Raw genomic sequence first — 72,089 nt, 5'->3', positions numbered from 1 at the left:
ACCATAAGTAAGTCACCCTTGCGAGATCCCGTATAAACCAGGTTGTCCTTTGCCACAGACAGCCAAGTTTTCGGTTTCTTTTTTTGACAACTTTTTCTCTTCGACGTGGAGTGCTGCTTATTTCTTTTTCTTGGAAGAAGGACGGAAAACCTCTTCTGGGAGGCCGTGAAAATCCCTCAGGCCTCAGCACCTCCCGACTCGTCCCACCGAGCCGCCAAGGGGCGTATCGAAGACGAGAGGAGCCGCCGTGCCAGATCATCCCCCCCCCCCGAATCCTCCCGCAGGACTTGCATACAAAAGAAAAGGAGGGAGGAGATAGAACACCGTACTGTGGTAATCTGTGTCGAGAAGGGCGCTGTGTTGCGACCATCTGTATTTATGTTATATTAGATGTGTAAGAGTGTATTCTGGTAATCTGTGATTAGAAGAGCGCTGTGTCGCGTCCATTTGTACTTCCGGTCACATTAGATGTATGAAAGTTACCGTCATATTTTTGTATACCCCATCTCCACCAGAGCATAGGTCGGTCGGCACAAAGGGTGCCGTAACAGTACCTATATCATCAGCTTTGAGTACAAAACTTTTAACTCTAGTTTCGACTTTTTAGTTATAAATGATAATTTCTAATTAGGAAATTATACTTTTGGCAAAGTTTAGTTGAAATTATAATGCATTTTATGTACGCAAGAGTTACCGTTTAGAGGTCAGGAAAAATCTCAAATCGTGGGAATTTTAACGAACTGGTTCGTCACCTTAGTTAAATTTAACTCCGATTTAAAAGTTTCTTGCAAAGGGACAATGATATTAGATCTGTTTTTTTTTTTTTCTGAGACGTCAAAAACAATTCAAAACGAATTAATAGATTCTACTGCATTTGTTTTAAATAAGAAAATAGAAAATGAAATTTCAAAATTTTTCTTTTTTTCTTTTACAGGTCGACGAAACCACAGATATCAATTGTCATTCAATTATCTATTATTACTCGTTATTAGGGCCAACCTGTTGAGCGATTTATGGAATTTTTTGATGTTAGTTTCGGACGATCTGCTGAAGAACTCTCAGGTTTAGTAACTAAATTTGACAAATTTGATCTCAATACTAAATTAGTGGCTCTAACATATAATGGAGCAGCTGTAATGTCTGGCGAATTGAATAGACTGCAATCAAAAACTAAATCTGTTGCACCACAAGCATCGGTCACCCATTGTTATGCATATGCTTTTAATTTGGTTTTAAGTAGAGCCTGTAATTCAATACAGTCAGAGTTTTCTTTGCAAATTTGTCAGGATTTTCCTCATATTTTTCAAAATCTACGAGCGCACCCGTGTCTTAAACGAAAAAAACTTTGCATTATTTATATTTAGGAGCGTTTTGTGCTTTGCCTGATCAATTTTTCAAGTCATGAGTCGTCCCTGGTCGGTAATATAACGAAATTGTGTTGATGTTTTTGATCTTCAAATAAGCTTTTACTCACTTCAACGCAAAACATTTGCCAGTTCAGACGCTTCTTCAACTATTATATTTCCAGATTATACAATGTTTTCCTGCGATAAGTTACAATTATGAGTTCTATCTTCTTTTTAGGAAGCAACCACAATATTACAAATGGCCAATTACACGATACAGGGATTTTGGCGGCAAAATCAGACAAAATTGACAGAATATCTTCCAGAATAAAGAAATTAATGACAATTACAATCTTTTCCGACAAAATTAATGAAGAAATCGAACGGATTGCGGTGTGTTATGACTAATGACCAACGAAGATAACACTATTGCTCTAACATTATGTAAATGGGGATTTGAAGGCAGTTCCAGCCATAGCATCAACAACTTGCGATTTACCGAAATCACTTCTTATACAGATGAGTTTTTGTTTTTAATCGCGTTCGTACCTATGAAGTTTATTGCAAGCCTTTCAGCTGTGGATGGATCACGGTTAGAGGCTTTAACTAAAGGAATTTTAAAGTTTCCTATTAATAAATCACAACTTAGCAATGGAATTTATTTGGAAGAAAAGACGAGAAAAAAAAGCACTTCCTCAGAAAGTACTACTCTGTTGGTCACACTTGGTATTCATTGTGTCTACATATCTTTTTAAATTAAATTGCTTGTTATTTAAGAAGCTGGAAAGGTTTATTTTCCTGTTATAAAAGAAGTGACTCCATAGAGAATAATGCAGTTAAAGATTAGCTGAAATTTGTCACTTCCCGATTAAAAAAAATAATAAGAGGAGAAGAAATTCCAGTTTTAAATAAGAAAGACGACCCTGTAAACATACTGTTTGTTTTTGTTCAAATTGCCTTTGATTTTTCTATTCATTGTTTGTGTTTTCATGTTATGTAAAGATACTTTAATTTTGCCTGTTGTTTAAGTTTTGTAATACAGCTATTTATGAATTTCAGTCTTCAACAAAATACCAATTAACCCTGCAGTGGTAGCGCCCAGTCTATCAGACCCGGGCGTTGCAATTTTATTTGTAAAAAAGGTGGGGTTGAACTTTTTCGCATGCGCTGTTGGGTACCTTCCTAACTAATAGTGACAGTTGGGCTCCGTAGTTCATACAGCGTGATTGTTTTTATTTTCATAGTTGTATTTTATTTTTGGGTCCACCAGACTTGGCGCCACTAGCCGTGTAAGTAAAACTTTTTGCATTTAGTAAATGTTATTTACCATAAAAATCTTTCTTAGACAACATAATGTCATACGAGAAAGAGCAAGCTCATTTGCGTCGACTCTTAGAAGAGGTCGACAGTGATCTTGAAGATGTTGATGATGAAGAATCTGATGGCGAAGAAAATATAGTTGAGTTTCAATTATCTGATACTGATACAGAACAGGAAGCAGAAAGTGATGTTGAAGATTTAGCAGGCCCAGCCCCAAAACCTTCACGAGTTCCCACTTTTTTAGGAAAAGATGGAACAGTTTGGAAAAAACATCGACCACCGCAAACTGTGAGAACTCGTAAATCTAATCTAGTTACACACCTACCAGGACCAAAAACATATGCCAAAAATGCCAAATCTATAGATGACTGTTGGAGTTTATTCTTTTCCAACGATATTCTGAATCTCATAGTTCAATACACCAATCAACATATAAATAGCGTAAAAGATAAGTTTGCTAGAGAACGTTCAGCCAGAGAAACGGATTTAGTAGAGATAAAAGCCGTGTTAGGACTATTATATCTGGCAGGTGTTTTGAAAAGTAACAGGCTAAATGTAGATGAATTGTGGGAACGCGATGGAAGCGGCATTGAACTCTTTTGGCTAACTATGTCTAAGCAACGTTTTTTATTTCTTATTCGACATCTACGTTTCGATGATTCAACTACACGAACTGAGAGAAAAGTGTCAGACAAGTTAGCTCCAATAAGGGATGTCTTTACAATTTTCGCCGACAACTGCCAAAAATCATACACCATCAGTGAATATGCTACAATTGATGAGAAACTCGAAGGATTTCGGGGCAGGTGTGCTTTCAAACAATACATTCCCTCAAAGCCTAATAAGTACGGCCTGAAAGTGTTTGCCCTTGTTGATGCCAAAACTAAGTACACACTAACTTTAGAGCCCTATGTCGGTTTGCAACCTGAGGGACTATATCGCAAAAACAATGACCCGGCTAGTATTGTTTTACGATTGATAGCTCCTATTTCTGGTAGCGGAAGAAATGTCACATGCGATAATTGGTTTACCAGTTTTAATTTGATCGCCACTCTCCGCGAAAAGCATAATTTGACTTACGTAGGCACAGTTCGGAAAAACAAGAAAGAACTTCCACTAGAGTTTGTAAACACAAAGACACGCCCTGTGGCTTCTTCTATGTTTGGGTTCCAAGAAGGCACCACTATAGTTTCATATATACCAAAAAAATACAAAAACGTAATTTTAGCATCGAGTATGCACCATGACGACACAATTGATCCTGCCACTGGTGAAAAGTACAAACCAGAAATTATAACATTTTATAATGGCACAAAAGGCGGCGTCGACACCGTAGATGAACTTTGCTCGACCTACAATGTTGCTAGAAACACCAGAAGATGGCCTATGGTACTTTTTTATTCTATTATGAATATGGCAGGTATCAACGGTCAAATAATATATATGGCAAATAATCCGAATAGTAATCTTGTTCGAAGAAAATTTTTGAAACAATTAGCGGTGAAACTAGCAGATGAGCATTTGAAACGTCGTTCCCTGACCAAAAATGTCCCTGTAGCAGTACGAGAAAGACGTCAAGAAGTGGCTGGAACGTCTGCCGACGTACCTAAAGGTAATCCAGAAACACCAAGAGTAAAGAAACGATGTCATTTGTGTACAAAAGATAGCAAGACTCGCTATTTTTGCAAATTCTGTAAAAAATTTTTGTGTTTATCACACGCAGAGTTTGGGTGCCCCAATTGCTTGAGAAATGTGGAAGAGCCGTAGATACCTTTGTTATAGAATTACGTTTTAGGAAATATGTTTATGTTCATGTGTTATGTTCTTTATAATAATAAAAATTTCATTTAAATTATATCTGTTTTGTTTTTGGCATTTTTTTAAAACTTTTTTCCATAAAGCTAATTTTGCATTTACAAGCAAAAAAACAATTTGTAAAATGACCACTGGGCGGAAAAATATCTTACGGATGCAATTCCCCAGTTGAAGCAAGGTGTGTTTTACGGCGAGTAGCGGGGACGCTTTGATCTGGTCCACAAGGTCGTAGCCAGAGCGTCGCTTGGAGTGTTTACAGCTTGTTAAAAAACTACTTCTATATTACTATATTACTTCAAATAAAAATACTCGATGCCCATTTTAATTTTTCAAACACATGACCACAGATTTGTGATCTTGAAATGTTATATTATGTTGATATAGTCCAAAAGAAAAATATATTTGTAATCAAACTATCGCCGCGACAGCACTGGATCGAGCGTATGAAACACAATTCCGCGCCTTGAAAATGACTCATGTATTAAAAAAAACATGTAAAAACAATCAGACACTTGAAAGATAATAACATTATAAACCGTTTTTTAATAACAATTTTTTTTAAATTGGGTCTGTTGGACTTGGCGCCACTACAGATGTTCTTACTATGGGCGCCACCACTGCAGGGTTAAGTTAAAAATAGTATATATAAAAAAATAGTTTGTTAAAAGAGTATTTGCAGTCAGTTTAAAAATCAATTGCTCCAAAACGCCTTAAGAAACTTGTTTTTTATGCCACTTAATTTGCGGAGTTCATTTCTTTTAAAACAACAAAACATTATAAAACACTATAAAAACGTGAATTTAATTACGACACTTGAGTTCGGTTGGAAAAAGCTAAGCTAGCAAAAATCATAATTTTTAACATAAAACGAGTTACTGAAATGGCAGCATGTCTTTGCAATTGTACCGGCAAAAACTGCTTTGAAAGACGAAAAAATTAAGAAATTGTTTGCCGTCGAACAAACTTTGGCAAACCGCCATCGGAGAATCATTGATCATGATTATTCATTGGTAAATGAGACCATATTTTGGCTTTTTTGATTTGGCGCAGTGTGAGCAAATTGTTATGTTTAATTTTTTGGCTAGAGTATTTTTTTTTTTTGTTTTAGACATTCAGATGCCTTTATTAAATATTGTAGAGAGGCTGGTTTTTCTAACAATAGTGATTATTTTTTTAGCACTCCAACAGTTGGTCATTTCATTGATGCTTCTAGTGTTTTGAGATAGTATATAACCGGGTTAAATGTTTTGCACTCAATTCTACAAAATCCTGTAAATGTCCGCCAACAGATTCACAATGTCCCAGAGCATAACGAGGATACTAATAGGGACGGTTTCCAAGGTGTTACAGTTCAGTAATTGATAGGTGAAAAATCATAAATCAAGTGGATAAATAAAATCTTCTAAATGTCCTTTTTCACTTGTTCTGGTTTTTTGAGCATTTTCGACGTCTTGTCAAAGTGGTTTCGTGTCGGATTATTGTTTTTGCCATTAAGTCAAACTTTTAAATACTTAGGGGGAGATTCTGGAAACTCCGATAATTTGCAAATCGCTATCGAAACTGCAAATACAATGCAACAAAAATACATGTTGCTATGGTTTTGAATTTGCAGATCCTTGCAAGGCCTTATCGAGTTTCGAGAATCTCCCCCTTAGATCTTAAAAGGCAAACAAAAGAATGACAACAAAAATAAGAAGAAATTGTGATTTTTTTCTGGAAAACAAACGTTTCATGATAAATATTAAACAAAAAATATGCACATGCAAGAAAAATGTCAATAAAAGTGGACAGAATTAACAGTTTTATTAAATAACAAAGTAGGTCCCAATAAAACAACCAAAGAATGGAAAGATGTAATGTTTAGTCATTTGTTCCACTATAATATCAACAAAATATGCCTGTTTTTGGTACGAGTAAAAACAATGTTCAGCTTTGCTTACGAGAATCAAATAATCTTTTTGTAAAATTAATTTTTTTTTTCATTCATTATAAGTTAAAGCAGTTTCTTGCTTGTGAAAGTAACTATAACATAACCTTCGCAGAAAAGTGAATGAGTGATAAGGGAGGACTGGGTAAAGAGAACCACCCGAGCAAAAGTATTCACTATTATATAAAATAAAAAATACAGTGCAAATTTTTTGACAGCTGGCGCCACTGTCACTTGTTCTTTGAGGTATGTTTTGTTGTGTGTACAATTTATTTTGAAGGGAAGTTTACAAGTCAATAAGTTTTGTTAAATCATTTTTTTGACTTTTAAAATACTTTGTAACACGACACAATTGTGACGATAACAAGGCTCTATTATTTGTAAAAAAATCGAATCCTCATGAATTACTCCGTTAGGAAACATAACCTCACAATTTCAAATTATGGAAAGCACTAAACTAATTTAAATTTTGTTATAATCTGAAACATGTATCTTTGGACAAAGAGTCAGGCAAAAAGGACCAGTGGTTCGTTTTCCCCTTTAGTATGTTACCTCACCCTATACTCCTCCTCTTTAAGTCTACTGGAATACTTTTTACAGATGGTGTTTAACCAGAAAATTAAAACTGAACGAGAAAGCGAACCGAAGACTGGAATTCTGGACTGTGATATGGCTGTTTTTACAGACCTGGATTTTACTCTTGCAGAAATCACTAACAAAAATTTGTTATCAGAAGAAACTTAACACAGGGCTAAAACAAAAAGAAACAACGGCTATTATACTACGGTTTCTACAATTTTCTAAAAATTACGCCTTCTGAAAAAACACCTTCAAAATCGGGACTTTCTGGGACTGGTAAAATGAATGTGGAAGATATACAACCTTTACCTAAAATGATTTTTCAAGACATTAGTCGCAAACGAAAACGACAAAAATCAGAAATTCTTACATCAACACCTGTCAAAGAAGAATTGGAAGCTCAACAAAGCCGTAAAAAGACTAAGATGCCAAAGTCAACTAAATTAAAAGAACTTTTTGAACTTCACGATGTATTTCCACAGCCACCTGTTTGTTAAGTTTATTCCAGATGAAGATAATATTCTTTTCCGGTCTATGGAGACGTGTTTGGAGACTCAAAAATGGGAGTCTACTTGTGATGATTGCAAAGAAGACATTGATTGTAACTAAGAGGAAATGGTACATGGTTTCTTTTACCCAAGGCTTTGGGTAAAAGGAACCAAAGTAAATAATTTGCTTTCAATTTTTTTGAGTGTAATTTTTTTTTTATTTTAAACCAATCCTTTTATGTTTTTGTTAAATAAATACTTTAATTGCAAATACATTTTTTATTTTTATTGTTGTAAAAACTGTTAGAAATATGAAGCGCTAAACTTAAATGGTTCCCACTGTCCGATCGTCACTTAATTAGGTTTTCATGTATTAAAGCTAGAAGTAATAAATTTTTGTACAGTATCTATGGTGGTATTTCAAGCCATCAATTTAACCGGAACAGTATTCCCGCAAATAATAATATTTATAAAAACTGGCAAAACATATATTAATATTAAATTTAGAGATGTACCGACTACAGTCGGCCGACTAGTCGGCTTTGTCAAAACCGGTTAAAATTAGTTTAATCGACCGAAATTTGGTGTCAAAGTGTAGATAATCTTCCGCTAGTTACGATTCTGAAATCGCCGTCACGATATATGGTCCAATAAACACGCAAAGCGAATTCAAAATTTCCAAAAATTTTCCAAAAAAGTGGTTAAAATTGGTTAAGTATTGTATAAACTGCCCTAAATTGTGTTATTCTTTATTTTTGTACTGAGTTACTACAAAAAATTAAATTTTAAAATTATCCAAAAAAATTTAACACATTTTTTGGAAAAAAAAGAAACTTCAGTTATTCCTTTTATTAAAATAAAACAAGTTTGTAAGGTAGTCAGAGAAATAGAAAAAAAAACCCACTGTCTGTTGCATTTATAAACAGTCGGCCGACTGTAGTCGGTACATCTCTAATTAAATTGTAATATTTCTAGAGTTTCCATGATTTGAAAACCAATGTACGACGGGCAGCACGAGACAAGCAAAGATGTGAGTGAAATCGAAGAGCGAATAATATCGCCAATTAATAAGACAGTTATTGAAGGCTTGCCTGAGTTACCAAAAGGTGGAATTGAAGAGGTACACTTCAGTTACCCAAATGAAGAAATCTTAAGAGGACAAAATGAGATACGATCTCGAAATTGCATTAGCATTAACTACAAAAGAGTTTCTAACAGTAAGCAGTGTTTCTACGTGGGCAATAATTTTTGATATTTCGGTTATAAAACAGCATTTTTTCCTAGATACATTATGAAGAAAAACCTGGACCAAAACGCAAGCAAAATGAGGCTGACGGCAATGGAAAAAAAATTCAAAAATAATGATACAGCATCAATACTATAATAACTACTATTATTACGACCCAATGATGTCATATGTTATCACGAGAGTTGGGGGTGTAAAATTTATTTTTTACATGTTTTTCTTGTACGATTACATTTCTATGATGACTTTTGAGCGTCTTTTGTCCAAAAATAGTCTTTTCTTTTAAGAAAAAAAAATGGACTGGAAGGGGTTAAAAGATTTTTTTCCAATAGTTAACTCAGTTTTTTCAGACACGTCAATTCAGAATGAATTAACTGCCCATTTTGTAAATAACTAAATAATAACAAAAGGCTAGAAATAAATAATTCAATTTTTTTTGCATGCCTGGATATACGAGACAACTGATATAACGTGTCGTTCCCAACTTTCCATAACTACAAACTATGTTACAGACCGAGAGAGTGTTGTAGAAATATCTTTAGGATTCTTTTAAGTCAGTTCTGGACGAACATCGGAAGATTTACTTATTTACATTATTAAAGTAAATATTTGAAAAGTTCAATTTACAAAAAAAAAGTGGCACAAACCTACGATCGGGCAGAGGTTTTTAAACGGTTTATAATAGACCAAAATAAAATCTGTAGCTCCTCAAGCTCTTTTCGTACAGTCTTATACACATTCTTTATAGGAGTATTTAGTTCTATGTGATGTGTGCAATTCAATTCCAGAGGAGAGAATTTATTGCCAATTTGTCAGGTTTTCCTACATATTTTTCAAAAACAACAAAAAGAACACATGTTTTAGATAGAATTTGTGGTAATCGGTTTCCTACGACAACAGTCCCCACACAATGGAATTTTACTTCAAAAATTTTATCCACCGTGTACGCTTACAAAAGCCAGTAAATTGCAGTTTTTGAGTGTATTACAAATATTCCTGAGTTTGATAATTTATCAATAAGGGTGGCCACTCTGCTTTTCAAGAAACATATGTAACATTTGCAATTTTGCAAAACAAATTTACCGATGTCGTTTATTCTAGAGAGCGCTTACAAACTCTTCTTTTAAAATTTAGAGGATTTAGAGAATTTAGACGTAACGATCAGTATTTTGACATTTTTAAAAATGTTTGTTTTGATGAAATTCAAGCAAACAGAAGAACGATTAACTCAATTATCCCGTCAAAGAAGGGCGAAAACACGTCGACGACAAAAACGAAAGGGATAAAGAGCCGATAGCGAAGATTATAATAACGTGCTATGATTCTTCGATCATATACCCGGTTGCGACTAAATTAATTAACTTAAGAACTACAGAACCTGGACGAATGCTCAATAAAAAAATTTATGCGTAACGAATGTTAAAGTATATATAATGAAATAACTTAAACCTCACTCTCCTCACTGGCATTTTTCTTGCTGTGGTGTAGGTAGTTGCATAGGTGTGGGCGCACGCAGTGCGGAGCATGCGCTACAGCAGACAGAGCAATGATGGCCGTCGAAAATAGCGTTAAGTTATAGAAGTTGTGTTTCTTTTTATTTGTACATATCGCGGGTATTAAATAAGGCAAGGAAACTATGGAGTTTTATTTAAGAAACACTACAGTGGCGACGAGGAAAATTATGGACAGATCGGCGTAAGTTAAAGAGAGAGTGAAAAAGCGGTGGCCACGTGGCAGTTAAGCGTTGGAAGAAAAAAAAAACAAGATGGGCGGCGAAGATACGAAATCAAGTGAGGCAAGATTTACGAATGTGGGTCATCTGAGGCAGTTTGCACTCAATTCGGACTGGAAAATTTTTTATACTCAGTTGACGCAGTACTTTGTGGTGAACAACATCACGGACGAAAAAATTCAACAGGCTCTACTGATAAATTGTTGTACCGAAGAAACATACAAGTTGCTGGGGAATCTATGTGTTCCGGAAGATCCAACTAAGAAAACCTTCAGGGAGTTGATTACACTTTTTGACAAGCATTTTGTCCCCCCCAAGTTACATTTCCCAGAGAGGTATAAGTTTTATCATGCAGTGCGAGGAAGAGACGAAGAAATAGTCGATTGGGCGTCGCGAATACGACATTTGGCGTCAAAGTGCAAGTTCGGAGCGGAACTACAAGTGGTACTGAGAGATCGCTTTATCATGGGGCTTGGCGAAGGAGTTATTTTAGATCGCTTATTGGAGGAAGATGTGAGTAACCTCACTTTTCAACAAAGCGTCGATATTGCGGTCAGTAAAGAGGCGTCGAGGCACCGTTATGTCTTGGACAAAGAAGGGTCCAGGAAGAAGGAAGAGGCTGAAATGTTCCAGTTGTCTCATCAGAAAACTTGGAGGGAGTCACAAGGCCAGGGAAGGGAGTCAAAAAGTTTAAGAAGAGGCAACGGTCGTGTGACAGGAAAGGAGGAATTTGGGGCTACTTCCCAAAAGCTAGCAGCCAAGTCTGGATCGCAGTTATGGTGTAAGGTTTGCGGTAAAAAGGGACACCATGTCAGTAAGTGTCGTTATCAGAATTACATATGTCATATTTGTGGAATTCGAGGTCATTTAGCAGCGGTTTGTTCAAGTTCAAAGAAAGGTGGCAGGGCAAGTCATAATTTTTTGTCGACGGAGGCAGAGGAAACCATGTTCAGGGTGCAGACGAACGAGGTCAGGTACGCGCCAATTCAGGTAGAAGTCGAAGTTGGTGAGGACAAGTTAAGGTTTGAATTTGACAGTGGTGCATCTGTGTCGGTAATTTCTGAAAAGTTTTGGAGTGAACATTTTTGTAATTTAGCATTAAGGTCAGACGGTAAATGGTTGTCCAATTATGATGTTCAATAGGAGCACCATACGGTTAAATATTTCAGAAAAGGCACAGCCTAAATTTTATAAACCTAGGCCGTTACCGTTTGCAATTAAAGACAAGGTGGAGCAAGAACTGGAGCGGTTAGTTAAGTTGGGAATTTTACAACCGGTTAATTTTAGTCATTGGGGAACGCCTATCGTTCCGATCATTAAAAAAGATGGCACCGTACGGATATGTGCTGATTATAAAATCACAGCAAATTTAGCTGTAGAGGCGGATTTGTTTCCTTTACCTAGGATTGAGGAAATTTTCGCAAAATTGAAAGGAGAAACCTTCACGAAGTTAGACCTTTCAAGAGCTTATCAGCAAATAGGGTTAGATGAACAGTCAAGAGAAATTACGACAATTTCGACGCATAAGGGGTTATTTCAGTACACGCGCTTACCGTTCGGGCTAGCATGTGCACCATCTAAGTTTCAAAGAATAATGGAAACGATTTTACAAGGGTTAGATGGGGTGTGTTGTTTCCTCGATGATATTTTGATTACGGGAGAGAATTTTAGCCAGCATGTAGAGCGAGTGCACGCGGTGTTGACTAGATTACAACATTGCGGGTTAACCATTGAATTTTCGAAATGTGCATTTTTCCAAGATAGGGTAACGTATTTAGGATACGTGATTGACAAGACTGGGTTACATCCTTGTGAGGATAAGGTGAGAGATGTCAAGAACACTCCACGACCGCAGAATGTTAAGCAAGTGAAAGCTTCTTTAGGGTTGGTAAATTATTACAATAAATTTATACCTAATAATGCGAGTCTGTTGCACCCATTATATGAATTGCTCAAGAAGGATTCACAGTTTATGTGGTCGGAGCATTGCGAACGGGCTTTCGTGCAAGTAAAAGAAATATTGACATCAGATCGAGTGTTAGCGCATTATGATGCGACATTGCCAATAGTTTTAACGACCGATGCATCAGAGCATGGGGTTGCAGCTATTATTTCGCATGTAGTAAATAATGTCGAATATCCAATAGCGTTCGCTTCTCGAACGTTATCGCGCGCGCAAAGGAAATACAGTCAGTTAGAAAAGGAGGCTTTAGCAATTATATTCGGTGTTACTAAGTTTCATCAATATCTTTTTGGTCATAAGTTTATTTTACAGACAGATCATAAGCCTTTGGTTACAATTTTTGGCCCTAAACGAGGCTTACCAGTTTTAGCGGCGAATCGTTTACAGCGTTGGGCGTTAATATTAGCGAATTATGAGTACGATATTAGGTTTATCAAGTCAATGGATAATAATGCCGATGCGTTGTCGCGGTTACCAGTAGCAGACGAGTTTACGGAACCAGCTGCTGACTATACTTATTTTAATTATATTTTTTTTAACTCAGACCTACCCATCGACAGTGCTTGTATCGCGTCGGAGACTGTGAAGGACAAGGCATTAAGTAAGGTGTTGAAATATATTCAAAAAGGGTGGCCGAAACGTATAACCAAGGAGTTAAAGGGGTACGAACAGTACAAGAATAATCTCACCGTAGAAGGGAATTGTATTTTGTTTGGTTATAGAGTCGTGGTTCCAAAAGCGTTGCGACATAATATTCTTCAGGAACTACATAGATCCCATATGGGAATTGTGAAAACAAAAAGTTTAGCACGTTCGTACGTGTGGTGGCCTAATATGAGCACTCAAATAGAAAATTTCATTGCAAATTGTCCAAATTGTTTAAAGTTGCGGGAGGCTCCTGGTTTAAGTAAACTAATGCCATGGTCAATTCCAGATTCAGTTTGGGAACGGATAGACATAGATTTTTTAGGGCCGATTTTCAATAAACAAATTTTAATTGTGGTGGATGCGTACAGTAAATGGACGGAAGCGTTTGTTATGACAAACATCTCAACTCAAGCAACCATTAATGTTTTGCGAAGTTTGTTTGCGAGGTTTGGGTTTCCCAAAACCATTGTGTCGGATAATGGCAGAGCTTTTACATCGGAAGAATTTGAAAATTTTTTGCGAGTCAATGGTATCCGATTTAAAAGATCAGCTCCATATCACCCCGCTACGAATGGTCAAGCAGAGAATTCTGTTAAAACGGTCAAGAGGGCGTTATACAAATGTTTAAAAGATGACAATCTTGCAAATTTTAATTTAGCGTTAAACAAATTCCTTTTGGATTATAGAAATACGGTTCATTGTATTACTGGTCAATCACCAGCAATGTTAATGTTAGGTAGGAATCTAAGATGTAGACTAGATTTGTTACGACCCGACACCAGGGCCGTAGATGTTTGTAAGGCAGGCTTGCAGCAAACGTGGCGTAAAAAGCAAGCTCAGGCAGTTAAACATTATAAAGGTAAGCGATCCCAACAATTTCATGTCAATGATACTGTTCTAGCACGTGATTATCGCCACGCCAAGCCAGCTTGGTGTGCAGGCAGCATTGTCAAGGTGTTAGGGCCGCGCACCTATTTAGTAGAAATAACGGAAGGTTATGTGTGGAAACGACATATAAATCAGCTGTTAGTCAATAGGGCACTACGGAATGTACAAGATAAGAATGTAGATATTGAGGATAAGAACTATGTAGAGGATAGAAAAATTCTTTTAGATTGTAAGATTGATAAGGACGTGCAGGATAATCAAACAGAGTTGTCAGAAGAAAGCTCTTTAGTCACAAAGCTGAGACGTCGTAGTCAATTGAAACCGCCAGACCGTTTCCGAAACTAAGGAGATTTCTTATATTTTTTTTTAAGGGGAGAGTAATGTGGTGTAGGTAGTTGCATAGGTGTGGGCGCACGCAGTGCGGAGCATGCGCTACAGCAGACAGAGCAATGATGGCCGTCGAAAATAGCGTTAAGTTATAGAAGTTGTGTTTCTTTTTATTTGTACATATCGCGGGTATTAAATAAGGCAAGGAAACTATGGAGTTTTATTTAAGAAACACTACACTTGCAAAGAAAGAAAACCAATTTTAATTGATCAACCTTGCAATATACATGTATACAATAAGTATATAGGAGGGGTGGATCGAAGCGATTAAAGTATTGGGCTGAATCGAATAAATATTAGAGGCAAGAAGTGTTACTTCCTGTTAATTGCACAAATGCTAGATTTAGCTGTCCAAAATACTTGGTTATTGCATAAAAAAGTACAAAACGGAAAAGTAGATCATCTAGCATTCCGAAGAAGAATCGTTTTAGCAATAACTGCCCTAAGTAGAAAGCTTACCAGCTTTATCCCTAACGTCATTATAGTACAGTTTGTTCTTTTATTAGTCGAGAAAAATAAATTCATACTAGGTGTTTGCGGGAAAACAAAGAAAATATGGACAAATTACGATTCAAGTAAGTAATTCAGTCATACATCTTGAGTTACGACCTCTTCCATGTAAATTCTTGTCGTTATGTCAATTGCAATGGTAGTGGAAAATCTGCGTTACCGTACGGTAACACTGGGCAATAAGTAAAGTAAAGTGTTATTTTTTTCCTTCACTTCTTAGAAGCGGATTTACTCTTGAAGAGGCATTGCAGATGATATATGAAGACGAAAATAACACTGACAAAACACCTTCTATTTATATTTGTCCTCCAGAACCTAATATTGCCTCCGATGAAGACTCAGCCGATTCGGATAGTGGCGGTCTGGCAGACAACTTGACAGGAAGACAACTATCTGCTTCTGCAGAAATTCGATGGGCGGAAAAAAATATCAAACATAGATTTTCGGCGATGAATTGTCCGGACTCTTTTAAGAAATTATGGTATAATTACGCTATAATTATCATTTTATTAGAGTACTCGTTCAATTACCGGTTTTTAGTGACCGAAATTCGTCAATATGCCACAGTACACAATTAAAGAAAAAGTGGAAATGCTCGCTGACGGATACATTAAAGGCTTATCGACAACAGAAAAATTACGCAAAATTTTGATGCAGCATACCCACATCGTCCTATACCCGGCAAGAGCACAATTTAAAAATTTTATGGCAGATTTATAAACACAGGTTTTCTCGATCGTGGACATCACAAACGCAATTTGAGTTATGAAGAAGAACAAACACGTCTGTTGCGCTTACTCGCAGAAGTCCCATCTGATTTTGACAATGATGACGAAGATGTATCTCCGACAGAAGACATTCTGGAAGTAAGAGGTCTAGATACCTACACAGAATAAAGTGATGAGGAGCTCGAAGTGACTCCAAGACCAAGAAGAGAATCGAGGGTTCCCTCATTTGTGGGCAAAGATGGAACTACGATTTGGAAAAAACAACGTCCTTTGCAGTAAGAACTCGAAAATGTAACATAGTTTTACGTTCGCCAGGAGTGAGATCATTGTGTCAGCAAAGCTGAACATAATTTACCTATGCTGTTATTTGATCATTTAATAACGAGCGATCAAATAAAAAACACCTCTAGTTACTTCTCGATGCTCAAATGTTTTCTGGACATATAGCGTAACTATCGTCGCAATAATAATTTCAGGTTAGATCGATAATTCGAATTGTGACAAGATATACAGATGAGAGCAATGATAGACAGTGACGGCTCATCAGGGACGGCAGGGTCGGCCAGGCGGTACCAAATAATTTGAGAAATAAGAAGACAATTTTTTTTTGAAAATCCAAATTTTTTATTAGCATTTTTGAAAAACTAATATGGTAAAATGAACTATAATTTATAAAAATTAAAACATCAATAAACATAAATAAATAAAAATAATTACTATGAATTTCTAATAATGAAGACACAGTTTAATGTTTTAAATTCATCCCACAGAGAAACCATTTTACTATGTCAAATGCTATATAGACACGGGCCCGGCCGGCCGATGCGTTGAAAAATTACCAACAGTAATCTACGAGCTACGACTTTTGTTTTCCGATCGGTATAGCGTTCCGTTAAGGGTGGCGTCTGGTTCGGTTTCGCCCAATACTAAATACATTGAAAACATCGTCGTAGTTTCCGGAATTGCATTTTTAAAATACTGAAATCTCCAACCAAGTCAGAATCTAAGTAAACCTGTATTCTGCTACCGCATCACAGCTCGTTTAATGCCGATTTCTCGTTTCAATAGATTTTGACTTTTCGCGAGTTAGTTACCTCAGTCGTGGATTTTTTAATATTATAAATGGTATCAAAAGAAAGCTGACACTTTTCCCCAGGGGACCTCCTATCTCAGAATGCAAAAAACTTCAGCACTTCGTCAAAAAATGCATCAATGTGCCGGTTAAAATGTGATGTAAAAGTTGTTCAACTTTATAATTTTTTTTTGTAAAAACTGCATACTAGATATGAAAATAAATATGGAGGTCCCCTGGACTGAAGTTTGTTAATTCGAAATATAATTTTTTTAAAGCGATATATGTCATATTTTTAAAATGCAACTCCGGAAACCGCGACGATGTTTTCAATGTATTTAGTATAGGGCTAAACCGAACCAGACGCAACAATTCTGGCGTGGATTGAAACACCCAACATCGGCCGATAGCGCTCTGGCCGATCTTGCCGCAGACGCAGTCGACACCATCGATGCGGCGCGCTCGTTTCTACTTATCGCTCTTTTATTTTATTCACTTCCATATTTACAGTTTTTCATTATCCTTAATTAATACCTTAATGTAAATACAGGATTGTGAATTATAAATCATTAAAAACTGATTAACGAATTATGCATATCAAGCATAAAGTTTCAAAATTTAAGAAAGTCGTTAATAGTGTAATTTAGTTGGGTAAAACTGGATGATTCAAACAATACTGCAATCTTTTTATCAATCAGTTGATCACATATATCTTAATACGGTAGATTCCTAACTGTAAAGTGTTGAAATTATATTCGTCTCCTGTAATAAAAAATACTTTACATAAAATAGTCCGTGAATTTCCGTGTAGTTTCCACCCGCGGTCGGCCGGCCGGCTCGGTTGAAGCAATCGAACGTACTTGGACGATTAGTAAACCGAAGATGAACGAACGATGAATATTTTTTAACAGTGTTGGTTGGACGTTGCAAGAAGCGCTTGATTAAATTGGTAAATAATTAAATATACTTATATTAATTTTGTATAAAAATTCACGATGGACAATTTTCGCAATATAGTTGACACGAATGGCGAATGGTGAATTATTTATTAATACATAAATTTAAAGAATTAACTTATGGCGATAAAGTTTTTGTAAAGCAACATTAATGATCAATTTGATTTAAACGAAGCTTGGTCATAATCGTGCATTTTCTAAAACACTCTACTCTAAATAGCCTTGGTGAGCTGACATCGAAACACGTAACAAATTATTTTGCTGGTATTGTTTATTATTTTCGGAATCCGAGAACCCTTATAATTCTAGTGGTTATGATAATTTAAAAGAAGTTCATTGTGCACTGGCCAAACGCAAAATTTCTAAGGGCATATTCATTTGACTCTAAAATTTAAATTGTTCGGAAAACACAATCTCGCAAATTCATTGAATAATGCCAGACGCGAATACATATATAAATAAATACAATGAAACTGTTCGAGAAAACAGGATAATGGTAAAACATTTAATAAATATGATTATTTTTCTATCAACACAAGAAATGGCATTTCGAGGTAACGACGAAACAAGTGGTTCGGATAATCAAGGCAACTTTAAGGAGTTTGCAACATTTGCTGCAACAATCTAATGTCAAATTTCAACAAATTCATTGATTCTTCTTCTGTTTTCACCGGGTTATCGAAAACAATAATTCAAAATGATCTAATTGATTCAACTTCCAAAATTGTAACCCAAGTAATTCATAAATAAATTAATGTTGCTACGTGTTTTTCGTGGGAAATAGATGAGACTGCAGATATCAGTTGTTTTTTACAAATGTCTGTCATTTTTCGATTTGTTTGCAATTGTAAATTATTAGAACGATTTCTCTGTTTCTTGAATGTTAGTGAAGGATGAACTGCACACGAGATTTTCAGTGTGTGAATGAACAATTTTTCCCATTTTAACATTGAAAAAAAATTAATTGGCCAAACAAATGACGGGGCTGCGGTGATGGCGGGAAAATTGAATGGATTACAAAGAAAAGTTAAAACAATTGAAGCGCAAGCACTTTTTACACACTGTTATGCACACAAAATTAATTTATTGCTGCAAAATTCTTGTAAAAATATTAAAGAATCTAGATTTTTTTTTCAAACGTATCAGGATTTACAGCTTTTTTTACAAAGTCAACCAAACGCACTAATCTCCTAGATAAACTTTGCAAAAAGAGATTACCTGGTAACTTAGAAACTCGCTGGAACTTTAAATCTCGAGCTGTAAAAACTTTATTTGATAACCGAACCAGTTTGATTAAAATATTTTTGATTTTATAATTGAGAATGTATACGACTGGGATGATATATCGATCAGGGAGTCTAATGGTTTAAAAAATATATTAACTGACTTTGAATATGTGTTTTTTTTTTATACTTTCAATTTAATTTTTCTTATACCGATACAGTTTTTTCTATAGTTCAAAATAAATTATCCGACATAACTTACTGTAACGACAGAATTCTGTCACTTCTACCCACTTTAAAAAGAATTCTAAATGAAGATCATTATTTTTCAAAGATATGTTCTGATGTTGAAGAGATTCCTACTTTAAGATTGCTGATATAGCTTCTCCATCTGCGAAACGGCGTAAAACTGATTTAACGAATGACAATGACATTTTATTAACTAAAAAACGTCTACTAATTAGAATTATCCTCATGTTTGGCCGACCCACGTTTTTTTGGCACGAGCCGTCACTGAATTGATAGAAGTCACAGATAGAAGTGACAGAACGAGTTTGACACTCACAGATGTGCAATGTACGATGACGGTACGATGTTAGCTACGCCATATATTCAAAAACCATTTGCGCATCGAGTAGTAACTAGAGGCGTTTTATTTTTGATCGCACGTTACCTTTGCTGAAAAATAGTAATTTACACAACTAGTTCGGGATAGCCTGCTTCCCGCATGAACGCTTGTTTGCGGCACGATCGAAGGGAGCGCCGCGCCGCATTTGCGTGAATGCGAGAAGCAGGTTCACGAACGTGTTGTGTACAATATTTTTTGCAACGAATAAACCTTTAAACTAAAAATATTAACTGTGAGTTATTTATAAACGACATTGACAGCGCCGGCAACACGTCACAATGTTGACACTACCCGAGTATTTTAAGGTTATCATGGCAACGGAAAGTTAAAATGCACGTGTGCGGGAAGTTCGAACTCCCGCACCCTGGTGAATGCGCGAAAGCCATCAAAAAAGATTATGAGTGCAAAAATGTATTGATGAAGGTGGTTTACACTTTGAACACCAAAATGTAACACATCATTTTCCATTTTTCTCTAAGTTTTTGCAATAATAAACCAAGTTTTCGCATTGTGTCATTCTTTATTTTTATGAATATGCAAATCGGTTAACTGACTTTTGCCGCACCCTGTATTCCAAACTTTTTGGAAAATATGGTGACTTAATAACGCACGACACAGTAATTATCATAAAAAAGCAATGGTTTACGCTTTAAATTTAATTCGCACATACGAAAATCCTGAAATGGAAATAGTAAATATTTTAGATAGAAAACATCTTCAACAATTAAAAGAAAAATTAAATCTATAATAAATTCTGTCACATATTTGGAAAAACAAAACATTGCTTTACGTGGGCAACGTACCAAAGCGGAATTAATAGAATCTTCAAACATTAACGAAGGGAATCTTAAGAGAGCTTATGAGGGTTGGAATTGAAACTTGCGGAGATGCCTTAAAGATAAAACATCACTTTGAATCTGCGTCAGCTCGGACTAAGTATATCAGTCCATCAGTTCAAAATGAAATAATCACTTGTGTAGATGAAATTCTTAGCGCCATTGTTGAAGGCGTAAAGAAAAGTAAATTTTATAGCATAATTTTTGACGAAACTACGGCTCTGTGTCAAAACAGCGCAGGTCAAAACAGCGCAAGACAAAACAGCGCGGTCATAACAGCGCTGGGACACAAGAGCGCAGGACATAATAGCGCTGGACAAAACAGCGCATAGTCAAAAGAGCGTTGGATAATAAAGCGCATAGCCAAAAGAGGGTCAGACAAAAAAGCGCTTTATCGTTTATGCTTAGACTGCTTAGAGATTTAGAAACTATAAGAATTAAGGTAATTTCGTGAACATGTACTCCGACAACTAGTAATAGTAATAAAAAAATGGATCTAGAAATAGTGGCCCTGTTCGGTCGATTCATTGTAGTTTATTTGATCTTTTTTAGATAATTACACTGATTTAAATTATTACATAGCTGTCAGACTGTCACCAAAAATAGACTTCGAAAAGTCACAAAAAAATTGCAACATTCTTTTCCACAATGGCCACAGATACCGAGTTGATAGAAACCAAGTTAGCTTCTTGGGGATGTTCAAAAAGCGGACGTAAAAGTGGACTCATCACGGGCGTTGTTTATAAAAGGAAAACCACTCCACATAATCACGCAACCAGTCCTGTAGAAACTGAGGCTTTATTGGTAAAGAATACAATAAGAAAATCGGCTATGGAAAACGATGGCAAACCTAAGACGATAATATAACGTCACAGACTGAAAACGGAAGAATACACTTTTAGCAGAGTTATTGTGTGGTACCACCCGGAGTTCTCGGCCGCTCCGCTCTCGTCGGGTGTTCGGTACCACCCCCAAATTCATTCATCACCGCCCTCCTGGACGAATGGGTGGCGGACGAGAGTCACCAACAACCCGTCAACGGGCACGCGTCGCAAAAATACATAAATATTTTCATAATCAAGTATACACAATGACATGTACATAATATCAATAAATCGTTGTTAAAAGTGCACGTCGTTCCACAAATAATAATCACTACAGTTTCTACAGTTATAGATTATTAATTATTACTTAAAATTTGTTGCTTAAAATTTATTTTTGTAATTATATTAGCAGTATTAGAAATATATTAATTGAGAATTTTTTTATACTCTGTTTAAAATGACTGCGCTGTTGTTGCCGCGCTCATTTGTACAGGCGCTCTTTCGTATTGCGCTGTTTTGTCGAACGCTATTTTGACTCGGCGCTGTTTCGGGCTGTGCTGTTTTGTCCATGGGCTCTTTTGTCCCAGCGCTATTACGTCCGCGCTGTTTTGATACAGAGCCCGAAACTACTGACATCAGTACTGCTACACAAATATCTATTGTACTTCGTTATTTAGATGACGCTAATAATATTAAAGAAGATTTTATTGGTTTTCTTGATTGTCATAAGGAAAATTATGACGATTTTACACGTGAACCTGTTCTTACGGGACAAATATTAGGGCTAACTGTTGTCGATTTCATTAAAAACATCGGTTTGCAATTAAATGTCCTTGCTATAGTCATTGTTTAAACATTTCTATATCAAAAAACAGCAATATTAAAGATATAAGAAATACTGTATGAACAATGAAAGAGGCAATTAGTTTTTTTAAAGCTTCTCCCAAAAGACTTAATGTTTTCAAATCTATGAATAATAATCGGTTAATTAGTTTATGTGAAACAAGATGGACAGAATGACATACATAATTGACGCTTTAGAGTTGATGTCACAATGGAAAGACAATCCTTCTTCCTCGAAAGCTCAAAGATTAACATATTCGTCCCTTACGATCAATTTTATTATGTCTCTTTTTTGTTTGTCGTATTTTCTTAGCTTAACAATCTATTTAAGTAAAATATTACAAAAAAGTCAATAGGTAAAAATTTTGCAAAGTCATTAGTTGAAGAGATTACAGCCGTTTTAAACAACAAAAGGGGCAATCCAGATTCTTGTTTTGAGGATATTTTCATGAACGGAGAAGCAATCCATGGGAAACTAAACAGTCCTTTAGTAATTCCTCGAATTAATGCTAGACAAACACACCGTTTCAATGTACAACATTCTAGCCCTAAAGATTACTACATAATCAGTATTTTTATTCCTCTACTAATAAAAAAATATGATGATTGTCGTCTGCAACTGCTGTGTCCACAAATTCACTTGTACCTGCTATGATTCTTTAATTAAAAATAATATGTGCAAACATCCATTTGACCATCTTGTATCGAAGGCACAAAGGTTTTTCAGAAGTCTGTGAAAATCAGCTGTCAACAAATAAAACATTAACTGAAGAATTAAACATTCAACTACAGACTCTGCACAATGATGACATTAACATGTCAAGTAGTGAGAATTATCTCGATACTGAACTTGCAGACAGAAGCCAAAAATGCGAAAAGCTATTCCAGAAAGCTTAACAATTGTTGCAAGATGAATGATTTTTCGAAATTGGAGGAACTTCTTACGCAGTTCAACGCCCAATGTGTGGAAGAAACTACCAAAATCTACCAAACGAAGAAAATTACAAAAACAAAATTTATTTCCAAATAAATAAATTTCATTACTCTTAACCGTCGCCTCCGTGGATAGTTGAGTTGATAAAGCCCGCCGAATAGCTACCATTGACAAATAACCCAGTAGTTTTACTTTCGCCGTCATTTTCCTTATGAGGGTGCTAGTTATCTTTGAATAAGAGTTCAAATTTGAAATTGGTGCAATTGTTGTTTGTATGCAATTTTAGGAATTTTTAAATAAAAAAATACGATTAAAACACGCAAATGCATTGTATACCATCCCAAAATTTTGCTGCATATTTTCCGCTCTCTAGTTATCATTATTGGTTTTACCCATTTCTAATGCAGTTGTGGAAAGGCATTTAGCATTATGAACATAATTAAAAATACGTTGGGTAACACAATCCAGTAGAAAATGTTAAATGCTCTTTTAACTATACGAATCAATTTGTTTGCTGAAAATAAATGCTGCAAAGACGTTATTATAACAAAAGAAATGTATAACAGAATTAATAATTCTATATACAACGAAGTTGATAAAAACTAATAATGATCAAACTCAAAATGATCAGTTTTGAGTTATGTTTGACTGCAAGCTCTCATTTGTTGACCATATACATAAAGTGGTTACTGATTGCACTAGAACTTTAGCCTTTAGTATCAGAAATTCTAGAGATTTTAGAGATTGTTACACAATTATTCGGCTATATAATGCGCTTATTGAAAGCAAGTTATATGTATTATGCATGCATAATTTGGTATCACCACTACAATACCCATGGAGCTTAACTGGAAGGTATTATAAGAAAATTACTTAAATATATGATTTATCGCAAGGATGGTATGGTGTTTATCCCCGTTTAGAACAACTACATTTTAATGTAGGCCCTAGGAGTCTAATATCTCGTCATCCTGCAATATTTCATCCAACGGCTTCAAGGACAAATGTTGCCAAATTTTCGCCATTGCTTACAATGTGTCGTATTGGTAATTGTGTTCAAACTTGACCTTTTCTCCATATTAAAGGAATTGATTATTCCAAAATTTGTCCATTTTTTTTAATCTATATTTCTTATCTTATTTTCTTCGATAAGGATCTCATGCCGTCTTCAAATTGGAGACGTAGTGATTTTCAGCTGCGGATCGCTGATTCTTATCGCACTGTGGTCTGTAAGTGGGTTTGACCTGTTGACCACTTGACTAATAAAGACATTCAGTATTATTAATTTCGTTTTATGTTTTCGATTTTATTTTGTTTTGTAGAACAGCACAGAAATACATATTTTTTGTAGAAAAATAAAATGTTTTACTTAATACAAGAGCATTTTTTTTTATTACACGGATTATCGAGTGATTTTTGCTCCGCGATGTTGACATCGGCGATTTTCTGGCGACTTCATGAATGATAGATAGCGACAAGACCATTCAAAAACCTGGCAATAGTGCCGACTACCCGATTGTTCAACCAGTAAAAAGTAAAAACCGACTAGTCGGCCGATTGTCGTCAAAATCGGTTCATAAATGCGGCAGACAATGTTTTTTTTTCTATTGCTCTGACTACCTCAAGCGATCATATTCATATTGTCGGCACCTGTGTTTGCTTCATTTATTGGTTTCTCCGTGAAAAAATTAAATTCTATATTTGGGTTTCATATCAGATCTGTTTTCGCTATGTCCCGTACAAAATCCAAAATATGGACATTTTCGAAGATATAAAAGACAGCACAGGAAAAGTAAAATGCAATCAGTGTCAAGCACTAATTTCTCGCGGTGGTGTAGGCAAAATGGCCAATAACTCAAGTATGACTAGCCATATTAAATATAAACACAGTGTGCTAGTGTCTCAAGCGACAGAAAAATAAATAAAGTTCCTTTGTTTTCGAAGGAATGTGTTAAGTTTATTTGGATAATTTTAATATTTAATTTTTTCTGTAGTAACTACTAATAAAAAAAAATAACAGAATTAATTGTATTATTCATACTCGTACGTTGTGGGCATAACCAAAGACTTCAAATGCATATAAGACTTTCTGACACCCTGAATTCTATTATATTTTGTGAAGCAGTTCTGTCAGTAGAAATCGCCGCCATTACTGGTACTTTTCTGTCAGTATAGGCGAATAGTATATCACCTCCAATTTAACCTGCCTCCGCTGAGCTCCTTATGGCCGGCACAATGTGTCGATTTCCATTGTTGAAATTAATTCTGCTAACCTCAAATATTTGGGCTTTAACTAACACCATGGGACGGGAAGTTCAAAGGATTGAAACGGGCATGTGTTTTAGTACGGGAAACAGTCCACGAGAGGCGCTGGCGGCATGTTGTTAAATTTAAAATAATATCTATGAAAATAATAAATAAAAGCGCTTCGGTTAGTTTGACAACAACTTGAAACGTCAAAAAATCTGGCTTTGAAATATTGAAAAATTCTGTGAAAATGAATGTGAAGTTTGAATTTAACGATAATTGTGAACATATGGGGGACATCAAAGAATTTCTAATATCAAAATTCACTGAGTTAGTTTGTTATAATTGGGCCGGTGGTATTAATAAAGTTTTCAGTGGCAAAAATGAACGAAACCACGATCGAAACAACTACGCCATATATATCACAGCCAAGGAATATTACGAAAAAAGAAAAAAAAGTGAGTACAATTGCAACATAACCCGTTGAACATTATGTAAATTCTGTAATTAAAAAAATTAAAGCTAATTTTCTGAAATATGCATGTTTTATTAAAAAATTATGTGGAACAAAAATTATTGAAATAAAAAATAAAATAAAAACCCAGCAAGCTGTAACCCTGGTTAACAACCCACCAGAGGCCGCTGCTTTCTCTGTCTTTTTGTCAGTATAAGGAGTTGCCTACCTACTAAAAATGTATTATTATTACAGTATTATCACAGCATAGATATCAATCAGTAGAGACGGCTCGCCGTTTTTCGTGACCCGTTTTCGTGGGTGGTCGTTCGCATTATGACCGAATGAGGGCGCCCAACTGACGTCTAAAATATTTGAAATTTGGCAGTTTTGTTACAATATTTTTGCCAGACTGCTTTTCCGGTAGAATTGTACAAATGTAATTTTCACAATAAAAGGTAAAATCTTTGTCCGATGAATTTTCATACCGGATCCCTGTTGTGCGCCTTATTCTCTCCCTCGTGTTTGGAATTCTTGGAAAAGATAGTAAACATAACACATTTTTTGTTTAAAAAGTCGTCGCAAACGAACAACAACGGTGGTTATGAATAAAATAAAAACTGTAACAAATCATCGTGTTTATAAATTAAACATGGACTTTTCTTTTTTCTTATTGCGATTCACGATTATACGATTTGAGCAAACTAGACAGTTTGCAATAAATAGCGTACACGAATCAATTTTTGAAATTGTAAATGAAGTGATACTTTTTAAATTGGGTGGCGACATCTAGGAATAGTTTAGGCAACGACCACCCATGACGGCTTAAAATTCGGGTCAGAAAGAACAAAGGCGCCGACACGAGCTGTCTCTACTGATTGTTATCTATGCTGTGGTATTATCATGGCCAACTCAATCTAACTCCGCTGCGCTTCATACGGCCGTAACTAAATGGGCCTTTGATTGATTCGGCTAATCTAAAAAACCATCCGGCAATTGACTCCATCTATTACATATTCGTTTAACTAATTTTCGTTCGTTGATTGGAAACGCTATTTTTGTCAATTTTGATGGGAAAAATACTGCATTTGAAAAGTTCATTGAACACTAATTTTAAATAAGAATCGAAACTTTTCCTATATTTTTTGAAAAAATTAAAAAATTGGAAGAAAGTGTTTAATTTGTGGCAAAAACAAAAATATTTTTTTAAATTCCCAGTAATTTTGAGTTGCGGATGGAAGCTATGGGTAAATTTTGCGATAATTACGTATACTGTATTACTAATTAAAGATTTAAAAGAAACATCAACATAAAATGTGATCTTTCTTATACACTTTGAGGCAATAATTTAGATTCCTTTGACAGTTAACTAACACTGTATTTATACTTATCAGATATCTCGAAAATTAAACAAAGTAGTGTGGTGCGCAACAACCTTTTGGTGAAAACTGAATAAATAATTTTGGAAATAAAAATCGGCTAATTAAAGGAGCAGTACCTTCTAAATTTGTATGTAAAGGAGAAGGTTTTCATTAATCTCCTATTAATTTGAATTTTAGGATGTTTGTGGCAGAAATAACTTCGCTAATAAACGAGATAACAACGACATCTTAGTTCAAAGCAATATGGTTTGCATCGAGAGTGAGAACAATTCAAAATTCGTACAAATAAACTTATACAATTACACAAAAGGAAGTTGAGGATCTCAGATATCATTATAAAATTCTAAATTTGAAGTTGAAAAGAATGACCCAAAAATATCTAAACTGTTTAGGCGAATTAAGGAATCTTCAGGTTGAAAATGAGAAAAGTCTAAATTCAAAGTTGTTAGATGATATCTCCAAAGCCGCGGAAAACAATGATGAAAAAGCCATATTTCTTTTGGACGTGGTAAAAAATTATAATAAAAAAGTACCTCGATGGTCGGCAACATCTGTCCATTTATGTACCGTTTGGAGATTTTGCTCGTCAAAAGAATATGAATTATGCAGAAAACATTTGGCCAAATTACCATAAAAAATCACAATCTTACGTTATTTGGGGCCTTTTAGCGGAACCTCAGCGCTAATCAAAGAAAGATTAAATTCCGAAATTTCCAGTTTAAAAAAACCAGTCGAACGTATATGTTCGTTGATAATCGATGATATGTCAATCAGAGAAAAGATGTTTTATAGTCGATCCGAGGATCGCATCTATGGTTTAAACAATTGCAAAAGTCAAAATGTAGGCGAACATGTACTCGTAGATCTAGCTAACAAAATGTTATGTTTTGTGATTCATGGATTGAGCACCCGATATACAATTCCTGCAGGCAACTTTTACATAGCAACTTATCCGCAGAGACATATCATTCGAGTACTGTGAACGTTTTGGAACTCCTTACCTCTTGTGGGTTTATTGTGCTAAGAATCGTAACAGACGATTTCTCCGCATATGTCAAACTTTTCAAAATTCTTTGTAATGGTACTCTTTCAAATTCTATTCCTCACCCATTTTTGACCCCAATGCCTTTATTCTTAAGTTTTGATTATTGTCATGCGCTAAAAAATGTGAAAAATTTATTTCTGCAACAAGAGATGAATTCAAATGCAGGTTCTTCCGAGTATTTAAAAAAAACTATATGGCCTTCAACAAAAAAACGTTTATTTCCTTCGAATTTTGAAAAGATGAATATTTTACGCGCAATTCAAATTTTTTCACCATCTGTAAGTTCTTCTTTAAAATTTTTACAAGAGAATGGTCACCCCAGATTCCAAGGTGTTGATGCTACTGTTCAATATATTGAGACAATATACGTTTTCTTTCAATTACATAATGTAAGTAGTAAGTACTAAAAATTACTACGTTAACTCATTAGATAGTACTGTTGTCCCGTATGTAAATACGAGTATTTGTGCTGAACGCTTAAACTGGTTGAACGTTGCGTTTCCAGATTATATAAATGACATCCAAAATTCATCGTTAGCTGTTGGTTTACAATAAGCGAATTTTCGCGACTAACTAAGTAAGTTACGGTATCTTATTACGTGTAACATTAACATTTTCGCTTTGGAAAGGTATCAGAGGAGAAGGTGTTGTGACGTCATATCGACCTTACCATGAACATACTGGCACCAACGGCCTAACGTTGCATGTATCTCGCGGTAACCAAATGTAGATCTGTCAAATGGGTCTAATGTGTTTCAAGTTTTGTTAGGTTATTTTCTTTGCCGCCTAATAAATTAATTTGCGTTCTGAGACTGATTGAGTGTTGATGGTGCAATTTTATATTAATTTGTGAAAAAAAAAAATGTGTTCGTCAACAGAAGGTCAACTTATTAAAACAAGTTTTAACACTAATTAATGTCACAAGTTGCATTTTGTAGACATGATAGTTGAACCAGAAGCTAATGAAGAAGAGAACTTGGTGGAGATTTCTATAAATAGTAAGGGAGAAGACTACTCGTGTGTAGTCCCATTACATATTGCCCAGATTCTATTAAATGGTACTTTTTATAAATCTCATTTAAAGATTAGTTTATTTGTTTTCACTTCTTCCAGATCAGGAACGAGCCGATGCGTTTATCGAAGACCATATTGAAAATGTTACAAATAATGGAAACGACGACGATATTGAAAATGTTACAAGTAATGAAAACGACGACACACAACTTGCGAATGTTTGGTATACCAAAAGCAGACCCACAGTAAAATGTATGACCGCCACCAGCAAATTGTTGGAGCTTCGATTAAGATTAAAGGACAACTTTAATGACAAAAAAACTCATAAGGAAACCTTATGGCAACAAATTGTCAAAGAAATGCGCGAAGCAGGGTTTAATGTGGACGCAAAAAAATGTAAACAAAAATTCGCAAATTTGCAGAAAACTTATATTAAGTGTAAAGACCATAGGCGCAAAACAGGCACTGAACGAATTAATAATCCCCCATTTTATTTTGAGCTGGATGCGATTTTAGGGGAGAAACATAAATGTCATCCTCAAAATTTACAAGTAAAATGCACCACATTGGAGAAACTCTTAAATATTCTTGTATATGTTATGGTATTTTGCAGGACACTGAAGGTGAAGACTCCAGTACTAGCATTTATGACGATCCCACACCAAGTACAAGCAGTACTACCATGGCAAGCACTGATAGTCAAGTAAAGGTATAACTTCATTCATCAGATTTTCTAAATATGTACTGTTTGTTTACAGGAAAAGATAGGCATTAAAAATCGATTTAAGAAAGTAAAGCATGGTATTAAACCAAAAACATCCAACCAAATATATCTAGAATTCTTAACAAAACACTTACAACAAGAAGCACAGGATCGCAATCAGCATTTTGCAGCAATGCATACGCTGTTCACAGAGCAAACTCGTCAGAGAGACCGAATGCTGACAATCCTAGAAAAAATGACCAAAAAACGAAAACGCGAAATGGATTCCAGTGAAGATGAAAATTAAAACAGAAACGATTTTAAAGACAATGTTATTTCCTTCGTTAGAATTTATGTTTTGTTGTTTTTAATACATATTGTATCTATCTTTTCTTATTTTCTATAATATATATTATACATTGTTTAATAATTCTCTAGCTATTTGGTTCCTTTTGAGTTGTGCTCTTCGAGTTTCTTCATCATTGTCTTCTGCAATGAACTCTTGTACGTTAACATCTTCATGGAGCTCATCTTCCCACTGATCTTTATTCATGTAGCAAAAATTATGTAAAACGCATGCAGCAGTGGTTATTTCAATAGCTTTGCTAATGGAGTAGGTGTTAATGAATATTACTCTCCTAAATCGACCTTTAATGCGGGCAAAAATATGTTCGACCACAACACGATCAGCACTCAAATGATAGTTGTGCTGTCTTTCAATTCTATTTAAAGCTGGTCTACGCTTACAGGGTGTCATCATCCACATTTTTAATGGAAATGCACTATCTCCTAATATATGACATTCTTCATTAGGAAAATAGAACTGCGAACCATGTGTTGCAATGTTTTGGACAAATGTTGAGTTCGAAAAGACCTATAAGTTACACTTGAGGTTCAACTTCCATAATTTCAAAAATATAAATTACTCTGGAATCATGTGCCGATCCTGGGAATCCAATAAAAACGTAAGTCAAAATTTTTTCAGCAGTAGATATCACCATGGCATTAATAGAATGTCTAAGATATCTATTAACATAACTGTCATGTTGAGTATGTGGCACGACTTTTATATCTATCTGGCTACCATCAATAGCACCCAAAACATCTAAAGAAAAACATGAACATGAATCATTTTGAAATATCAAACAATTTAAAAATTTACTTGGATAATGAGTAAAACCGTTTATTACATGTTCTACCTCTTCATCAGTTCGAGGCCAAAATATGTATTTCTTTATTTTTAACATAATATAAAGCAAAGCATTCACTATATTCATTGCAGTTGATGGAACAATTCCAAATCTTTGCCCAATTGACAATAAACTTTCTTGGGTTGCCATATATGTTAAAAACGTAAGCAAAGCCTTCTCAGGTGGTATTGGTAAATTACCCCCGTGATATTTTTTCCTCATTAACTTATGGTTGTCATTTTCCAGAACAACATTTAATAAGTTTAAAAACGTTGACTTTTGTATTCGAAAAAACCGAAAAAACATGATGTCATGGTAATTTCTTAACCAATCTTCTTCAATCGGCCCTTTGTAATAGGTTTCACGTAATTTTATATACAAATTTGTGGCATTTGTTTTATTGAGAATCCAGTTACACGACAGAAGTTCATCAGCATCAAAAAAGTACTGTTCACATAAATTAATTACGCTGAGTGGCTCCATTTTCCACCAAAACTTTAATGCTGCACAGTTTTTGCAAATTGCAAGGTTATATTTTCTTACGTTCTTGTCACACTTCTTGACAGTCAATCATATTACATTATTTTCGTGATAATCGTCGCAGTATGTTGATTACGTCATTGTCATTAGGTGGGGATGTTACCAGTATCATACTTTTCAGTTACAGAAAGTTAGTCGCGAAAATTCGCTTAATGTTTAACCAAAGAAAGTGCACATGCATTGGTTTTCACTGCAAAAAGCACCTATCTTTGTATTCAGTCCCTTTTGCAGCAATCAAGTTTTTATTATGTATTAACCAGGGCTTTTAGTTCTGACGCTGTTGAAGGAATGTTTTCGCATATCCGACTTAAAGGAGGATCTAATGATGCAACCGATGCAAGAGCTGCAGAATATGCTTTAAGTCAAATTTTACGTTGCGGTTTAAATCATCCAGTTCGTCCAATACTGCAGAAAGTGTTAATTATGTCAGTTCTGCAACACTAGAAAAAAATAGAAACAAGAATTCTATTTCGCTATTTGACTTCTGTGATCCGGAGTTCATATTACCATTAGAAAAAATTCGAAATTCAAGTGAACCAATAATGAATTTAGATAAGACTATATATATATATATATGCGGCATCTGTTGCTTTTTTAGCAGGATACATTGTAAAGAAAATCACTGACAAATTTCAGTGCGATACTTGTCTGATTCCCATATTATATTTATCAACTACCGGCCCTCTTCTACGCTTGATTTATCTTCAAGATCACGGCAGACTGACCTACCCAAATTTTCAATTTATAAGTCTTATAAAATCTTTGGAACATCTTGCGATAGAAATTGGAGCATTTTTAGATCAACTATATACTTGCCCACAATTATTTAAAATTTTAAATCCTCATTTAATTCAAAATCTTCTTTTGATCTGCAATAAACATAAACACAGCATTTCCAAACTGATCATTAATCTGTGGATGAAACCAATTTTAAATAATATTTGTGTACAAAAAAACGATTGTGTGAGAAAAAAAAATCTGTCACCAATAAACCCATTAGTAGAAAGGTTTTGAAATTATAGTGTTGATTTCACATTGTTAGTAATCCGGTTTTGTTACAACATCTTCAATTACCTTTTATTTGTGGTTCCAGCTTATTCTTTGGGTTGACTTCTATGCAATCAGCCCCGTGAGCTTTGTTTTTAATTGTTCAATCAAATCTTTTTTCGAAAAACCTAGAATACATACCTAGTTTATTATTTTGTTGATTTTACTGTTTATTTTGTGTTCATTCGAATTATACATGCTTCTTTTGTCCGCCTTTTGTTCCCTTTTTCCATGTTTTTGACACTTGAAAATTAAACGTCAGTCAAAATTATACAAACTTTTATCGATAGATGGAGTCAATTGCCGGATCGATTTTTGAGGTTATCAGAATCAGTTTCACCAATGAAACTTGTAATGTTACGGCCGGACACGAAGCGAAGCGAAGTGTCAATGGAGTTGGCCATGATATTATCAATGACTAACACCATCTATGGATACACATTTTTCTTACTATGATTGACATAGCAAACATTTGTATTTCAAGTGTCAAAAAGACACAAAAATGTTAATATCCATCTAACGAACATTTACAGTACTAATGAACATATGGAAAAGCATAAATCCAAGATTGGAAAACAAAACTCCTTGGTGATGTGCGGAATAAAAATGAAATGGTAAATTCAAAAACTGTTCAGCTCTTCCATCCATTGGGAAAATCATGTAAGAATGTAAACATATTTGAAAAAAAAACACATCCAAAAATAAGAACGGACAACTGAAACTAAATAATAATACGTCTGGAAAAAGATCGCCGTTATCGGCAATATTTTGACTAGAATTGGAACAATAGGGACTAGCAAAGAAGACGCATCAAAAGAAACCCTTCTAAGTAATTCTGATAGTGATAGTCGTTACATGCGAGGAAAAGAAAAGCCATCCAGACCGCTAACGACCGCCACCTTGAAAAAATGACGCATCAGGACAAATTTTTGGCATTATTTGAAGCCATGGTTAAAAAGTTGTGAATTACGATCTTTCCATGTTAACACGTTATGCGCCACCATACGAAATTAAAAAATGTCCCCGTGGGCCATCATAGGATTTTGCGTTATTCTCTAATGATTAACATTCATTTTAAGCAAAAAAAAGCATCAGTTTTGATGCACCTGACCCATTTGGCAAAAATGCATATCCAAATGCATTTGGGTCTGGTCCAAATTACAGATCCAATTTGTGTAAGTACGTATCTCAACGCATTCTCACTAGAAGTGACCGAAGGCTCAAAAAGCATTTTAAATGGAAAACAGAAGACATGACAGCTGCCGTAGAAGCTGTTAAAAGTAAAAAAATGAGTGTAAATGAAGCAGCCAAAACATTTTCTATCCCTAAAACTACTGTACTAAGAAAAATAGCAAACAAAAACAAGGTTTCAAATCGAAGTAACTATTTAATAGGAAGATAACCTGATTTACCAGAAGATGTTGAAAATGATCTCATACAGCACATTTAACATTTGGAAAAATTGTTTTATGGATTAACACGCAGTGGACTCATGAAACTAGCATTTGAAGTAGCGGAAAAAAATAAAAGAACAACTAGATTAAAAACCGAGAAAAAATTAGCTGGAAAAGAATGGTATGCAGGCTTTATGAGAAAACATCCTCAACTAAATTTGCCTGCACCAGAAGCTACTTCTCTTGCCCGAGCCGCTGGCTTCAATAAAGTAGTTGTAAACGCTTTTTTTGATGTGTGTGAGAAAATTGTTAAAGAAAACGCTTTGACTGCAGACAGGATCTTCAATGCAGACGAGACTTCTCACACTGTTGTTCAAAAACAATAGAAGGTGATTGCGGAGAAAAGCAAACATCAAGTAGGTGCGATTACATCTTCCGAAAGAGGACAAAACGTTACTGGCACGTATGCTATGAGCGCAAGTGGTGTATATGTGCCTCCCATGCTTATTTATGCGAAAAAACGTATGAACGACAGTTTGACATTTCGAGCACATCCTGGAACCATATTCATTATGTCAAGACAAAGGCTGGATTGACATTGATGTCTTTTACCATTAGTTGCAACATTACATAAACCACGTAAAACTTTCCAAAAACAAAAATGTATTGCTTATATTGTTGGATGGACATAGTAGTCATATCCAAAGCATGAAAGCTATAGAATTGGATAGAAATTGTGGAGTACTTATGCTTTCGCTTCCAGCACATTGCACCCATAGAATGCAACCTCTCAATGTTGCATTTTTTAAACCTCTTAGTACCTACTTTTCACCAGCAATTACTTCTAGATTACATGAATTTCCGGATGTTATTGGTGGGCTTTTTAGGAAAAGCATTTCCGAGAGCAGCGATAATGAATATAACCATTAATGGTTTCCGTAAAACAGGGTTGTGGCCTCCGGACAGACACGAGTACACAGATGCAGAGTTTGAAGCATTAACCGGTGCGGCCCAGGGCCGGTTTGTCCTATGAGGCAGGTGAGACAATGCCTCTCCGATGAATTTTAAGCCTTATGAGGATTTTTATTATTTTTTACCGATATATTTCGGCAAATAATTTGTATTTTTTTTTCTAAAATCTTAAAAATAAATATGGAAAATTATATTGTTATTCTTATCTAGGTAGGTACTTGCTGCTCCCTTAATTAAACAGCGCGCTTCAACACTCGATACAACACGTATTTTCAGACGCGAAGAGGCAAACTCGCAGCTTGCCTCTGCAGTAGATCCCACAATTAGCCAAATATACTGACGTCATCCGAGGTCTTCAAGATGGCAGCGTTTGACAACTAGCCGGTTTTCTCATAAGAGTCAATGATGATATTTTCGGAATTCATTTGTGTGTCAACTGTGTTTTTATAGTTTGGTAAGTTTGTTACAGTTTCTAGACTGTGTAGATATCTGTAAAACGCACCATAACGTTTAAATATGCTTAAAAAATAATGTTTTCCAATGTGATGTGCAGATTAACTTCGTTGCATCTTATATTATTTGTTTTACAAATTAATTCTTTGTTAATGTACATCAATGTTTTTTAAATACACTAGCATCTTAATGTTATAATATTTTGTATTTTAGGAGAAAATGCCTAAATTTTGTGCTGTTGTGGGTTACGCGAATCGAAGCACCAGAAATGCGGACAAATTTTATTTTCCTTTCCCAGCAATTAGCAACAATAAAGGTAAATATATACAGGATGGGGAAAAAAAGCGGAAGCTTTGATTAAAAGCCTTGAAACGAGTGGATTTAACGAAGTCAAAGTAAAGTATTCCTATGTTTGTTGGGATCATTTTATTTTAGGTACAGTAACTACCTATTAGATTTACAGTTTCTAATAAATTACTACATTGGTGCTCTTTTAGGTAAACCTGCAGATTTGTCGGATGTGGACCACCCTGATTATGTTCCATCACAAAATTTAGGATATCAAAATAAATCCACCCATAAAACTTGTAATGTTGAAAGACACAGTCGTTTAAAAAAGAGAAAACTGAATAAATGCCTCTAGACTTTTGAACGCACGAATTTCATTGTGGGTTATTTTACTTATTCCAAAAATAAAAAAAGTTTAGAATGGTATTCATTGTTATGGTAGGGACATCGTCTAAACACAAATTAAAATCACTTGTACTCATTATATAAGGATCTACGCCGTTTAAATTCTTTAATTTTTGTACATATCTGTTTTCTCTTTGACGGAAAGACATCGTGCATAATCACTTAAATTATCCATACTTTAAAAACAAATCACACACCTTCACTTAAACCCGTCACATTGACCTCAAACGAAAATATTAATTTCCAATTTACCGCTTAAAACACACGGATGTATTTTGGGTGACGAGGAATTCAGGCCAAAACAGCGTTCTGTATTTTTATTTTTATTATGTATTTTTAAGCTCAAATCGCCAAAAAAAGCACCCTGATACACAGAAAAGATATGAAAGAAGCTATTCACGTATTTATTTTCTAGATAAATACCCACACTTTTAAATAAAATGCAAAAATGTTAACATTGTCACTTATGGAGTTTCACGGCGCTTGTCCAACGCTGAATTCCCGCCACAGCGTGACGTCACGTGTTATTGGCTAATGCATGCAAAAAGTGTGACGTCACATAGGCGTTGGCGCGTTCCAACTGATTCCAAACAAAAATGGTTGCCATGGTTAGGTTACCTGTGTTAAATGGCCATAAGAAAGTGGAATCAGTAAATTGTGCAGTGATAAGAACGAGTTAAAGGTTGCTAAAGATACTGGTGTCAAATCAGTGGTTTATAGCTGAAGGTGGACACGAGTGGAGTGATAAGTGGAAATCCCACATTTAAATAAACCTTTCAAGAAAGAAAGTAAGGTTAGGTTCCGCAGCCCATGTGTTTTACGTTCATGAAGGAGTATTTCTGATTGTTCGTAGAAATGGTGATGTGCTTTGTGCCGAGCTGCAAGCATTACAGCGAACAGAAAACCTGCCGATTTTTCCGTTTTCCGAAGGAGGAACAAACGCGTAAGAAGTGGATGACACTCATTGGGTATGTAAGGTTTATGATGTATGAATGCGTGTGCTTCTATGATTGCTATCGACAGGCGAGCAGATAGGGAGCCATCCCAACATTCGATGGTGTGTACTTGCCATTTTCTACAGGGTGACAAAACGAACGGCCCAAGTATTGTAGAATATGCTGCCGATAAAGTATTTAAATTTCGAACACCCGAAAAAAGGAAACAAAGGTATGCAAAATACAGTAGTAGAAGTTAGGCAATGCGATTAACCAGTATATAATTGGTTCTAGAAAACTGGAAACCATGATGGAGACACCAGAACCTAGCACTAGTCGTAAAGAGTTGTTTCCAGTGCCATCAACTTCCGGAGCATCAGATGAACAACCGTCAGCATCAGAAACGCCCGATCAAGGATCAAGTGAAGATGCTGGATCACGGACGTCTTCTGGATTACGTCACGCATTGGAAGGGTTGAACGTCAATGCAAGTGGCAGTGTTTTGCAAGAGGCAGAAATGTACTTTTTGCAGAAGGAAAACCAGGAGTTAAAAGCCAAGTTGGCGCACCTATCTACAACCTTTTCCTTTGAACATATTAAAGATGATGCTCAGTTAATCAATATGTATACGGGAATACCCAATGTGCATCTATTTCAGACATTGTTTGCGCTATTTGAACATAGGGAGCTCACCTATTGTTTGGGGTGGACTGTTGGTATAATACCCAAACGAGGCCAACTATTAATAACCCTGATGAAATTGAGAATCAACCTGTTACAGCTTGATTTAGCCTGTAGGTTTAACTGTAGCACCACCACAATTGCCAACATTGTGTCCACATGGATTCATGCTTTACATGAAACATTATTTTGTCAGTTAATGAAAGAGATTCCATCAAGGCAGAAAAACCGATTATGCCTTCCAGGATGTTTCAGTGTTTTTAGTAATTGTCGTATAGTGTTAGACTGTACAGAAGTCAAATATATAAAGCCAAAATCCCTTGCAACACAGAAAATGACCTACAGTGCCTACAAACGCCAAAATACTGTCAAAGGGTTAGTGGGAGTAGCCCCAAATGGTGTTATTACGTTCGTGAGGGAGTTATATCCCGGATCGACCTCAGATAAAAAAATTGTCGCTGACTGTGGCATTTTGGGCAAACTGCAGGTGGGAGACATGATCTTAGCCGACAAAGGCTTTTTAATTAAAGACATTTTACCGGCTGGTGTAGATCTCAATTTGCCACCATTTTTGACTACCGCGCAATTCACACCTGAACAGGCAGTGCAAACACGAACAATTGCAAGAGCACGTATTCATGTTGAAAGGGCTATCCGTAGGATTAAATGTTGGAAAATCTTACAAGCCACTCCCAGCAATTTAACAGCACAAGCCACAACACTTTTTCAAGTGTGCAGCGCATTGTGCAATTTTCAATTTCCCTTGATAGCAGAAGTTGAAGATCTGTATGGCAGTTCGGTGCATGATTAAGCATAAGTAATGTTTCTTGTGTATGTTGTTGTGCCAAGCTAATAAACGTGTTGTGCTCTTTTGTGGCTACTTTTTATTCTCTACCAAGATACAACAATGTATTCAAAATTAGGCCGTTGATTGTTTTGCGACAAATCTGTCTGTTTTATAAATTGATTCAGAATTTCGGTAACAGAATTTTGTGTTAAACACGCCTATGTTTGCGTGTGTCGAGTTAGTCATAGTTTGATTTCGGTTATTTAAGATTACGAGTAAATTATCGCAAATCGGAATTTTTCTCGACTAACGTTTAATGACAATGGCAGTTCCAGAATCCGGCAAGGTGCATGAACGCCTGTCCAAGGTAATTCTTGGGAACACGGAGGATGTGGTAGACTTTTTAACAAATAATTGTGTTTTTTCTACTTTCACGTATGATGATAAATTGTATGTAGTTAAAGAATTAAAACGGCTGGTTCCAGATTTGAGTAGATCGTTAATTGATCTATAAAAAAATTTAAAATAAATCCAGAGTATTTATCGATTTTTTTTCGTTTTGTTTTTTGCTATAAATCATATTAGATTTATTTTTTATTTTATTTGTTTTTTTTTTCGATATGTTTTATTAAGAGTTTATTTTAATTTTATTTTTTGTTAGAATTTATATTTAGTTTTTCCTAACTACATTTTTCTTTCCTTTCGTCCTGTCATTCCCATCCTTTCTTAGCAAGAGTTCCCTACACCTCCACGTTGGTTCTTGCTAGACAGTTAAATGAGTTTACAAATTTGTTTATCTGATATAAGTAGAAAATATTTAAGTAACCTGGCATTATTTATATTTTGGAACGTTTGCGCTTTGCCTCATCAACTTTTCAAGTCATGAGCCGCCCCTGGTGCGGTCTGCCCTTCCCTTTACCTTTCCGTCGTCTAGGCATTAGCCGGAGGACTTCCCGACATCCCCCAGGCATCAACCGGGGGATATTCCATTCACCAGAAGACGATGTTATCCACTGAGCATAACTATAACGGACACAGTTGCTGATGTTAAGCTGCAAAGTTTAATAAATCATACAATACGAAGACTTCTACAGACCGAAAGTTGCACAGGATTCCTGCTCTAAACATAAATCTTCTTAAAGATATCACTGCCGTCTACAAATGGGGTTGCGATGGCAGTTCCGGCTATGCACAATATAAACAAAAAAAGTGGATCCGAAGATTATTGTGATGCAAATATTTTTGTAACATCTTTGGTGCCTATTCAAATTTATCACAATCTTATCTGACTCAGGGGCTGATTTTGCGGCAATAAAGAGGCACGGTGGGTGGAAATCAACAAGGGTTGCAGAGTCATACATAGAAGACTCAGTTCAAAACAAAGTTAATATTCCCAAGCAATTGTTTTGTAACGAGACAGCAACTTCTTCCACCACCCCCGAGACCTCTACACAATTGTTTTGCTCAGCCACTGCTAATTTTCATTCTAATTCGCCAGCAGAAACAGAAATAAATAACTCGATCAACTCGATAAATAACATAACCTCAAACACCTTCGACAACGTTCAAATCAACATAAATCCTGACGTCAGCAACACAAAAAATTTATCTGTTCCTTTCGTAACCTTTAACAATTGTAGTTTTAATACTTTTGTGATGAATATCCAAAAATAATTCCAATTATGTTATAACAATATTTCATTAATTGTAAAAGTTTCTTGTAAAATGAATAAAATTAAAAGAAAAATAAATGAGTATATCTGGTTGTCTAACATCATGACAGATCACAACGTTTTAAAACCGTGAAAATGACGAACTAAAAAAGAGTGCGTTAATGAAAAAGAGATCGTTAATGACGTCCATTAACGCATCCTTTTTTTGGAAAAAAAATTCATTAATTTTCACATTAATAAGTGGTCGACGAAAATAGTTATTTAATAAACTAGTTTGTTAATGAACGCGATTAATAATCGACACTGTTTAAAGCACGAACGAGCGTAGCGAGTGAGTGCCTTTAAAAGTGGAGATTATTAATCGCCCATTAACAAACGAGTTTATTACAACATTTTTTCGTTGACCACAAACTTGCCCATTCTTGTGTGTTTTAATTTTGAACAGTAAACATAGTTCCACAAAGTTGTCCATTCTTGTGTGTTTTAATTTTGGACAGTTAACATAGTTATCATTGGAAAAAAAAAATGACAAGCGAATCACAAACGTTGACATTCATTGTGTAAAAAGCGTTTGCCATTGCGGTTGTAAATTTTAAATTGAGAAATGGAACTAGAAAATAGTGATCTTCCGGCTGCAGTAATAGCAAGTGCGAACGATGCGTGTGGAAGTTTATTACCGGCTAAAAGTAAAGATCTCTACGAAAGAACATACTCTGAATTCTGCGATTGGTGTACCAAGCAACACGTAAACGATTACATTGAGCCCGTCTTGCTGGCGTATTTTGCCGAGATCGTACAAAAAGGATTAATTGCGAGCCTCTGGCCAAAATTTTCAATGTTGAAGTCTACTCTACGTCTAAAAAAATATTGACATTGGCAATTATCATAAATTGATAATGTACATAAAAAGACAAAGTGAAGGACATGTTCCAAAAAAAATAAAAAATATTGGAGAAAGGGCAAGTACAACAGTTTATTATTGAAGCTCCAAATGATGTATTTTTAATGGCCAAGGTAAATTAAGACCAAGAACTTGAATTTGTACAAGCTAACAACTTTTATAGGTAGCACTCATTTTCGGCATCGCTGGAGCTTTAAGAAAGCATGAACTTCTAGAATTGCAAACCAACAATGTTGAAGATTTGAAATCAAAATTTTTAGTTACTATCCCTGGCTCCAGAACAAAAACAAAAGAAGAAAGAGTTTTTACCATTGTAGATGATGACCAAAGTATATTTTTAAAATTAATCAGACGGTATATAACACTGAGACCCAACCATACAAAACATACACGATTCTTTGTACACTACAGACACAATAAATGCACTACAAACCCTGTTGGTATCAACACATTTTCCAAAATTCCATGTACAGTTGCACAATTTTTAAAATTAGATCAGCCAAAATTCTATACGGGACATTCTTTCCGTAGATCATCAGCCACAATCTTATCTGACCCAGGGGCTGATTTTGCGGCAATAAAGAGGCACGGTGGGTGGAAATCAACAAGGGTTGCAGAGTCATACATAGAAGACTCAGTTCAAAATAAAGTTAATATTGCCAAGCAATTATTTTGTAACGAGACAGCAACTTCTTCCACCACCCCCGAGACCTCTACACAATTGTTTTGCTCAGCCACTGCTAATTTTCCTTCTAATTCGCCAGCAGAAACAGAAATAAATAACTCGATCAACTCGATAAATAACATAACCTCAAACACCTCCGAAAACGTTCAAATCAACATAAATCCTGACGTCAGCAACACAAAGAATTTATAAGTTCCTTTCGTAACCTTTAACAATTGTAGTTTTAATAGTTTTGTGATGAATATCCAAAAATAATTCTAATTATGTTATAACAATATTTCATTAATTGTAAAAGTTTCTTGTAAAATGAATAAAATTATAAGAAAAATCTGGTTGTCTAACATCATGACAGATCACAACGTTTAAAACCGTGAAAATGACGAACTAAAAAAGAGTGCGTTAATGAAAAAGAGATCGTTAATGACGTCCATTAACGCATCCTTTTTTCAGAAAAAAAATTCATTAATATTCACATTAATAAGTGGTCGACGAAAAAATTGTTATTTATGTTACGAGTGTTGAAAACGGTCCATTGCATTACGAACGGGAATACGGCGCGAGACGCAGTCGAGCGCTGTATGTAAGTGAGTAATGCAATGGAGTTTTCACGTGAGTATCATACAATATTTTAAAGACGTACTGATCAACGGAACTCAGATGCAGGGATACTACGTTGACTTCGGCAGTCAAATTTGTGCGATACAAGACAAATATGTGCGTTTTTTGGGACTCGTGATTTACGCGACCGCGAGAACATTATCGGTTACGGCGGTGCGAAAATAGAAACATTAGGTGCCGTGAAGGCCCAAATTAAGATCGACGAGGTTAAGGCCATGACCAAAATTTATGTCGTTCCAGCTGAGTATCAACGAATTCCGATATTAATTGGGCATCCATTTACTGAGCAAGAACATGTTAAGGTAATTAAAACACCTACATAACTGGAATTCAGCGAACTACCCCATACGGAACGAAAAGGTGAAATGAAGACAGTCCTATGGGCGCAAGAAGCGTCCGTTATTCCGAATAATTTCTTAGGTCATATTATGGTGAGAGGTGACCTTACAAGTGCCGAATTATGCATCGAGAGTGAATTAAAAGATTTAGGAGGAATCATCCCGAGATGTGTGGTCAAGACAGACGACAATGGCGAAGCTGTGGTACCTGTCTTAAATATAAGCGGAAAACCTGTGAACATTGGTAAAGATAAAGGAATTGTACGTGGTGAGTGTTGCGTAGAAGGTAACCAACGGCGAGAGGTAAATCAAGAACCGGTGGTTGAAGCAGAAGTAAATACTGAGGTAACTGGCGATGATAAATACCAGTTAATGTCTTTATTGAACGAATATAAAGATTTAGTGGCCAGAAATATGAAACAGTTGGGATGTACAACGCTGGTTGAGATGGATATCCAGCTTGAAGACGATCAACCCACCTACTATCGACCGTACCGAATGGCGTACAGCGAGAGAAGAAAGGTTCAGGAAATAGTGGAAGAACTCAAGGATGCGGGAATAGTAGAAGACTCTTTTTCATCATTCGCGAGCCCTGTGTTATTAGTGAAGAAGAAAAGTGGTGACGTGAGATTGTGCGTGGATTATCGTTCTTTAAATAAAAAGTTGAGACAAAAAAATGAATGGAAAGCAGTCGGCAAGGCAGCTAGAAAATAATTATTTACCCCTGGGCAAATCCGTTCATTAACAACTGGGAAACGGGTACGTTGGACTGCTAACGATGTTGCAGCAGCAATATCCTTACGCAGTGTCAGCCCAAAAGCGTATACGTATCTACGCCAGGCATGCAAATTTCCTCTGCCTGATCTAGGAACTTTGAGACGTTGGGCCAATACGTTTTCTATAGCCCCAGGATTTTTACAGAATGTGGCCGTTCTTATGAAAAAACATGCCAAAAACTTGAAAGACGTGGACAAATTAACAGTTCTTGCCTTTGACGAAATGTTTGTAAAAAAAAATATTGCACAATCACTTTCTAGATAGTGGATTCACTCTTGACGGTAAAGCTTTAAAAAAAAAGAGCAATAGAACAATTTTTAGGTCTATGTGGAGCGTCAGATCTAAAAATTGGGCACACAATTACGCAACACATGCTGGATGTTAAACACTCACAAAGGCAGAAAGTGAAGACGGCAGCCAAATTATTTTCTAGAACAAAATAAAGCAAAAGTTTTCCAGTATTGTGGGGAAAATAATTTAATTAATGACCCCAGTTATACTGCATTATCTAAGTTTATAGAACTGACCAATAATTGGTTTGATCTCTTTAACACCAGTACAAAATATATGTCAAATGGTGCCAGTGCTTATGGCACAGACTTAGTGGAGCAGCGACAGCTTCTATTCAAAATGACAAAAGTTATGTTGAATATGAGGGTCATTAATCATCATTCCTTGTTGCCTTTTCAGAAAGGAATTATGTATTATAAGTAATAAGTCATTAAATAGCTTATACCAGTATTTAAGAACGGAATATAAGTTGGAATTCATTTTAACACGAAGATTAAATCAGGATGTTTTGGAGAATTTTTTCTCCCATATTAAAAGAAATGGGTTCTGCAAATGATCAACCAGATCCGGTAGATTTTATGTATCGCTTCAGATGGTACATCTTAGGCAAGCATTCACCAGGGGACTTGGGCGAAAATAAAAATTGCGAAGATGATTATGACCCCAGTTTAGTTACACCCTTAAATGAAGAAATTTACTTAACTGTGCCACTCTTTATGTCGTTTATAGGGACCTAAAACACAGAATATATAGATGAAGATGTTGATGATCTTGCACATCTGCAATTTGTTGAAGAGTCTTGTGATATTAATGTAGCTTTGCCACCAAGTACTATTAGTGATGAGGGACTGCGATATTTAGTAGGATTCAACAGATTGGATCCAGTTTATTTCCAATGGAGGGTTAATGCAACCGTCAGTAGAATTTCTTGATGTTGCAAAGATTATGGAGACTTTGTCTCTCGTCTACCATGCAGCTGAAATTCAAAAGGATCCAGGAATCATAAAACACTTAGTTAACATGATAAAAAGCAATGCAGATTGTACCGGTTTTGAAGATGAAGTACTTACTTGCTTAGTTCGAACAAGAACATACATAAGGGTTAGAGAACTGAACAAGGTGACATTAAAAGAAAACTTGAGACAAAGGGATTTAAAAATTTGAAAAAAACTCTGACATAAGTATCCAATTCACAATGTGGTTATAAAAGTAACGCAACATTTTTAGAATACTTAAATACATTGATACTTCTTAGAGAGATTCATAAAAGACGTGGATCTAAATTTTACCTTTTTACTAAATGATTCAACCATTCTTTCATTAAAACAATTTCAGTGGCAACTCCAACAACTGATGATAAGCATTAACTCCCCCGGAACTAGATTTTAAGTGTGCTCCTAGTTTCCTGCTCACAAAGGAAGTCCTGGAAGAAATTAATAATGTATGCATTGTTAACTCCCAATTACGAAGCTAAAACTTGGTTTCTTATGTTTTGAGATTATGACGACAAATCTTGAAAATTATATCGTTACAGCACTTCTAACAAAAAGCCATAGGCCCCAAACAGCACTGATACAATTTGCAGCAGACACTTTGTTCGCAATTGCAAATCAAACATTGAAGGTAGTCCATATAGCTCCACAATGTTTCCGGAGATAAATATTTAACTGCGTTCGTAGGGATATCAAAAGTTCAAAGCTACAAGATCCAACCCGCAACGTGAACGAACCAAACGCGAAAAACAAAATGAGAAAAGCCGATCAACGGTATACAAGTAAAATGGCATCCTAACTGTATTTTTCCCTGTTGCTGACGTTGAACTCCCGTCAACGTGTGATTTTTAGTTCCAAGTGAATTTTTGTGATTTGGAACCAGATGATAATTATTATGAAAAAGCCAATTTTTGTTTGAGTGTGTATGTTTTAGTGGTTGCCATGACATTTGTGTATAAACTAATGTTAATTCATTGTTAATTCTAACGCAATTACAAAAACGAGAAATAAGTAAATTGGAAATTCAGATGATATGCATTTTATGAACGTTCTTCTATTTCAAGTAATGTGGCGTTTCGTTAGCTGTGATTGACTTAATGTTATTACACACAGACTAGTGGACACGGAAATGACAAATTAAGTTAGCAGAACATACTAACAAATGTGCAGACAAAGAAACAAAGACGAATATGGACTCGTAATTCAATTACCTATTGAATGTTTGATGTGCGATGTCAAAAACAGTCAAAAATGTCACATTTTGGCGCCAAATTTGAAATTCATGCGAAATAATCACAAGGTTATCACAAGAAAATAGGTACGGTAGCATTCGTTATGACTACTTATGATTAGTTTAAAATCCGCTAATGATTTTGCTTGTGAACAGTTTGTTATGAAAAATCACATAGTCTAAACATCTAGCTTTCCAGTTATGATTTTTCACAAGCACTTTCCTAAGCGAATCATAAGAAAAATTACATAATAAACCGGCTTTTAAGGAAAGCAAAAACATATTTGTCCCGACGTCACAACAGAGAAGGACGAGTGATGATACGGGGCGCTATTTCTTTTAAAGGACCCCCGTACATATGGAAATTTTAAATGGAGTGCAAAATGCCCAAATAAACGACATCTTCTTGCCATAGCAATAGATTGAAGATGCCATGGAAGGTGGGGGAGTGGGTTTTCCAGCAAGACCATGCTTCAATTTACACAGCAAAGCTGGTGCAAAATATGCAAGTCTTCCAGACTTGAATATCATTGAAAATTTGTGGGGTTGGTTATCAAGAAATATTTATGAAGGAGGAGGACAATATTAGAACACTGAAGCATTAATAAATGCAATCAGAGAAGCTTTGGCCAATATCCCACAAAGTTTCTTAAATTCCCCATATCATTCACTTCCAAATCGCATATTTGAAGTAATAAATAAGAATGTGTCCCATACTCATTATTACGTGTAATTTTGTTATTACATAATGTTGTTACTTTCTGATTTTTTGGTAAATAGCGAAAATTTTACTGGTGAGGTTAATCAGTTGTCTTATTTTTATTAATAATTTTATATACAATTTTTTTTCTTGGATTAAGAAAACATAAAAAATGCAATATCCGTAAATAGCTTTATTTTGTATGCTCTCAAATCCAAGATCATGATTTTTAAAAAAGCTGCAATAATTCTGCAAAATATACAAAATCGAGGGTGAGGTTGATCAGTTATCGCGGAGTGTAGTGTATAAGCGTAGAAGGAAACTCAAGTTGTACAATTAAAATTAATATTCATAAAGTTGCCCATTTTTGTTCTTGTGGGTTAGATCTTTTGGAATGGTTTGAATAAAAATCAGTTAAAAGGACTAATTTACAATTTTTCTCCAGCAATCTGGGACGGATTTCCAAGCTGCACTTCCCTTGGCATGCATGGAATTTGTCATTTTTACCAACATTATTCTAGGTTATTTTAGTTGTCTGACAAAAAACTTTAGCTGAGGTATTATAAACCTTGTAAAATGGCTTCATGTGCGGTGTTTGGGTGCAACTGTCATACGTAAAATTCCCCGGAAGGGATATTACACGATGTGTTGCTTCACTTACAAAAAAAACAACCAAGAATATGAAGTTGAAAGAAAGAATTGCTGTTATTTCCGATTATGAAATTCACTTATCTCCATTATTAAATCTTGATAAGAAAAAACAGATCATTGGTCCTTTCAAAGCTGCTCCAGTAGTTTTTGTCAGATGATTGATTTCAAAATGGAAATAAATTATATATTATTCGATTGATCAACAAATGACATCAGATATACTAAAGAGTGTTATTTTGTATTTAGAACGTGTAGGTTACATAATCGTTGCAATTAATAGTGATATGGGAGGAGGCAATCTTGGACTATGGAAATACTTCGATATTAATCCTCAGAATTTAAATTTTCCGAATCCAAGTCATGAATCTAGGAATGCCGATGTGTTTGCAGACGTTCCCCATCTACTAAATTATTAAGCAACCACTTTATTGACCATTAATTAATTAATGCAGATGGGAGACACATTTGTAAACAAAACCAGTTCAGCAGTTGCTACAACAAACATCAGAACTTAGTATCACTCATAAAATTTCTGCAGTGCATTTGAAAATTGGGGAAGCCCAAAGACAAAGAGTAAAAACGGCAGCACAGTTAATTTCCAATACAGAGTCAAAAGCATTAAAATATTGTGAAAAAATAACAAATTAACTGACAATTGAAAAGAAACCTCACATTTTATAGAAGTGTTCAATGATTGGTTTGATATTTTTAATTCGATAGCAACATATAGAAAACATGATGATGTTCATGCGTTTGGTATCAATTAGAAAAACAGACTGTAAAATTGGAAGAGATATATTCTCACACACAACAAATGAGAGCTCTAAATAAAAAATCATTATTACCATTTCAAACAGGAATATTGATCTCTATAAGGTCTCTTCAACATAACTAAACTAAAGTTCCTTCAGGCAGATTTGGTTATATCAGTGAATAAAACCGCAACGTAGAACAAGCTGAATTTAAAAGACAAAAGGAATTAATGTTGCCATTTAATGAAGATCTTAAAAAACTTTGAGTATTCAATTGAAAATTGTAAATATTAGTTCAGAAAGTGGAGTACACGCTTTAAAAAATAAATATAGATGCAACTAGACAAGTATACGTTAGTGTCAGTTCATTACTTAATCGAAGGAATGCTGGAAACACAGAACGTAACGAGTGTTGAAAACGTCGTCAAGTTGACGTTGTTTTTTGATAGAAGAAAACGTTGTGAAAAACGCATGTGTTTTCTTAAACCTACTGTTAAGTATAATTAATATTTTCGCATTGTCAGTTGCCATTGACTAAATTTTAGGATTATTGTGGGCATGTTTATAAAAAATCAAGGCCAACTTGATAACTTTTTCAATTGAACATACGATATCTTCATCGAAGAGATTAATATAAAAATAAAATAAAATAATAATCAACAAAAAATTGATGACGAAGATTTTCTATAACAGCTAAATTAGGTTGAGAAGTACCAGTTTTTCATGCATTTACTAAATATATAAAATTGTTACTTGTGAAAAGAAAACCAGTAGGAATTAGCGACGAAAATCCGTAATTTTTGAGTTACCACATAGTGGAAGATCGCATTATCATCTGAATGCATACCAACTGATCTTCAGTTTCCGAAAAATGCGATGCAAATAATCCACACTGTCCGAATAAAAATTCGAGTCCACCGAAGGTAACGAATTTGTAAGATTTTCCAAAAAAAATTCCTCTATTGCTTTATTTGGGCATGAGCTTCCTAAAAATAATACATACATGTATTGCAGCTCTGCATCAGCAGCTATCATTACTGCTGTCCCCAGAAAAGGAAAAAGCTAAATTTCAATGTATGAGCCACATTGGGAATTTTTGTAATTCTCTGTCTTCACAAAATTAGAAATTTATTTTGATTATTGAACTGTAGGGTTTCTACTTACGCGAGATGAAAAAACCTTCTCATTCCCAGTTTCATGACCGAGGTCGTTCTAGGACCATATGTACTTCAAAGATAGAGGAGGATGTGTCTTACATCTTGTGTCTTCCGATCGGACAAGAAATGATCGGGATATTGGCGGAGTTGGGAGTGTATGTAGATCACAATTTACCTCTAAAATTTTGTGGAGTGATGACTAACTTTGGCAAAAAATTAAATAACATTTGCTGGTGTAAAGTCATTCCATTGTTAGTGGGGATGATTACACAATTTTCAGTGTTTGACCATCGACACAATTTTCCTAACATACTACGATGTATGAACCATTTCCAGTTACTTTATATAACCACTATTAGGACACACATCATGATATTTTCTATTAATGCCTTAAATTTTATTTGGTTGCTATTAAATAGCGAATTTTGCGGAATAATTTCATTTTCATTTTTTTGCCATTTGTTTCCATTTACAAATGCATGTCCATCTCATTACAACACTCACACAGCACGGCTGATCCAACATGGGTTTGAATCATTTTTTAAATGACTTAAGATTAACTTCGGTTTATTGTTTTTACTCCATTTTTAGGTGCCGAAAGTACTGCTACGCTACTGCCATTGGATAAATCTTTATGTTGCGAATTTTTCATAGGCAGGTGGGTGAGTGAGTTTTTCTTTTTTCCATTCTCTATTCATATTTTGCAATGATTGCAAAGCAACACAAAAAAGTGAAAAGACCCACAAATTCTACTGTCTCAAAAAATAAGAAAAAAAAGCGGTACTACCTCACTAGCAAAACGGCCAAAAAAGAACAGCAACAAAAGGGAATTTCCGAAGCCATGAAAAAAAAATGAGGATAGGAAAATATCAAAAGAAAAGATACTAACAAGGAGCGCTAAAAAGTGGAAACAATACTGTAACATTTCTTCCACCAAATGTTACAGCCTTAATTCAACCAATGGGTTAAGGAGTTCTCAAAAAAGAACTACAGATGTTTTCTTCTACAGCATGAGTTGGAGAAAAGTGAAATAGATGATTTAATAAAGGTCTTGAAAGAGATTAATCTAAAATACGTCGTTTATTGGTTCGCACAAGGCCCGAATGCTGTGAAGCGATCGACTCTTTCAAAATCTTTGTCCAAGTTTTGAGAGGATGCGGAGACGTGTCGTTAACCGTGTGCAAGTGGAAGAATGGATTGTTACTGATGATGCTGAGGAAAGTTTAGACGATCAGGAAATAATTTCTCAAGTCTTGAATCAGAATGATAAAGACTCGTTAAGTAAAGAAGATGGATGTAAAGAGAAAGACAACGAGCAGCTGGTGTCTCAAAAAGAAGGTGTGACGGCATTAGAGACGGCTCTACGGTATGTTGAACAGCAAGAAGAAGTTGGCGAAATATTGTGGCAAGAAAAACATATAACAGGGTCAAACAATGTAAAATAACATCGTATTAACAATTAATAAATCTGGTTGTATCAATGAAGTTGCTTTTTCGTGTAACTTTTTTTTCCAATAGTCTCCGTATTGTCCGACTTTTTTCTTATCCGAGTCCACATTAGCTCGGATAATTGGAGTTCTACTGTACTACAACAAAGTTGAAAAAATATGAAAACCCGCTTTCGGCGAACAAAATTTTCAACAAACCAATAAAAATAAGAAAAAGAAAATTATAAGAAACTGTATAATTGGTTAAGGAATCCTATACAAAAAAAAATATTTAACTGAATTAATAGATCAAATCAAAATAAATAAAACAGAAATTAATACAAAATATTCCTATAATTTATTAATCTCCATAAATTAGCACTCTCTGATGTATTATGTAGCAGAAAATTTTGACAGTTCAAAAATACTATTCACTTACAAATAGACGTTGTTTCAGCAATTGTTATACACGGTAGCTACTATATTACTACCTCCTCCAGAAAGAGAAAAACTATTGCCTTATTAGATAACAAAATTATTGTTTGAGTTTTCTGTTGATCACTCTGTCTAAAACAACGTTGATGAGCTTAGGGTGATACATTGTTGTAAAAATCGGTGTCTCGTCAAAATAAATATCAATGGAATGAAGATATTGAAGAATGTATATAAACTGTAATTGAAATTATAAAAAAATTAAGACATATCTTCAGACTTAAGTCGGTTATATTTTCAAACAACCAAATAACTATCAAAGAACAAATAATCGGGATATTGGCAGATAGCCGAGAGTGTATCCAAGCACAATAAATAAAATCCCTGTATCACTTACAACAGTGTACAACTCATACTTCACGGAAGGTACGATTTACCTCCAAAATTTTGTGAACTGATGAACTTTTGTAAAAATGATCAAAATTTAGAAACAGTATTTCAAGATAATCCAAGAAATACCGAACCCAGTTAGTAGGATTATTGCAACGATACTGCTAATTTAAACTGCCTGTTAACTTTCGTGGCATGGCATCAGCCAATGAGATACCGCTTTTTTGGAAATAAACGTACTGCTAAAAATAAACAGGTTGTTAAAAATATTACAGTTTGAATTTGATGTTGAACGACGATGTTACAGTGTGGATTATGACGTAGTAGAGATTTTAAGAAAAGGGATGTTGAGCAATGCAATCTGGAAGATACAAAATATACGTAGATCGTGTCAACAATTTACAGGATACTTTTTCTGCGAGGAAGCTGATTGTTTATCTACTCACGATCAGTACATTCTATATTATATTGTCGGCTGCATTCTCTTCAAAAGCAAGGTAAATTTTAAATCTTGCGAGACATGCTTTAGCAGAAAACATTTGATCAATTTTACTAAATTTAAGCAAAATGTTTCGTATTTTCCTACACTACTAATTTTGAACAATTTGGTTACAGCAGAATTATTATTTAGGCAAAATAAAAATAATTTAATTGCAAACAGATTCAAACACTGATTTTTTTTCAGAACCCACAATGGAAAACACATTTACAACTCGAAGATAGCACGTTGTCAAAGTTTATACTAGAAAGTAACTGAAGTTTTTGTAAACATGTTTGTATAGTGGGGTGTTTATAGAAAACATGTATAAGGTTGTATCTACAGTTAACGTCTGAAAAATGTCTTGAAAAAATAAATTATGGACTTATCACAATACGAAATTTCTGATTAATCTTATAAATAAACATCAGTGTGATATTGACAAAGATACAAAGAAAATAGTATAGAAAAAATAAATAGCTGATGCAATCATTGATCAGTGGGCTGCATCACTCACACCATAACAGTGTAATACAAAATACACATGTTTGATACATTTACAGAAAAATTAAAAAACATAACGAAACATTAGCAAACATCAGCAGCATTTAGTGTTCTGGTTTTCTCCTCGCCTCCTACAATTGTAAAAATGTCGTGATCTCGCGATCAGGACCTGTTGCACAATACTTACAAGTCTAATAATATTAGTCCTGTGAATTAGTGATGCCCATTCTCGATTCGATTCTTCGATATTCGATTATATTTTTAACAAAATGATCGATTATGAATCGATTATTTGATCTGCACGATTCTCTGGGGATCGATTTTTTTTGAGTGAAAATCGATGCTTTTTTAAATTGTGGAAAGAAATCATTTTTTTACTCAAACCACAGCTCAAACAATCATCTTAGTAACTTTTGCAATTTTAGAATTAACGGTTGGTATCTACTGCGATTACGAACATTTTTCTGAACTTGAACGTTAACGTTAAAACGTTTGATTTGATCGAATTACCACCCCTAATTTCGATGTACATAAAGGTGAGAATGGCAAAATGTGCCAATGTACGCGCCAAATAGTTTCTAGCATTTTCTACTTATATTTATTTCTAGTGGGAGTTCGTTGTCTTTGTTTGATGTATTTGTAGTGCAAAGCACATCTTTGTTTAAGTCGTGGTGTGAATAGGACAAAAAAGTAAAAACCGAAGAATTGCGATGTACATGTACATGTAGTCAATAGTCATCTGCATTCTGCATGTAGGGCGGTCGGGTAATCCGGTGATTATACATCATAGTTTAGAAGTGATTTAGAATACTGGTTCTACGTTAATGTAAATATGTGGTGAATATTGTGCTTTGGATTTGGAAAACAAGATTAACACTATTGACCATTAACAGTGGGTTGGTAATTTGGTTATAAAAGTTGTTCGGCATTTTGTTTACTTTTAGATTAGAAATGTCAGAGTCGCACATTGACGTAAAATGCTATTTCACGAAATTTACTGCAATTTCATCAAGGTGCAAAATATGTAGCAATGTTTACAAGCATCATAACAATACTACAAATTTACGAAACCACCTGAAACGTAAACATTCAGAATTTTTAAATATGGGATTGGCACAAAACAAGAGTCAAAAACGTCTAAAAGTGATAAATAACAAAGGTTCAAAAGAGGATCAAGATCAGACCCAGACTACTACATCGTCACTACAGAATGATGTTTCTACATCATCACTACACAATGATGTCGAAAAGAGCGGTAAGTTGGTTAATGCAGAGAAATACCTAATTACATATTCCATTAAACTTTTAGAGACAAATTTATCAGAAGCAACAACAGTAACTCTCTGTGATCTTACTGATCTTAGTGAAATAGATGCATTGCCCAGTTTCGAAAAATCTACCCTTAAGTTCAAACAAAATGACATAGTATCAGCTTTCGATGAAATAAATTCATTTTCAGGTAAGTTCCAATTACTGAAAAATATTTTTTTGTATGAAATGCTTTTTGCTAGGTGGAAGAATGAATGCTAAAATAACCAATGCTTTGATTTATATGATCACAGTTGATCACCTTCCCTTATCTTTCACAGAACGTAAAGGATTTCAATATTTCAAAAATGTCGCTTTACCATTATATAAGGCTCCAGGGCGTTCTACAATTACAAGACAAGTTGATGAAAAATATACAGTTTTAAGTTCCAAAATTAAAGACAAATTCAAGTTGGTGGATAATTTTTGTCTAACAACTGACGCATGGACTGATAGTTTGAATAATCGAAGTTTTTTGGGACTAACTGTTCATTATCTTCAAGAAACAGAACTAAAATCAATTACAATAGGAGTATTTTTATTAGAAAACAAGCATACATACGATTATATTGGAACTACTTTACTACATTGTTGTCACGAATGGAATATTTCTAAAGATAAAATAACAGCAGTTATTACAGACAATGCAGGAAATATGGTGAAAGCTGTGCATGAATTTTTTGGTAGTAAGAAACATTTACCATGTTTTGCGCATACTACCAATTTAATTGTTACCAACAGTTTGAAAGATGTCAATAATATTATTTCTTCAGTGAAGGCTATTGTTACGTTTTTTAAAACAAGTCATGATGCGGCCCAAAAACTTCGAACATATCAAATACAGAATGGGAAAACAGAAGGTTCTTGTCTGAAACTTATTCAAGATATAAGTACTAGGTGGAATTCGACATACTACATGTTGAAACGATTTTTGGAGCTTGCACCATTGATTAGCATTATCCTTTTTGACAATCAAAATATTAAAATGATTGATCAAGAAAACATTGCAATTTTGAAAGAGTTGATATTGGTTTTAGCTCCCTTTGAAGCCATGACTGTCGAAATGTCAGGACAAAATTATGTCACTTCAAGTAAGGTTATACCAATAGTACACTGTCTAAAGCTTACTTTACATAAAGTAGAAGTTAGCACTAACGTTGTCAAACAAATTTTGAATAAGTTAAAAGAGGAGGTAGCGAGAAGGTTTTATTCGGATAATTCCAGCGTGGAAAAAAATAATTTGCTGTCAGTTTCTACTATACTCGACCCAAGATTTAAACGCATACACTTTGAAAATCCATTAGCAGATACAGCAGCAGTTGCAAGAATAAAAGTTTTAATTGATGAACACAAAATGACTCAGTGTCAGTGTCACCACGAAATTATGACAAAAACCAAGAAAAACTTACTGACATGACCAGTACTGGATTAAATTTATGGGCGGTTCATGACAAATTATCCATTAAACAAAATGAAGGAGTTTGTAACAATTCAGGTATACCTTCTGAATTAAAAAACTATTTAAACCAAACCTTAAGTTCAAGAACAGAAGATCCTATCAAGTTTTGGACTTCGGTCAAACATGTATATCCATATTTATCAAAAATTGCTTTGAAACACTTAAGTATTTTAGCCACATCAGTGCCGTCTGAAAGACTTTTCAGCAAAGCGGGTATTAATTTAAGTGAACTGAGAAATAGACTTGCAAGTAAAAGACTCTCCGCTCTTCTTTTTTTAGGATCTCTAGAGGAAGACGAGTGGCATTTAAATAATTGAAACGTGCAAGCTCTAAGTTGAAAATCATTTGTTACTTAATTCTATACAAAATTATTATAGAATATAAAATTTATTTTTGTTATGTTTAAGAATATAAAATTTATTTTTGTTCATGTTTAAGAATATAAAATTTATTTTTGTTATGTTTAGTATAGGAAATTTACTTTTTATTTTTTGCTAAATAAATATTATAAAAGCAACTAATCAGGTGGTATTTTTTTAAAAGAAACTTCATATTAAAATATGAAGTTCGTTAAACACGTCAATATTATAAAACAAATTTTAAAAAATCGATTTTTACGAATCGATCTTTTTTTCTCAGAAAAATCGATTGTTAAGAATCGCCCGAAACAAAAAAAAATTGATTCTTAGAATCGATCTTCTGCTGGCATTGTGGGCATCACTACTGTGAATTGTTAATTGTAATTGTAATTTGTGTATATTTATTGCATAAATTACAATTCACAAGACCAATATTATTAGACTTGTAAGTATTGTGCAACAGGCCCCATGTTAGAGTTTTGCGAGAGGAATATAAAATACGCCCATGCTTGTATGCGGTAAAAACAAAAGCATACCTCAACAAACATCTGAAACAAAAAAGCCTATGAGGAAATCCAAAAAACATGACTAATACATAAACCAAATAGAATGGGCTAAGAGCTACATTTATGAGTGAACAATACGTAATGTTATTCCACTTTGGGATAAACGAAGAAGACGTAAGTGGTGACTACAGATAGTAATAAAAAACAAACATTTTAAAAAGTTATATTTCAGGTATATGAACCTAATTTATGGTACTGCCATAAACTGGAATTCTTACTTGACCATGTGAAGTCTCGGAAATTTTTTGACTCATTAACCCTGTCTCAACAAAATCCAGATGCAAACGACACTAAAGAACACCGAGAGAACGATGATGAATCAGCGATTTAAGGCTTGTCCGGTTAATAGCCCTACAAAAATTATCACGTCGCCTATGTGATCAGATGTAAAAAATGACAATCATCATATGTCAATTTGTAAGGCAGTTTATCCGTTAGATATTTGATAAGCATTTGTGTAATACATATTATCAAAGTTGAAACACACCGACATTTTTCGAACTCTAAAAGCTTCATGACAAACTACAATTAGATGAATAATTCTGTTAAAAAATAAACGTTTATAAATCAGAGTGTGCTACTTGGGAATATGCTGGTAGCACACTTTCTGACGTAATATTGTGGGCCCTGTTGATAGCACTTCATTGTAGGTTCATTTTCTAAGCTTTTTCATACTATTTTCGCGTTTTTCGGGGAGTATATTTTGCGCAACTTCGTGCGCTGCGTTTTTCAAATAAGTAGACGTCAAAGATCTAAACTGACAATCAGATTTTTTCTAATATTTAAGATAAATTTATAGCTTCACCAGAGATAAGGACAAGCTTGTATTAATTGTTCGCATCGTTTTCCCTTCGTGCTCCCTCGACAAGAGCTAACCAATGAAAAAGTGATTCTCAACAGACAGCGATCGCGAGGGCGCGTGCTACTATCTTATCTCTCAACGGTTTTCAAAATTAGGCAGAAGAGAAAGACACAAGGGGCCCCGACGATCTCCACAACCGTAACTAGGTCAGTAGTCAAGTATTTGTCCGTTCTTCGTAAATACTAACGTTAAATTTTATTCAGAGATTAACTCTAGTGATTGGGCCTCACAGACTAACCGCTGCTGCTACTGTTGACAAATCATTTCTGTTCGCGTTTACGGTTTATATGCAAAGTAAGTACAAATTTATAAGAAACTATGTTACCTCAGACTTTTTTTAAATGGTGATCTTGTTTGCTTTGTTAGTATGAGCTATGAGGAGGACCAAAAACGGTTGCAAGGTTTGTTAGAAGAACTTGATGTATCGGAACCCGAATATAATGATATTTCTGACATTGACGATGGAATTGAAGATCTGGTTGCTGGCACATCAGAAGTTAGTTTTCCACAGCCAGAAATACAGGAAGGTGTTCGTAGACGATGTGCAGAATGTGCCAAACAACGAAAAACAAGATACCATTGTAAAAAATGTTTGAAATTTCTATGCTTAGAACATGCTAAAATAATTTCCACTGAATGTTGAAATTGTACAGAATTCTGTAGAATAAACATTTACAGTTTGCTTGTAACTGCTTAATAGTTAACTGTTCTCAAAAAATATATAAAAAAAAAACAAATTTTGCAAAAACAAAATAAGTTGCTTTCTAAAACAGCACTTTGAAGTTTTCTTGGTATTTATTCTTTAGAATATTACTATTCTTATCCAACTCTGCAACTATACCGCGTGTCTGGAAAATGGCGGATTAACTCTTCAGTATGTTATACACGGGGGTTTCGGGAGTCCCGAAAAAATAATCAAAAAAATTCTTTATGATTTAGATTACCAAAAAAACGTAATTTTATAAAAGTAAAATTGGCAACACTGCACACACCTAATGCGTGAATACTTTCTGGTTTCTTAGTAATGATGGTGACTGAAATCCACCCTCGCTTTATATCAGGCAAACACTGTTGTCAAATGGAATTTTATCAAATTCTTACAAAAACAACACAACCATATCTTTGTGTAGTCTAACTGAAATGGTAATTAAACATGGTCATGGGCAAGAGAACTATTAACTAAAAGTTCTATTTCTAGTTATTGTGATAATGAATGTGTTGTTTAGTTGTTAACCGTAGCAAAAGAACCAATTTTAAAATCATTGTAACTCCATCAAAATGTGAGAAGGATTTTTTTTTCTATATTTCCCAGACTCACATGTTGATTGTTAAGACCGTAACGGAGAGTTAATCCGCCATTTTCCAGACACCCGGTATAAAGCAATGATTGAATTTAAAAACGTACGCACTACAATGAACAAAAACTCAAAATAAACCTTATAAATACGGCATTTGATAGAGGGCCTATGAGACTAAGCGCTGCGAGTTGCGCAGGGCAGTTAGGCGCTGCGACCGTAGGGTTAAGCATACCTTACTTGCACATGAAAATAAACATTGTGCCGCATTGTTTTTTTTAAATTTTGATTTTCGCAGAAATATTCAGATAATTGAGAGTAAAATAGTATACATACCTCGGTGGAAAGTTTCCTATAAGCTCGAACTATAGTTCACTTCTGGGCTGCATCCCTCGTTGAACTAACTGTCTCGGCTATAATGAAATCTTTCCGCCTCGGTGTGGAATAAACCAATTCACCACCTGTAACGGCATCAATCAAATTTTTACTGGAAGAAGGACATAATGGATTTGAAAATGCTAGTGGTACTATTTGCTACATGGAAAATTTGTATCGATTCTTCCAAGTGCACAATATGACAAATGGTGCACCATACCGGATGTCCGGAAAATGGCGGATTAACTTTCCGCTGCGCTATTGACAATCAACTAGTAAGTCTGGGATAAATAGTAAAAAAATTCGAACGAGAAGGTTCAACTCAAATATTTGTTTGAACTTTTTTTGCAGGAAAGGCCACTAAACTGGTACGTACCTCTTACATAGCATAGTTATAGTTATTAGCATACCTAGAATGTAAGGAGTGCCATAACCGCCGTAGCCGTCCGTTTGAAATCCGAGTGTTAGCGAGGATTTTAAAACGGCTACGGGTCGGTTTATCAATGTTCAGTTAAAACTGTGTGGTAACTGTCAGATACGCATAACTAGCAGTTAACGGAGGTAAAGTGTTTATCAATGCACGATGTTTCTACCAGTTTCGTAGCTTGAAGTTTAGCTGCTACTCTCTTATGTTGGTAACGCTCACTCCACCGGAAATGAGTTGTGATTGGTCAGTTCAAAACTACCCCGTGCTAGTGAACTTTAAAGCCTTTAAACTCCCATCAGATTCGATGCGCATTTGGTATTCAACAATTGTACAGTGTATTTCACGTGACTAGTGTTGTGGTTACTGTCGTAAGTTTATTCTTATTTATTTTTTCTGCTAGTGAGAGGTAACTCTTACTACAGAGTGCAAATTGCAAAAAAAAATGTTCTTGAAAACAAACAAACAGATGGGGTGACATGGCAACCAAAGGAGACTGTGTGGCTCAAAATAGAACATGAGTTTAATGCCGCAACAAATGGACCAGTAAGTTTATCATTAATCATATTTACCTATGTTAAATATCTAATTTGTTTTATTATTGTGTGCAGCGTAGAAATTACAAACAACTAAAATATAAATATGAAGCCATTAAAAAGGAGATTAAAAAGCAACATACACAAATACAATATTACCGTAGAGGTACAGGTGGTGGCAAACATAGGAAATCCCCAAAACCTGATACTGAAGAAGAAAAGGAATTAATGGTGTTATTTCCTTCAAACGCCAGTACACCCAGCGCTAGCGCTTCCACCCCCACCGGTAACGCTAGAAGACGGAGAAGACAACCAGCAAGAGCTTCCAGCTGTATTGATAATATTTTAATTAATAATTTCGTGAATGTTGTAAAAACGGACGTCATCGTTAATAATATTTCAGATCATCATGCTGTAATGGTGAAGATAAAGAGTGATCGTAAACTTGATAAAACACCAATACCAACGACGAGAATTTTCTCTGAAAAAAATATAAACATATTTTGTAATTAGTTAGCCAATGATAAGTGGAATTCTGTATTATCAACATGTGATTGCAACGATGCTTTTAGTTTGTTTTTAGATATACTTCTGGAAGATTTTAACCATGTTTTCCATATCAGAAAATCCTACGTAACATCATCAATTCAAACAATGCTAAAATATCAACGCCATTAATACGTGAACTCAAAGACAAGGTTTCGCTTTATGGAGAACTAAGCAGGCTGTATCCGGAATTCAAGCCCTTTATCATTTAGAAGGTTGTTTTTTTTTAAATTATTTTTTAAAAATTAAACGTGTTTTAATCAAGACTTTATTTTATGAAACTGGTAATTGTTCTTTCGAGACACTATTGTGACAATAATTTAATTTCGCGTTTTTTTGGAAATTTTGGCCGACTTTTGTGACATATGGTGGCGAAATCGTCACATATCTGGTCAGCCTGCACCTCGTTTGTTCGTTTGTTGCCAATTATAGTGTCAGCCAAACACGGCAGTGTAAGTCAGACTCAGCGATCCGGTCAATGTTTCTCGAGAAGTTAATGCAAAATCATGAAAAAAATTTCAAGTGGGCGTAATAGGCATTACACGATGGTGAAGCATCAACAAGTGCATTTACGAGCGTGGTTCCGAAAACAAATCAAGAAAATATTCTCAAGAATACATAAAATTTGAATTTGCTAGTACGGAAGTAAATGAAGAAAAAAAAAGCCCATGTGTGTCATTTGCTCAAAAATTTTGGCAGCAGACAGCATGAAACCTACTATAAACTTAAACGCCATTTAGAAACGCTTCATAGTGAATATGTTAACAAACCTCGCCAATTTTTCGAATTAAAATTGAAATCATTTGAAAAGCAAAAAACATTGTTGTAAATGAAAAAGATTTACTTGCGTCGTACTAAGTTTCATATAGAATAGCCACATGTAAAAAGCCTCATACCTTTGGCGAAGAACTTGTTCTACCAGCTGTAATTGAAATTCTAGAACCTATGTTTGGTGATAATTTTACCAAACAATTACAGCCTGTACCTGTATCAAATGACACTGCTGCGCGTTCAATTGGTGATATAGCTAACGATGTACAGCATCAGCTTTTTGAGAAATAGCATGATAAATTGTTTTTCATTCCGCTTGATGAGGTAACAGATAGCAATAAAGATGCTCATTTAATTGCCTATGTTCGATTTTGTGCTGGTACGTCAGCAGTAGAAGAACTGCTTTTCTACAAACTAATAGAACTCAAAACAGGACTCGCATTATTTGCTATTTTAAATGATGTTGTAAACGACGGAAACATAGAATGGAAAAATTGTGTCGGAACAGGTTGGGGCCATCCACCTGTAATTTCCTTGTTAGTGCCTCTGGCGGGGACCTGTTTCACCCCTCTCCACCCGTAAGGGTGGGAGCCAGGGCCACCACCACCTTCGAATACAGGGAACATTCATTCACTATTCATCATTCACTCTTCAAGCACTCTTCAAGCGGTTAACATAGTCTTTATATTCAATCTCTGGACCTAACGGTCATAATATCATACTCGCTCTAGAACACACTTGTTATTTATTTAATAAAACTATAAAACGACTGTCCGCTGCTCTTATTCATAATCCATCAAACTTAACATGGTCCTTCGAGCCGGATCAGCGACAGAAAATCAGTAACAGTGATAAGTGATAAGTGTAGTTCGATAAATCATCGTGGCTTGGAATTCAACATTCCACCTAAATCATCAAGTATTCAAAAATCGGTAACGGCCGCGAGTGCAGTGCAAATCATCGAGGGTCATTCATCAAGAAACTCAGGTAGGCTTTAGTTTTGTCCATTTTGCGTAGTTCATTATTCTCGTACTGACGATGTCGAATAACAAATCTCTCTGGAAATTTATCGTTCTTGTTAATGATATACATTCACATGCGGAGTTCATCTCGGAAGTTACAAACCACCAAAAAATAGGCGAGTTAAGATGCAGGTTGGAAGATTTGAAACGGGTACAATCTAACGTACAAAATCTTATAGTTGAACATAAATCGGAAATCGTGGTATTTTTAGATGACACGAGTAGCGAAGAATCTAACAAACCCGCAGTTTATAATCTCGGACCCGTGCAAACCTATATCCATGAAATATCGGAATTATATACTGCTCTAATCAAAAAAGCCGATTTGTTGTATCATCTTCCTTTCCCGAATTCGTTTAACGTAAATACTAACAATGCTCATCTCGAAAAACGTTGTGAAAATCTAAAACCCATAAAAGTGGACAACATGCTAAATGGAGAACCCATTAAACTTCATAAGACTACCAATGCTCCGGTTAATGTGCGGTTTACCCCTGCACTATTCATTAAGTATAAAACTATCGATAACAAAAAAGTCATTATTTCAGAAACGCATAAGTTAATACCGAATTCTCACAAATTATTATCAAATTCAATATCAAGCAAACCGAAAAATCATCCGGATAATAATTCTTGCACCTCTGTGGGCATGTCCCAAACTAAGATAGATAGCACATCCAATCCAAAATCAGACACCGCGTTAGTTCCAATAAAAAGTCCTACAGATAATTTGAAAGATTGTAGCTCATTATTGGATACCGGTAAACAATGTGAATCCAAAACCAAATATTTGGGTAAATCATTAAAATCAAACACAAAGAAGGTACAAGTAAGCAATAATCAATCAATCCCGTGTTTTATATGTTCCCAAATGCACAACATATTCAATTGTACAACTTTTTTAAGTTTAACGCCCAACGATAGAGTGGAACAAATAAAGAAAATGAATCGTTGCTTCAATTGTTTAAGAAGTAATCATGTCGCGAAAAACTGTTACATATCAAGGCATTGTAAACAATGTCATAAGAAGCACCACACGCTTTTGCACGCAGAAACAAACAATAACCTTCTCAAAAATGAAATCAAAAATAAACCAGATGAGGATTCCGATAATCCTGAAGACACCTCGAAATGTAATTTAGCTATTCCGTCTAGTGTACTTTTATCCACCGGTTTGATTCGCGTAATGGGTCAATCAGGTAAAGTAAAAGAATGTCGCGTTTTCTTGGACATCGGGAGTAAATCTCAATTCATCACCGAAAATTTGGGCAAGTCTTTGGAATTACATATTCATAGCATCGACACGTCAATCGTAGCAATTCTTGATAAGAATAAACATTCAGAAAATGCCGAACTTAAAATACAAAATCATTTTATGAAAAATCCACCGGCGCTTCAAAATACCGCGCTGGGGTTGATTCTTAATGGCAGTTTTGGGCATTTAAAAAATTCCCGTCATCACAAGATTAGTTTGAGCAAAATCATTTCTCATTTCTTGGAAATTGAAACCGTCAAAACCGGAAGCAGGTTATTAAGCAAAGGTTTTAAAACCTCTCTTTGTGCAACCCCTTTTCAAAATACCACCGGCCATTCACCCGATGGTCGTTTCGTAATTAAACTCCTCTTCTCGGAAAACCAGCCACAATTAGAGAATTCCGTAAAAATGCACCCAAAGTGGCTATTATCAGTCGAGAGAAAGTTGGGTCGTTCCACAGTCCCTTATTTCGAAAATCCACTTCAATTAAGAAATTACGGAGAAGGGGTTTTCCAACCGTTATTGTTCGCAGAGGGTCGTAATCATAAACTTACCAATGGTTTTATTGTCTTTCTAAGGAAGTACCTAGACCTTGTACACCTGAAGGTATTTAACGGAAATTCTTTAAATAATGCTAGTTACCTGCCACACAATTGTCTTTACAATCCCTACATTTCATACATTAAACTCTGCGAGGTTGTTGACCGTTCAAAATTTAGCTCAAACAATTTAAGCCTAAATGACAACTCATTAACAGCCCCCGTTTTGCAGTCCGAACCTTTCACCATTCTAATTCAATTTCGTTTGCCCCAATTTATCAATACATGTGATATATCGAAGATGCACCGGTGCATTTGGCTTCACTCTGACGACCGCAATTATCAAAAAATCATGTGGCTAGAACCTCCCGAACTTCCCATCAAAACGTACCGACTCAAAACAATAACGTATCGTCTAACATCGTCGTCTTATCAGGCCATTTTTTCTTTAGCACATAATCTAATCAATCATTGTTTTTATGGCGATAAGGCATTGGTCGTTTCAAATTCTATAGTCAAATTAATCGAGCCCAAAGATGAGTTAAAGACCGTTCTAGCGAAGGCAAGTTTCAAGATAAGTAAATGGTCGTCTAATTGTCCCGATATACAAGAATGCACTCAGGCTACATCCAATAGTAATCGTTTAATAACTGACAAACAACATAAGCTAAAACCAGAAAATATCAAATGGAGTTTAATTCTCCCGCGTGGGCCCAAATTTGGTGGTTTGTGGGTAGCGTGGATTAAATCCGTAAAAACTTACATCAAGCGCGTTATCGGATATAACCATCTAACGTACGACATGATGTATGCGTTTTTGGTCAGGATTGAAGCTGTCCTGAATTCGCACCCTGTGACGCCGCTTTCCAGCGACGTTACAAATTCAGCCGCACTGACTCCGGGCCATTGTCTTGTTGGCCATCCATTGACAACTCCAGTAGAAAAGGAATACACTACTATTCCTGTCAACATCCTTTCCCGTTGGCAATTGAGTGAATCCTGCCGCCAACATTTTTGGAAGCGCTGGTCCGCGGAATATCATACGACGCTGCAGGGGAGATCCAGGTGGCAAACCCTCTCAAGAAACGTTCCCGGCACTGGAGCGCTGGTACTACCGATCAAAGAAGACAACTGGCTCCCGTTGCGGTGGCTATTACAACGAATAGTGCAAGTGCATCGCGGCAAAGACGATCTTGTTCGCGTAGTGTTTGTGCAGTGTCGAAATTGCATCATAAAGTGCGCCAATTCGGAAACGGCATTTCCATTTACTAATTCGGGTTCTGGTTATCTACACACTATTGTAAATAAAGTTTGTCCACTCGTATTGTACCTGATAAAGAGTTGTAAATCTCTCTTTCAGGTGTATTCCATGTATAAGTAATGCATTCTTATTGTATGTGGGCAAGTGTTGTAAATCGCTATTCTTAGTTTATTGCCCACATTGTATAATCACTGTGAATCCATTCTATACAATGTTAATTGTAGTAAATCTTACTCATGTATTCTGATTCGAATTGATCATTACGATATCATGTTATCACTCTAACATTCTATTATTTTGGTATTAAAACAATGTAATTGTTTCAAGGTGGGGGGTATGTTAGTGCCTCTGGCGGGGACCTGTTTCACCCCTCTCCACCCGTAAGGGTGGGAGCCAGGGCCACCACCACCTTCGAATACAGGGAACATTCATTCACTATTCATCATTCACTCTTCAAGCACTCTTCAAGCGGTTAACATAGTCTTTATATTCAATCTCTGGACCTAACGGTCATAATATCATACTCGCTCTAGAACACACTTGTTATTTATTTAATAAAACTATAAAACGACTGTCCGCTGCTCTTATTCATAATCCATCAAACTTAACATTCCTTTTATTAGGAAAAGAACTAAATAACAAAAAATGTTATCAGTGGACACCCTCCACAAATTTAACAAATAAAAAAATTGACTACAAATACATTTTGTGTTTTATTTTTATTAAAGTCAAAAACAGGGCTTGCGTAGCCGCACAGACAGACCGTTTACAGAACAGATTAGTATCAATACTTTTTACTGCTACTCAATACTTTTTTCCGTGCGAGTACAGAGCCATAATTTTTCGTGTTGCTGGCAACGCTGTTTGTGTGATTAATAGAGTGGGCATAAACAAAAGCAATCGGCACAAATGGAAATACTCCAACATATATTCTGCAAAAAGACCTATTTCCCATTCAGAAAATGTTCCAATACCAGTTTTTAATAAAGCAATACCTACAGCAATCTCAGGAAGATCAAATTGAAAAACCTAGTGTTTCTCAAGTTTGTCCAAATAATGACTTGGAATATAGTGGAGAAACATCAAGTCCTTAAACATTTTTACCAAATGACCTTAATGATCTAGTCAGAGATTTAAATCTTTCAAAAGAGTGTGGCCGAGCTGTTAGCATCAAGATTAAAGGTACATTCACAATGACAAAATTAGTAATTAAAATTACTTAGTATTAGAATTAAGCTCGGAAAATCTCTAAAAACAAACATTCACGATGATAAAATTAATAAACTAATTTTTGTAACACCCTCTATGATACAAATATCGCAGCACGCAGATTCTCTATCGCATTCTGTGTTTTGAATTGTTGGCTTTGCAACGTGTCAAAAAAACGCCAGATTACGTAGGTTCAATTTTGTTTTTATAACCTGTCCTCTAAGCTAACCTATATTGTTGTGTAGCCTGCTTTGATTTTGTTACGTTTCGTACTTCTGCTCATCTAAACTTATCACGATGGAAGAAGAATTCATACAAGTAGTTTTTGGAAAACCTTATTTCTTTGATAAGTCGATAAATCCCCTGTTTAAAAATACTGATCTTAAGAACAGGGCCTAGCAAAATATGGACAACAATTTTAAATGTCAGGTAAGATCCAGTAACGTTGCCATTGTTTTGAATTTATCAGTTGTCATTATGCCAGAAATGTTACAGAATCGCTAAAAAGAAGACAAATTGAATTTATCGAAAAAAAAAAAAACGAGAATCCTCCCAATTGTCCCCATTTGCGCCCCATTGAAAGATACTGGTCCAGAATGGAGCAGAAACTACAAAAAAACAAAAATGGAAAGAAACGTCAAAACTCTCAAGTGATGATGTACAACGCTTAATGCAGGGAGTGAAAAGAAAAGGGCGTAATTTCTGGATGAATTATAGTTAGTGTTAATATGTTGGTTGTTACGTGTTCTTTAGTTATTTTTGAACACAACTAGCCAATAAAATTTTTAGAATCTCAGTTCTTAAATATTTGGCGCAATATTAAAACGCCAATTTTTTTCGGGGACAAGCCTTATTTCAAGCGAAAGGGGCATATGTTCCCCTTAATGACCTTTTTGGATGACGTGGTGAAGCCAAGAAAGTATGGACTTTGGAAATAAAAAAATTGTCATTATATAGCATTATATACCACTTAAACGCACTTTGCACTAAACTGTGCTAGTTTCCCTTCCCTGCTGGTTTCTACTTTGGTTTATAGGTCTTACCCACTATCTTCCTTGTTTTTTGCGTATAGTAAGTAAATAACCTGACAACACTGCCACAGCAAGCCGTAATATTTTGCGTCTTGAAACCATTATTGACAATTAATTGACTTATTTCCGAGCTTTTTTCAATTTTATTGTAGGTTAGAACTTTGTAGTTAGCATTCGTACGCAGGCGCAAAAGTAAAAGGAATACAGACATTAACGCAAAAGTTTGTTGCAAGTTTCTGCGTTAATTGCTAAGAGCAATTAATAATAATTTATTTCATTGTGAATGCTCGTATGATATTTCCCCTTACAAGGTTTTGAGCTAAATTCTATGTACTTGATACTAATTCGAATTACTAATTCTCTCATTGCAAATGAATCTTAAAAGAAAAAAAATGTATTTCTTCTGGTGTATGGATTATTATTAGAGATGCAAAAATAGTTCAAGGACGCGGTTATAACTCCCACTCCTCATTATCATTGCCACACCAGTGTCGCGCGGCGAAATGCAAGATTTAACCAGAGAACATAAAGAAGCGACATAGAGGCTGATTTTGCAAAACCACCCTTATTGACATTGGAGTCCTCAACCGCCAAAGGCAAGCGCCAAATTTAAATAGTCGATGACAAATAATAATATTGTTTCACCGCAATTGTAGTTCGTGTGAACTGAATTAAAATGAAGGAAACAATAAGCAGGTTTGTAACGGTTGTAACAAATGTTTATTATTACTTAAATATATACAGATGGTGGTATAATAAGCCTACTAGTACAATATAGTCCAAACAGAGACACTTAATTTAACCGCCCAGGTAGAGTCCGTCGCGCACGGGGATGAGACCGTCAGCACACAGGTCAAAGTCTGCCGCGCACAGGTAACAGTCCGTCGCGCACGGGTATGAGTCCGTCAGCACACAGGTAAAAGTCTGTCGCGCACAGGTAACAGTCCGTCGCGCACGGGTATGAGTCCGTCAGCACACAGGTAACAGTCTGTCGCGCACAGGTAACAGTCCGTCGCGCACGGGTATGAGTCCGTCACGCACAGGTAAAAGTCCGTCGCGCACAGTTAACAGTCCGTCACGCACAGGTATGAGTCCGTCGCGAAACTATACTACGGTAATGTCGTAAATGCACACTTAAACTCCGTACTCGTACACGTAGATTCCGTACTCGTAACAGTCCAGCCAATTACCCCTCTCTTTAGGAGAAGTGAGTCCGCGGATCAACCCGGCGGGAAGTAAATGGGCTAAGACTTTGAGTATTAATCGCAGAAAAAAACATAAGACCTAGGAGTGGGTATCCAACTCGCTGCAAGGGCTTAATGTTTTTTAGCTGAGAGTGGGAATCCAACTCTGGGAAAAAACTTTGATGCACCTCCCTTTATTGGGGTGGGTTTGTACTGAGCATTCCTGTGCGCCGGTAAAGCTTAGGGGGGATATGATAAGGCTTGAGTCTGTACGGGGGTGGCGATCGGAGCGCTATTCTGGTGGGCGCCCGGGGCATTTATTGGGACCGTTACAATTCTCCCCCATCAGAACCTCTTCGGCGCCTCGACGTAGGTTCTGATGTTAGAGCGGCAGGTTTCTTACGTGGACGTCCTCGTGTTCGTAGGCATCAACAATTTTCTTTACCTCTGGGTCTTCGAGTTGTTTCTGTCGGAGAATTTCGGGTTTTTCTCGCGGCATTTCGATCGAAATCAGCCCGATGTGGCACTCTTCGGTCGACTGAACTCCTGGTGGCCGTGACAGGGTGTCGGCGACTACGTTGGCTTTCCCTGGTGAGTATTCGATCGTTAAGTTGTACGGCTGGAATTGGAGGGACCATCGAGCCAGTCGTCCACTCGGAGACTTTAGGCTCATTAGCCAACGCAACAGCTGATGATCGGTAACAACTATGGCGGGCGCTTCTTCCAGGTATCCGCGAAACTTATTTACTGCCCAGACAAGGGCCAGGGCTTCTCTCTCGGTGGTTGAGTAATTCCTTTCAGGGGCCGTGAGGAGGCGGCTTGCGTATTCTATAAGCTGCTCGTTTATTCCCTCCCCCTGCATTAAAGCAGCCCCCAGTGCGTATGAGCTGGCGTCGGTACGCAAGGTGTAGCACTCGGAGGGTGAAGCTTGTCGGAGTACCGGCGCCGTTGTGAGTGCCTTCTTCAAGCCCTCGAAGGCGGCGCTTTGCGCCGGTCCCCATTCCCAGGCGGCGTCTTTCTTTGTTAAACACGTCAGCGGCCGCGCTTTTCCAGCAAAATTTGGGATGAACCGTCGGTACCAATTACACGTTTGCAAAAAGGTCAAAAGTTGTTTCACGTTAATCGGTGGTTCCATGCGACTGATAGCGGCGACTTTCTCGGGATTTGTTTCAATCCCTTCGGGAGAGATAACGTGCCCCAGGTATCTGACACGCTGACACCCGAAGGAGCACTTTGGTCGGTTCATCCTTAACTTAAAAATTCGCAGTTGGTTGAAGCAAGCCTGCAGTTCGTTGAAGTGTGCTTCGTAAGTTTCGGACAGTAGAATTAAATCGTCCAGGTACACTACCAATTTCAACCCACTTAATCGGACCTTAAAACGATCCATTAAGCGTTGAAACGTCGCTGGAGCGTTCCGCAGACCGAACGGCATCCTCTTGAATCGGTATACCCCGAACGGGGTGATGAAAGCCGTTTTATCACAATCACCCGGGAACATCGTGATCTGATAATATCCAGACCTTAGATCCATCGTCGAGATGTAGTGGGCATTTCCGGTGGAGTGCAGGAGTTCGTCCAGTCTCGGCAGCGGGTAGACATCTGGTTTTGTTATCGTGTTTAGGCGGCGATAATCTACGCACAATCGCACCTTTCCATCAGGCTTCGGAACTAACACCACCGGTGACGCTCATGCACTTTCACATTCCTCGATGATGTCCTGTTCTAGAAGTGCGTCCACTTCGTCTCTCAGGAGCTGGAGACGAGCTGAACCCAGGCGATAAGGAGGTAGCGCGATGGGGACGTGGTTGTTCGTGTCTATGTGGTGTTGAGTTTGCTCTGTGGGTGGCCCGTGCGGTTCGAACAAATCTTTATTTTTCACGAGAAGGGCGTTTAGTTCATCCTTTTGTTGGGTGTCCAATGTCACGGCTTCGTCTTCAGTCCGTAAGATAACGTCGTGCACGTCAAGGGTGGCCATTCGTATGTCGACAAAGAGTTGGAGGTCATTTGGGGTTAAAGCGTTACTCCATTCTCTCTCGACGGCGAAGGCGGCGTCGCTCATCATATAAGCCGATCGCGAAGTCTCGACACCGAAATGATAATGCGGCGGTGTCTGTGGTCTGGCGGTGAGAGGCGTGGCTGGTAGCGGTGTTAAAATCGGCCCATATCCCCCGGTCAAGTCGGAGATGATGTCGCTGATTTCCACGGTTTCGGACGTATCCATGGGACTGGCGACTTCTTGAGGGCGGTTCCCTATGAACTTCTCCTTTAATATGTTGGCGTTGGGTGGGGGTGCTCTCAACTCATGGAAAGCGATCTCGACAGGACCTGGTGATTCCTCCTTCGAGATAAACCCGTAACACTCGTAACGATTTCCTGCATAATGCCACCTTTGGCTTCCATAATCGATGACCATCCTTGATTTCTGTAAGAAATCGGCCCCAAGGAGGGTTTTTGAATTCACTGCTTACGGGATAGCAATAAACTGAGTCGCTGTCGTGCGTCCTTTGAGCGTGATCGGCAACGTGCAGGTTTTTATGCGGCTAATTTTGGTATTCCCGTCCGCTTGCGTCAATCGGACCGTAGCGTCTTCGAAGTTGTGGCCCTTTTTCTTAAGGAGACCGTACAATTGAGAGCTGGCAAGGCTGGTCCTTGCTCCGCTGTCCAGGAATGCCGTTCCCGACATCCCGTCAATGTTTATGTGTACGGCGGGTCGTTCGAATTTGCGGGCGTCCAGAGCGCAGAACAGGACGTTGAGTGTGGAAGCGTTGGTGTTTTCTTTGTTGCATTCCGGGCAATTTCTACGAAAAACGCCCGGTTTGCCACACCCATAACATGTTACCGGGTTACTCTGGGATGGTGCCTTTGCAGAAAGATGCCTCTGTCTTTTCCTGCAGGCGGAAGTTTCGTGGCCGACGTGTCTGCAGAATTCACAACGAGCACGCTTATCGTTGTGAGGTGGTGCCGGCGCTGTAGTTGGGACGGCACCTCGTTCAATGTTCCGGCTTTGCGCCTGCATCTCGATTTCGTTAGCTGCGGCGAGGAGCTGTGCGAAGTTGTGCAGCATTTTCCGAGGAACCCTGCTCCGTATGTCCCATTTTAGGAGTCCATACACCATGTCGAGTTGGCGGCTCTCGGTGTCGGAGGGCTCCACTTGTGCGAGCAGGGCTCGTTTCTGGCCAACAAACAGTCCCGTGGAAGTCCTCTGGTCCTGCTTTGTAGCGAAGACATCCAAATAAATTTGATACGCCGGCGGGGTGGGCGCGAATTCTTGACGCAGCGCCCCTACCGCATCATCCCACGTATTTATGCCGGCTTTTACTCCTGTCCACCAGGTATACGCCGTACCTTGGAGGAGTAATGGAATTCCAAGGAGTGCATTTTCGTCCGTTATCTTTTCAGTAACTTTGTAGAAATTGGCGGTTGCCAAAAAATCCTCTACCGCCTCCTTAGTGCGTGTGCCATCGAAACGTGCCGGACAGTGAGTAAAATGTTTAATTGTCTCTGCTGGCTTCAGTTTCTCAATCAGCTGTTGTAGCTGGTCTGCTGTAATGGCCATACTTCTTGTCTGTATGGAGCTAGTCACTAGTGGCTTTTTTAATACCATATGCCGGGTTCACTTCGCGGTTCGCGGTCGTAGTTTCGAGCTGAACGTTGGGCGAC

The 72,089-nt window shown here is 36.1% G+C and overlaps 4 protein-coding genes and 1 long non-coding RNA gene across 5 annotated transcripts; all 5 read left to right on the top strand.

Moving 5' to 3' along the window:
- The first annotated feature begins 29,289 nt into the window (after positions 1 to 29,289).
- LOC135143439 (uncharacterized) lies at positions 29,290 to 30,045 on the top strand. Its single transcript, XM_064075305.1, has 3 exons — positions 29,290 to 29,586; positions 29,649 to 29,744; positions 29,794 to 30,045. The coding sequence occupies exons 1-3, from the start codon at positions 29,290 to 29,292 to the stop codon at positions 30,043 to 30,045; spliced, it is 645 nt and encodes a 214-aa protein (XP_063931375.1).
- A 6,837-nt stretch (positions 30,046 to 36,882) lies between these two features.
- Positions 36,883 to 38,454, top strand: LOC135143438 (uncharacterized). The gene is made up of 3 exons (XM_064075304.1): positions 36,883 to 36,995; positions 37,051 to 37,194; positions 37,257 to 38,454. The coding sequence occupies exons 1-3, from the start codon at positions 36,883 to 36,885 to the stop codon at positions 38,452 to 38,454; spliced, it is 1,455 nt and encodes a 484-aa protein (XP_063931374.1).
- A 3,826-nt stretch (positions 38,455 to 42,280) lies between these two features.
- Positions 42,281 to 43,359, top strand: LOC135143437 (uncharacterized). The gene is made up of 3 exons (XM_064075303.1): positions 42,281 to 42,298; positions 42,376 to 42,609; positions 42,679 to 43,359. Exons 1-3 carry the CDS (start codon positions 42,281 to 42,283, stop codon positions 43,357 to 43,359), a joined length of 933 nt encoding a protein of 310 aa, XP_063931373.1.
- Positions 43,360 to 53,221: 9,862 nt separating this feature from the next.
- LOC135143406 (uncharacterized) lies at positions 53,222 to 54,003 on the top strand. Its single transcript, XR_010282778.1, has 4 exons — positions 53,222 to 53,319; positions 53,372 to 53,682; positions 53,737 to 53,886; positions 53,939 to 54,003. It is a non-coding gene; the product is annotated as an uncharacterized LOC135143406 (long non-coding RNA).
- A 387-nt stretch (positions 54,004 to 54,390) lies between these two features.
- Positions 54,391 to 55,152, top strand: LOC135143436 (zinc finger BED domain-containing protein 4-like). Its single transcript, XM_064075302.1, has one exon. It carries the CDS (start codon positions 54,391 to 54,393, stop codon positions 55,150 to 55,152), a length of 762 nt encoding a protein of 253 aa, XP_063931372.1.
- Positions 55,153 to 72,089: the final 16,937 nt, after the last annotated feature.

This window comes from Zophobas morio, unplaced genomic scaffold (genome assembly GCF_036711695.1).
Source record: "Zophobas morio isolate AGI-343-1 ecotype UQ-CSIRO unplaced genomic scaffold, CSIRO_AGI_Zmor_V1 ptg000058l, whole genome shotgun sequence".
Taxonomy (NCBI): Eukaryota; Metazoa; Arthropoda; class Insecta; order Coleoptera; family Tenebrionidae; genus Zophobas; species Zophobas morio.
Note: the sequence above shows the minus strand (reverse complement) of the source record. Positions and strands in the feature narration are given on the sequence as shown.

Coding starts and splice junctions, on each gene's coding strand:
- LOC135143437 (XM_064075303.1), top strand. Junction 42,610..42,678: donor CTGAGCAAGAACATGTTAAG/GTAATTAAAACA, acceptor GGTGAAATGAAG/ACAGTCCTATGGGCGCAAGA.
- LOC135143438 (XM_064075304.1), top strand. CDS start 36,883: ATGGTGATGTGCTTTGTGCCGAGCTGCAAGCATTACAGCGAACAGAAA. Junction 36,996..37,050: donor AAGTGGATGACACTCATTGG/GTATGTAAGGTT, acceptor TGCTATCGACAG/GCGAGCAGATAGGGAGCCAT. Junction 37,195..37,256: donor CCCGAAAAAAGGAAACAAAG/GTATGCAAAATA, acceptor AATTGGTTCTAG/AAAACTGGAAACCATGATGG.
- LOC135143436 (XM_064075302.1), top strand. CDS start 54,391: ATGGTGAAAGCTGTGCATGAATTTTTTGGTAGTAAGAAACATTTACCA.
- LOC135143439 (XM_064075305.1), top strand. CDS start 29,290: ATGACCGCCACCAGCAAATTGTTGGAGCTTCGATTAAGATTAAAGGAC. Junction 29,587..29,648: donor GTCATCCTCAAAATTTACAA/GTAAAATGCACC, acceptor GGTATTTTGCAG/GACACTGAAGGTGAAGACTC. Junction 29,745..29,793: donor GCACTGATAGTCAAGTAAAG/GTATAACTTCAT, acceptor GTTTGTTTACAG/GAAAAGATAGGCATTAAAAA.